The sequence below is a fragment of the Engystomops pustulosus genome, chromosome 11 (assembly GCF_040894005.1).
Source record: "Engystomops pustulosus chromosome 11, aEngPut4.maternal, whole genome shotgun sequence".
NCBI lineage: Eukaryota > Metazoa > Chordata > Amphibia > Anura > Leptodactylidae > Engystomops > Engystomops pustulosus.
In genome coordinates, this window is record NC_092421.1 from 55,802,913 (window position 1) to 55,875,001 (window position 72,089).

Here is a 72,089-nt window from a genome sequence, read left to right on the forward strand (position 1 = left end):
AGAAGGAATCTATTTCAAGTAACACCATATCAGTCCCTGCATTGGAAGTTCTGCTGCCAACAGGTAACATGGCAGCTATACAGAAACTTTACAAGGGTAAATATATGGGTGACCCTATTAAAGGACTTTACTTAACCAGGTAATGTTTTGTGATAGTGGCCAACCCCTTTAAACTATATGACCAAACTGCATGGCGAAGCATGGCATTGTGGTCAATCATATGACCACATAGTCCCCAGTGGTCTCAGTTCCCCAGTGCAATAATACATGACGTGTGCACCGGCAGCGCATGCTGCAGACCTAAGCACTGTTACATAACCACTACAGGAATCCGATGGTGAAGGGTCTGTGTTATTGTAGACTTTCTCCCATGTGTGAGGTACCCTTAAATTAGGAACAGATTGTCAAGTGTCACCACTGTGTACGCTCCTCTCACCAGAGGTAAAGCATTGCAGCAGTATTAGTCTACAACCCATAGGATGTGGAATAAGTCACAGCTAGAATTTATTATCCACAGTCCTAAGTCGTCATCAAGAGACCGCATTTTCCAGGATGATTCAGAGTTACAGATACCAAACACACATCACTACTCCATATTTCATGGGCTTAAAGGCATTATGAGGATCACAGCTATCAACTACTGTCACCCCTGCAGAGAATGGTCCTGTACAACATATTTATGGGTTGGGAAGCGGAGATAGGGATAAAGTTACACACATGGACCTAAGTGCTATATAAACTATCTGCACTGAACTACTGAGTGCATGGAATCTACATCTACTGTATATATAGATCTGGCACCAGAGTTACCCATAATGCAACCCATATAATTGCTTGGTGGTCCAGAGGGTCCACATGGTGATGGAATAAATAATAATACAGGCAGTCCCTGGGTTACATACAAGATAGGGTCCTGAGGTTTGTTCTTATGTTGAATTTGTATGTAAGTCAAAACTGTATATTTTATGATTGTAGATCCAGACAAAAAAAAATTTGGCCCCAGTGATAATTGGGGGTATAGTTAAGCATCCAGAGAGCTTCACCAGAGGTCACAGGGGGCAGAGAGGTCCATCTTTAACTAGGGGTTGTCTGTAAGTCTAGTGTCCTTAGGGGGACCGCCTGTAGTAATCTTTATTTATATAGCGCCATCATATTCCGTTGCGCTTTACAAATCATGGGGGACATATACAAATAAGACATTACAGAGTACAAACATAGTCATATACACCAATAGGAGTGAGGGCTCTGCTCACAAGAGCTTACAGTGTATATAGTGCCATCATACTCTATGAGGATGAGGGGGTGATACAAGAGCTTACAGTCTATGAGGATGAGGGGGTGACACAAGAGCTTACAGTCTATGAGGATGAGGGGGTGACACAAGAGCTTACAGTCTATGAGGATGAGGGGGTGATACAAGAGCTTACAGTCTATGAGGATGAGGGGGTGACACAAGAGCTTACAGTCTATGAGGATGAGGGGGTGACACAAGAGCTTACAGTCTATGAGGATGAGGGGGGTGACACAAGAGCTTACAGTCTATGAGGATGAGGAGGTGACACAAGAGCTTACCGTCTATGAGGATGAGGGGGTGACACAAGAGCTTACAGTCTATGAGGATGAGGGGGGGGGGACACAAGAGCTTACAGTCTATGAGGATGAGGGGGACACAAGAGCTTACAGTCTATAAGGATGAGGGGGGATACAAGAACTTACAGTCTATGAGGATGAGGGGTGACACAAGAGCTTACAGTCTATGAGGATGAGAAGGGACACAAGAGCTTACAGTCTATAAGGATGAGGGGGTGACACAAGAGCTTACAGTCTATGAGGATGAGGGGAACACAAGAGCTTACAGTCTATGAGGATGAGGGGGGACACAAGAGCTTACAGTCTATGAGGATGAGGGGAACACAAGAGCTTACAGTCTATGAGGATGAGGGGGGACACAAGAGCTTACAGTCTATGAGGATGAGGGGGGACACAAGAGCTTACAGTCTATGAGGATGAGGGGGGACACAAGAGCTTACAGTCTATGAGGATGAGGGGGGACACAAGAGCTTACAGTCTATAAGGATGAGCGGGGACACAAGAGCTTACAGTCTATGAGAATGAGAGGGGACACAAGAGCTTACAGTCTATAAGGATGAGGGGGGGACACAAGAGCTTACAGTCTATAAGGATGAGGGGGTGACACAAGAGCTTACAGTCTATGAGGATGGGGGGTTGACATAAGAGCTTACAGTCTATGAGGATGAGGGGGTGACACAAGAGCTTACAGTGTATGAGGATGAGGGGGTGACATAAGAGCTTAGAGTCCACGAGGATGAGGGGAACACAAGAGCTTACAGTCTATGAGGATGAGGGGGTGACACAAGAGCTTACAGTCTATTAGGATGAGGGGGGACACAAGAGCTTACAGTCTATGAGGATGAGGGGGTGACACAAGAGCTTACAGACTATGAGGATGAGGAGTGACACAAGAGCTTACAGTCTATGAGGATGAGGGAGGACACAAGAGCTTACAGTCTATAAGGATGAAGGGGTGACACAAGAGCTTACAGTCTATGAGGATGAGGGGGTGACATAAGAGCTTACAGTCTATGAGGATGAGGGGGTGACATAAGAACTTACAGTCTATGAGGATGAAGGGATCACACAAGATCTTACACTCTATGAGGATGAGGGGTGACACAAGAGCTTACCGTCTCTGAGGATGAGGGGGTGACACAAGAGTTTACAGTCTCTGAGGATGAAAGGGGTTACACAAGAGCTTACAGTCTATGAGGATGAGAGGATGACACAAGAGCTTACAGTCTATGAGGATGAGGGGGTGACACAAAAGCTTACAGTCTATGAGGATGAGGGGGTGACACAAGAGCTTACAGTCTATGAAGATGGTTTAAGATCATGTTTGAAGCATTGGGGATTGGGGATTAGTCTAATAGTCCGGGAAGGGTCATTACAGAGAATTAGTGCAGCTCAGGAGAAGTCCTGGAGACGTGAGTAAGATGCTTGTATTAAAGTAGAGATTAATATAAGATCACTGGCAGATCGAAAAGCACGAGTTGGGTGATAGACTGAGATGCGAGAGATAGAGAGGTGCAGCATTATGCAGAGCTTTGTGGATGAGGGTTATTATTTTAAACTGTATTCGGAAGGAGATGGGCAACCAGTGCAGTGATTGGCACACACTGAAGGAATCCATGTATCGATTGGTCTCAAAGACAAGCCAGGCTGCTGCATTAAGAATAGATTTTGAGGAAAGAGTGGAAGACCGGTTAGTAGGAAGTTATAAGATAAGATAATCCTTTATTAGTCCCACAGTGGGGAAATTCACAGCGTTACAGCAGCAGAGAGGGTACAGAGAGTACCCTATAGTACAGTAGTAGAGAATGAATCAGTTCGTGTTTTAGAGGTTTCAGTTGGTCTGATTCTAGATCTGTTTTTGAGATGCGTCAAGAATGAGCAAGAGATTGAATATATACGGTGCAAAGAAGAGGTCAGAGTCCAGTCCCTTACCTTAACCGTAAGAAAAGAGTCATAGGTTGTATCCTCTCTAGGCATTCACAGGATAGACTCCAGGCTACAGTACTGGTGCTTTAGGATATTAATTAGATAGTAAATTGCCTGGGACCCCAGAAATGCTTAATAGGCCCTTGTCTGCCACAACCTAATTTAATGTGAAAATGTGAATTCAGTTTTAGAAAAGACTAAACTCAAATAAAAAAAAAAATGTGACTAAATAATATAATACATTCTACTTGTCCCATAAACACTGCACCAAATGCTCATAGAGCTTACATGGAAATGGGCCTGAATATAACCCATCATTAGGTATGGTGCTGTTACTGGGAGAAAGTAGATATATTGTGGTAAAAGCACTTACAGGGGTTGTCAAATGAAGACGAACATAGACATCATAGTGATGGGAATTCCTTTTCAAATTCCCAGTAGGATCTACTGTATAGTAGAGCCACTTACACTGCTCACAAAAAGTTAGGGATATTTGGTTTATGAGTGAAATTTCAGGATTTACCTAACATAACCTTTACAAGGGAATATGACGTAGTGTGACGTTCTCTAAACTTTGAACACACAAACATGTTCAGTGTTTCATTACCTTTGCACAACTTGCTCTTCTCCAACCCGGAACTTAACAGCAAAATTCACAACAGGCGAATCCCCCTATATAATTCCTGGTTCAATTGGAATTTGTCTTTGAACAGTCCCTCTTATCATGCTCTTTACATTTTGGCATCATGAGACCATGGCGACACCTAACAATTGATTAATGGTACTTTGCCATTAAGCGGCTTTAGGCGGGATATTCTCAAACGGAAGTGGCCACTGAGCTTAGAGTGTCATCAGATGGTTACAGTGAGACTGGAAGAGTCACAGAATATCGCCACAGGTATCACCAAGTCCCGAATTGTCTGACCTATTAAAATATAGATCAGACATGGGGTTAAGGAAAGTGAGAGACCCCAAGTTTCATGTTAGACTATTATATTAAAGTGGTCTGTGTGCTAGACGACCAGCAAGGTACCTGACCACACAACCAGGCAGAGGGGCCATGTCTAACGTGGGCCATGGAGATATACACTGGACGAGGGACCAGTGGGTCTCTGTGCTGGTAACATAAAAGTCTATTCACACTTAGCAGAAATGATGGCCCCCCCAATGATATTGAGACATCAAGGAGAACAATATATATCAGCCATGAGACAAGCCTATACATTCATGATATAATATCACTGTAGCATCAATATTTTAGATTTTCCAGAAATTTCACCCAATATCCATAACTTTTTTTTTGAATAGTATAGCTTGGTGGACCAAGGCTAATAGAGCTACTATAATTGGTTTGGATTCCAATTTACAAGGTTAATAGATAACAGGTCATAGCCAGGTAAAAACATTGTTTGAAAAGTCTCATGCCTTATGAGTTTGGAGTACTGGAGCTATGCAATAGCCAAGCTTTTGACACATAATTTTTGAGGAAAGTAGGGACAATCTACTCATAAGCATTTTGGCATTTCTAAAAATAAACAATAAAACACAAATGACCGTTTACATTGAATTGAAGAAAAAAGTGTATTTTGGTGCCGGCTGCCATCTACTGTCTCCTCTGGTGATCTTACAATAACAGACAACGAAACTTGGACTCCCCATATAAGATCACATTACATGTTCTTTTTCAGATTCTAACTTTTTATATACACAGAGGAAGAGGATGATTTATTTATGAAATGCTTGGTTTATTTCTTCTGTTTTTCTAGCAGCCCCCCTTGTGTTCCTGAATGTTTACCTAATAAATGACATCATAAATACCTCCCAGAGCAGAGCCAAGGGGTGTGTGGTCACCCGCCTCAATAGTCTCCATGAATACATATAGCATTTAATGTATTTAATTTAGAACTTTGGAAAGAATAATGAATGGAGCTGTGTTCACCCACAGTAGATGTAGGATCTATATGTATATATTTAGGAACCCCTGTTGACTATACCTCCTGCACTTAATGGTGGAGACCAGGGGCATAAGTAGGAGAGACAGAGCCCCCCTACCCGCTCTTAAAATATATATATTTGTATACAATTATACACTCTTACACACATTTATACACTTATGCACACATGCTTATGCACGGATACATACATTTATACACTGCACTGCTATATACATATTATGCTGCACAATGTGCACATCCTCCATTCTCAGATGCTGGGGCCCCATGATACTGTTGGCCACATAGCAGTTGCTAAGGCTCCCGTAGGGTGCCGTGCACCCATTTCAGTCTATGGGGGCCGTATATATGTCGGCCGTATATACGTCCCCCATACGGCCGTCTGAATATAGCCTAAGACTAGATTAGCTTAGTCATCAATATCATGGCCGTAAACCAAAGCCAAAACCAAAGAAACCTGTCACAATAAAATAGCCATAAATTATATCCGCTGGGACATGTCCCAAGTACACACATATCTCCATTTCTAATTATAAGAGACGAGTAGGGGTCAATAAGTGGCAAAGGGCAAAGTTTAGATTTTCATTAAGATTTTACAATGGGGACTTAAGATAACTTTAAAGGGTTTGTCCAAGATCACAAAAGTTATGGCCAGCAGCAGGGGAGGATATAAAACTTTCTTCTCCTTCCCATTGCTTGTCCGTCCCATCACTGCTAATCTTTGTATACAGACCGCCACAGATGCTATGTTCATTTCTTATTTTACAACCTCCCCTGCTGACATTACTTTTTTTGATCTCAGGAGAAACCCCTTAATGCAGGATTGGTATCAGAGACAAGAGAAAAAACATCCATAAGTCCCAGAATCCACATAACAGAGAGTCAATATCAAGTTGGGGCTCTTTCTCTCAGTATGTAAACTTAGGGCTGGGGTTTGGGGTCTGTTTGGATTAAAATGCTAGACCTGGCAACTCTGGTTCTGACTAGTGATTACAGATGAGCAAATCATTCAGAATTCAAGCTTTGTAGAATTTTTCAAAAGATTCGGTCCTGTCCAAATAGAATTGGTCCGAATGGTTGATGCTCCAATTGTTCTGGAAATTGGAATATAACCCCCTCTGTCTGACCATTTTTATACAATCTTTTGCATTAGGGTTATCTTAAGGTTAGTGCTAGAATTAGTGTTGAGTGTAAAACCAAACGCTAACCCTAATGCTAAACCTAATCCCTACGCTAACCCTAACCTTACAAAGAAAATGAGCAACATAAAGAAATATATGCAGCTTGATAGACACTGGTTCTTACCACAAGAGGCAGTAAAATTGATTCCTCAACTGCCTTATTAGAGGTCCTTTTGGGCGGTGTCCCTCTTGGGGAAAGATTTTTGACACCTTGAAATGCCTCTATTATTATTATTATTCGTTTATAGACTCATTAATTCCATGAATTCCAATTAATAAGGTTTTACACCACATTAAGACAAGAATAAATGCAAGTACAAATACAAAATGTACAGTGATTAGGAGAGAAGTGGAAGGAGGACCCTACCCATGAGGACTCACAATCTGCGTGGAAGGATAGATGGGGACACAAGGAGAGGGAACAGAGCAGAGCAGTTATTGTATGTTGCATCTAATCCAAAACAGACAAGTTTTCAGGTGATGTTTAAAGGTTTGGAAAGTTGGGGACAGTCCTACACATTTTGGTAGAGAGTTCCAGATTGTGGGGGATGCACAGGAGAAGTTCTCGAGATGGTTGTGAGAAGGGCACATGGTAATAGAGTAAAACAGGTCCTGTGAGGAACAGATATTACAAGTGGTGCCACTATGATGCACTTAAAAAATTTGGCCCAGTTGACAGACTTTAGGAGGGGGCATGATTGGGCATGAGAAGCAGGATAGTCCTCTCAATGACTTAGCGACCATTATGGCTGTTGTTACCCCGCTGCTAGGAGGTGTTGGGGGCAGTGGTTACGTGAAAGCACACATACACCAAACTGGCTTCAGATAAGCCGGATGCTGAATGTTGCAAGCAGAAAGTTTGATATGATTCCAACTTCAAACTTTTTCAATGCTGAGTGTACACTTTCAAGTTGACCCTTGTAAGATGTGCGCACATGCCATGGTGTATACTATTTTTGTTAATGTAATACACTCATTATTCACTCAAATACTGACGGCTGTCAGTACAATCTCTGCTCAAGGTTAAGTTGTGAGACATATATGAAATGCCATGCCACCTGTAAAAAAAATTCTTTTGCAGATGCTTCCATTTTTGAAGTACAATAAATACAAGGAAGTCTGAAGCACTGCTGAAGATCAGAAGATATCTACAAAGACTGATGGGGCATGTGCCCTGGGTGTTATGTACTATGAAAGGAGTCAGCACAACTCTACTCTCACCAGAGTGTTTCAATGCAGGGCTGGGGCGTCTAAATACATACCTGATGTCACTGTCCAGTATGGGTGGCACCTGGCTGGTATCTCTTATTGTAAGGCCAGTATATTTTACCAGTCCTATAGGCAGGTGGGATAGTAGGGGTAAAAAAAAACAGGTTGTGTTAGGAGTGTTAGATGAATTAGTGTAAATCAAGTGTAAACCAAGTGTAAATTTAAGTGTCCTTTAGAATATTTACGGCAGTGCATTACAACCCTGGAATAGCATCTCATTAAGCTTTATGAATACATGAACCACAAAAGTGAGTGACATTACAGTGTCTTCTGCAATGCGCACATTCGGGTAACTTTTTTGACCTGATGAAGATGCTATACCAGCAATGAAATGCGTTGTCCTAAATAATCTAAAAAAATCACTGCTCTAAAAGGACATCTTGTGCATGCGCGGTGGCTCTACACCTCGAGCAGCCGGCCAGACTCCGTGAGATTTGCAGACAGCCAAGTGTCGTAGCCGGCTGTCTGCATCATGCGGGAGGTTCAAAGCATGGATCTTTATGAAGGGACGTGCATAATTTATTAAAGGATGGAGCCATGGTGCTCGGCTGACCTAGGCCTGAGCCACTCGGGCTCACTAGGATATTTTTATAAAGTTATTTTTGTGGCAAAATGGACCTACAAGAAGATAAGAAAAATGTTTCCAATTAACTCCTAAGATAACGAGCATTACTCGTTACTAGAGATGAGCGAGCACTAAAATGCTCGGGTACTCGTTATTCGAGACAAACTTTTCCCGATGCTCGAGTGCTCGTCTCGAATAACGAGCCCCATTGAAGTCAATGGGAGACTCGAGCATTTTTCAAGGGGACCAAGGATCTGCACAGGGAAGCTTGGCCAAGCACCTGGGAACCTCAGAAAAGGATGGAAACACCACGGAAATGGACAGGAAACAGCAGGGGCAGCATGCATGGATGCCTCTGAGGCTGCTTAATCGCACCATTATGCCAAAACTATGGGCAACAGCATGGCAATGACAGAGTGACCGAATGAGGCTAGATAGCATCTAAAACATCCAATAATTGACCCTGACACTATAGGGGACTATGCAGAGGCAGCGGCAGCAGCGGCAGGCTAGAGAGTATCTTGGCAACATACCCCAAATGGACTCAGGCTTAAAACCAATGGGTGGCAGAGAGGAACCAAAGGAGGTGAGCAAGAAGCGCTCAAATAATATCGGTAAATGATAAAAGTTTGCCAGTATATTTTGTGGATTACACAGCAGGGTGGCGACAAAGTTAACAAGTTTGATGAGGAAGCCATGAAAACAACCCAAAATTCTGCCTGATACAGCTCGTTTGATAAGGGGACCATGTATGGAGGCAGTGAACTAGTAGTAGATTAAAGGTGCTGCAGTTAAAACTATGTTAGTTGGATCTTGGGATGGAGCTGGCGCTCCGCTGCCAGGCGAGCTTTCGCCAATCCAAGCCCCTGTCTCTAGGCTACTCCCCAAACAGCACTTCTAAGAACCTTTTGTATAAGATCAAGTGTAGTAGCGTTCTTATAAGTTTGGGTTCTGGCGGGTGAGGGAAATGTAAACAGATGCGCAAGAAGCGCTGAAATAATATTGGTAAATGATAAAAGTTTGCCAGTATATTTTGTGGATTACACAGCAGGGTGGCGACAAAGTTAGCATGGAAGCCATGAAAACAATCCAAAATTCTGCCTGACACAGCTCGTTTGATAAGGGGACCATGTATGGAGGCAGCTATATGGACTACTTTTGGAGGCAGCTATGGCGATGACGTGTGGAGGTAGCAATGGAGACAACGTGTGAAGGCAGCTAAAAAGACGACGTGTGGAGGCTGCTATGGAGACAATTTAATTTGGATAGTGCCTGTATGTGGCAGTCCAAAAAAGTTTTCAAACCAGAGGAGCAGGTAGCTGGTCCTCCAGAAAAATTACATAGATTGAGTGCCTGTATGTGGCAGTCCAAAAAAGTTTTCAAACCAGAGGAGCAGGTAGCTGGTCCTCCAGAAAAATTACATAGATTGAGTGCCTGTATGTGGCAGTCCAAAAAAGTTTTCAAACCAGAGGAGCAGGTAGCTGGTCCTCCAGAAAAATTACATAGATTGAGTGCCTGTATGTGGCAGTCCAAAAAAGTTTTCAAACCAGAGGAGCAGGTAGCTGGTCCTCCAAAAAGATTAAATAAATTGAGTGCCTGTATGTGGCAGTCCAAAAAAGTTTTCAAACCAGAGGAGCAGGTAGCTGGTCCTCCAGAAAAATTACATAGATTGAGTGCCTGTATGTGGCACTCCCAAAAATTGTTTAAAACAGAGGACAGGGTAGTTGGCCCTCCAGAAAAATTAAATACATAGAGTAATATAGCCAGAGCCAGTTGGCCCTGGCAAAAAAAATAGCCAGTTTCCTCTGCTTTAGTGTACAAAGAGGAGGAGAAGGAGGACAATGAGGAGGAGGAGTGCATACATTATTCAGGTTCAGCTTCTTTCACCTGGTGGAGAATGGAAATGCGGAGAAATCCAGGCTTTATTCATCTTGATAAGCGTCAGCCTGTCAGCGCTGTCAGTCGACAGGCGTGTACGCTTATCGGTGATGATGCCACCAGCTGCACTGAAAACCCGCTCGGACAACACGCTAGCGGCAGGGCAGGCAAGAACCTCCAAGGCGTACAGCGCCAGTTCGTGCCACATGTCCAGCTTTGAAACCCAGTAGTTGTAGGGAGCTGTGTGATCATTTAGGACGATGGTATGGTCAGCTACGTACTCCCTCACCATCTTTCTGTAAAGATCAGCCCTACTCTGCCGAGACTGGGGACAGGTGACAGTGTCTTGCTGGGGTGACATAAAACTGGCAAAGGCCTTGTAAAGCGTACAACTGCCAGTGCTGGACAAGCTGCCTGGTCGCCTACTCTCCCTCGCTACTTGTCCCGCAGAAGTACGCCCTCTGCCGCTAGCGCTGTCAGAAGGGAAATACTGTTTCAGCTTGTGCAGCAGGACCTGCTGGTATTCATGCATTCTCACACTCCTTTCCTCTCCAGGGATGAGAGTGGAAAGATTTTGCTTGTACCGTGGGTCCAGGAGAGTGAATACCCAGTAATCGGTGCTGGAATAAATTCTTTGAACGCGAGGGTCACGGGATAGGCAGCTTAGCATGAAATCTGCCATATGCGCCAGAGTCCCAACGCGCAAGAATTCACTCCCCTCACTGGCCTGACTGTCCATTTCCTCCTCCTCCAACTCCTCCAACTCCTCTTCTTCTGCCCATACACGCTGAACAGTGAAGGACTGAACAATGGTCCCCTCTTCTGTCTCGCCAACATTCTCCTCCTCTTCTTCCTCATCCTCCTCCACCTCCTCTGATATGCGCTGAGAAACAGACCTAAGGGTGCTTTGGCTATCAACAAGGAAATCTTCTTCCCCCGTCTCTTGTGACGAGCGCAAAGCTTCCGACTTCATGCTGACCAGAGAGTTTTTCAACAGGCCAAGCAGCGGGATGGTGAGGCTGATGATGGCGGCATCACCACTGACCATCTGTGTTGACTCCTCAAAGTTACTCAGCACCTGACAGATATCAAACATCCACGTCCACTCCTCATTGTAGACTTGAGGAAGCTAACTGACCTGACTACCAGTTCTGGTGGAAGTTGACATCTGGCAGTCTACAATCGCTCTGCGCTGCTGGTAAACTCTGGATAACATGGTTAGTGTTGAATTCCACCTCGTGGGCACGTCGCACAACAGTCGGTGAGCGGGCAGTTGGAGGTGGCGCTGCGCTGCCCTGAGAGTGTCTGTGCTGGACTTCCTGAAATGCGCACAGATGCGGCACACCTTTCGTGAGCAAATCAGACAGATTGGGGTATGTCTTGAGGAAACGCTGAACTATGAGATTTAACACATGGGCCAGGCATGGCACATGTGTCAGTCTGCCGAGTTGCAGAGCTGCCACCAGGTTACGGCCGTTGTCACACACAACCATGCCTGGCTTCAGGTACAGCGGTGCCAGCCACAGATCAGTCTGCGCCGTGATGCCCTGTAATAACTCTTGGGCGGTGTGCCTTTTATCGCCTAGGCTCAGCAGTTTGAGCACCGCCTGCTGTCGCTTAGCGATGGCACTGCTGCTGTGCCTAGAGCTACCGACTGATGGCGCCATGCCCACGGATGGTAATTCAGAGGAGGAGGTGGAGGAGAGGTGGGAGGAGGAGGAGGCATAGTAGGCCTTTGAGACCTGGACCGAGGTAGGCCCCGCAATCCTCGGCGTCGGCAGGATATGACCAGCCCCAGGGTCAGACTCGGTCCCAGCCTCCACCAAGTTAACCCAATGTGCCGTCAGCGATATATAGTGGCCCTGCCCGGCAGCACTCGTCCACGTGTCCGTGGTCAGGTGGACCTTGTCAGAAACGGCGTTGGTCAGGGCACGGAGGATGTTCTCTGACACGTGCTTGTGCAGGGCTGGGACGGCACATCGGGAAAAGTAGTGGCAGCTGGGGACCGAATACCGAGGGGCGGCCGCCGCCATGAGGTTTCGAAAGGCCTCGGTCTCTACCAGCCTATAGGGCAGCATCTCCAGGCTAAGCAACTTGGAGATGTGGACGTTGAGGGCTTGGGCGTGTGGGTGGGTTGCGCTATACCTCCTTTTGCGCTCCAGCGTCTGGGGTATGGAGAGCTGAACGCTTGTGGATGCTGTGGAGGATCGTGGAGGCGAAGATGGGGTTTTCGCATGGGAGGTGTTTGGGCCGGGGTCCTGGGCAGGGGGCTGACTAGCAGATGACACAGGGGAAGGAGCAGTGGTGTGCCCGGCCGGAGGTGAATGGGCTTGGTGCCATTGAGTGGGGTGTTTAGCATTCAGATGCCTGCGCATACTGGTGGTAGTAGTGGTGGAACCCCTGCTGATCCTGGTTTGGCAAAGGTTGCACACCACAGTCCGTCGGTCATCTGGTGTTTCTTTAAAGAACCTCCAGACTTCTGAAAATCTAGCCCTCGCCACGGGAGCTTGACTACGGGCAACATTTGGCGCTGATGCACCAGCTCTGACCCTGCCTCTCCGTCTGGCCCGACCACTGCTTCTTCCAACCTGTTCTGCTATAGGACTCACCTCCGTCTCAGAAGCACTGTGTTCACCCGGCCTATCAACCCAGCTTGGGTCTGTCACCTCATCATCCTCCGATCCCTCAGTCTGCTCCCCCCTCTGACTTCCTGCCCTGACAACAACTTCACCACTGTCTGACAACTGTGTCTCCTCATCGTCCGACACCTCTTTACACACTTCTTCCACTACGTGAATAATGTCATCATCACCCACAGACTGCGACTGGTGGAAAACCTGGGCATCGGAAAATGGCTCAGCAGCAGCAGGACAAGTGGTTTGTGACTGTGGGAAGGGTCCAGAAAACAGTTCCTCAGAGTATGCCGGTTCAAATGCCAAATTTTGGTGGGAGGGGGCAGACTGGGGGGAAGTAGGCTGAGGTGGAGGAGCTGGAGGAGTGCCGATTTCGGTGACATGGGTGGACTGCGTGGAAGACTGACTGGTGGACAAATGGCTAGAAGCATTGTCCGCAATCCACGACATCACCTCTTCGCACTGTTCTGGCCTCAACAGTGCTCTACCACGAGTCCCAGTAACTTCAGACATGATGAACCTAGGGAGTGTACCTCTGCGGCGTTCCCCTGCTCTCCCATCAGCAGGTGGTGTCTCACCCCGGCCAGGACCACGGCCTCTGACCCCTGCAGTAGTTGGACGCCCACGTCCACGCCCTCGTCCTCTACCCCTAGCCCTCGGGTTAAACATTTTCCAAATTAAAGTGTAAACTTGAAAAAAAAAAAATTTTGTGTTTATTTTTTTTTAGTTTTTTATTTTTTTTAACAAAACGATGCTATCCTATTGCTATGTCTAGTTTCTAACCTACACTGACAGCACACAACTGGATTTTGTGCTTTGCAAGATGAGTTTGAGCTATAAAATGAAATAAAGGTAAAAAAAAAAAATAAATCAGCAGACTCTGCCTAATTCTACTCAAACCCCTAATAAATTGTCCCACTTCGGTGTTTGAGGTGGATATGTGTGTCACTAAGAGCTAAACACAACGGTCGCAGGTCTCCCAGCAAATTCCTCACAGTATGGTACTAGCTGCATTACTAGTGCCAGCAAGCCCAGCCACAAGCAAACCAAAAAAAGGAAAATATAACGCTATTGTAGGCCTAAGTAAGCCGTTGGGGTTCTCCTATGGCTATTTTGTAGCCTACAATGAGAGCACACTGCTTTGCAAGATGAGTTTGAGCTATAAGATGAAATACAGCTAAAAAAAAAATAAATCAGCAGACTCTGCCTAATTCTACTCAAACCCCTAATAAATTGTCCCACTTCAGTGTTTGAGGTGGATATGTGTGTCACTAAGAGCTAAACACAACGGTAGCAAGTCCCCCTGCAAATTCCTCACAATATGGTACTAGCTGCACTACTAGTGCCAGCAAGCCCAGCCACAAGCAAATAAAAAAAAAAAAAGTATAACATTATTGTAGCCCTAAGAAGGGCTGTTGGGTTCTTGTAGAATCACTCCTGCCTAACACTATTCTAATAGAACACCCTAACGCTATCCCTGCAGCAGCAGCAGCTCTCTCCCTAGCGGCATCCAGACACAGAATGATCCGAGCAGCGCGGGCAGGGGCTAGTCTATTCCAGGGTCACCTGATCTGGCCAGCCAACCACTGCTATCGACGTGTAAGGGTACCACGTCATGCTGGGTGGAGTGCAGAGTCTCTTGGCTTGTGATTGGCTCTGTTTCTGGCCGCCAAAAAGCAAAACGGCGGGAGATGCCATTTTCTCGAGCGGGCGAAGTATTCATCCGAGCAACGAGCAGTCTGACTGGCTGACTGTATTTGATCATGCAGGTCTTCTAGATTGTAAATTCTTGGATGCAGGCCCCTCAGTCCTATTGTTTCATCTGGCCGTCTTGTTGCTCTCCAATGTCTTATTTTGTTTGCACATTTCCCCCATGATCTGTAAAGTATATGCGATATATAATGGTGCTATATTGGTCCTAATTAACCCATAACAGATATATTTTGGGGAAGGGGGGTAAGGTATGATTCCGCAGGTAATAATCCCATGGCACTGGCATACCCTTCACTCTCCAATAAAAACACACGCACACCTGACAATCAGAGTGTGCATATCAATGAAGTTGTAGGGAGAAATAGCTTCCAACAAAGGATATTTTTGACCAAAGCCACTAAAGGTGTAGGGGCAATGCACAGTTTGTCAGTAGTTAGTAGCATTCACATTTACAGTATTCCTTTGTACAAAAAGCAGCGGAGAGAAACCCCAGCACTGAGAGATCTGAACAGTGGTCTGTGGATAGGGGGATGGGTCTAGGAGGAATCACATTTCAGTTTGACATCACTACTTCTCATTCAAACAGGAGACAGTATAAAGAGTATTGGAAAAGCAGTCGCACACTGCAGAGGTTGTAACCCTTTAACACATCAGTGGTAAAACAAACTACTAGTGACTGATTCCCAGCACCTCCTAACACACAGTGCACTGAGCTGCCAGGCGGGCGCCCACATCCAGCTGCCAGCTGTGCCTTCCTGGAGAGGCTGGGCACCAGGTAAGGGCATCTCTTACTCCCTCTATTACTCAGCTGCTGATTTTGTGTGCTTTTATATAAAAATTGCAAATTGGTGCTTTCTTTGTCTACTGTTGAATTTAATGGATTGATAAATTAATTATTTAATCCTTATTTGCTCATATAAAGTAATAATTTCTGTGGGATTAATAGTATTTTATAGCTATTACTGTGTTTAGCAGTATTTATTTATTACATTTTTGTTAACATGTTTATTTACAAATAACATACTATGTATAATTTATAGTTATAGCTAAGTTCACAGGCAGGGTTCATACAAATAAGTAGTGAAAAACACCATAAATGATATAAAATTGCATCATGAAATGACTTAATCAACTCTGCAACATCTTACTGTATCTATCTATGCTCTAAATTAGTAATATAACATAATATAGATATTTAGGCAAAGCTACTTTCCACCTATACCCCCTATACCATATCATCTTCCATTTTTTAGTCTTTTTTAACCTTCTGGACCCATTTTTGGTTTTGAATTTCTAAAAAAAACAATTTTTCTATAGTGGCTTATACTATCAACCACCCCTTATTTTGTCAAGTATTGCACCAAAGACAAAATGTTTCTTTAGTTCTCAAGATGAAAGTTATTGATGCTCTTGGGTTTTTGGTGAATTGATTAACCCTTTGTTTTCTTTTGGCTGGCAAATGGTAAAACTGAGAAGTGTTTTCTTCACTATAGGACGACAACAAATGGTCTCTGTGTTTTCTCCTGGTTCTATAGTTAAAATTGTCTCTATTGACATTACTTTCTTCATCTGAGATTGAGGCTTCAGTAGGAGCAATGCATAGTCCATGTCTGTAATGTTACTGGTGTCCTGGAGCAATGTCTAAGGTCTAATTATAAATGTATGTCAGTAACTGGTGAACATATGAACCTGGACTTCATTGTAGTTTATTAGGAAAAGGTTTATTTTTGTAAAAGAATGAAGACTGCACCACTGAAGTTGTAAAGTACTCCCTACGCTGTGATCTTGATGTAATCCAGAAGAATGTAAAAGTTGACTTGACTTGAAACCAGCTCTTAAACCTGACCAAATAAAATCCTGCTGTGGAGAAGAAGGTGTCTTATTGAGAACTTGTATAGGATTAAAGTGGAGCTCCAGCTTGGAGTTATTTTAAGGGGTAGTGCCGACTGAGGTATTTCTGGTGCAAGTGTTATCTTATGTGTGACTGGTGTGCTCTAACCATCTGTAATCCTCCGTCTATTCTCAAGAACTAGTTGGTTACTCTATAGTATGATCTTCTATAGTTTTGGAAAACTTCTTCTACAGTTGACTTGGAACCAGCTCTTAGACCTGACCAAATAACATCCTGCTGTGGAGAAGAATGTGTCTTATTGGAAACTTGTATAGGATCAAAGTGGAGCTCCTGCTTGAAGGCATTTTAAGGGATTGTCCCAACTGAAATGGCTCCAACCATTTGTAGTCCTACTACTATACCGAAGAACTGGTTGGTCTCTTTCAATACAATCTCCTTTAGTTTTGGAAAAATTCTTCTATAGTTTCCATATATTTATTATTCTGGTATCCTGTGGATATGCTATACATGTCTGAGAAAGGATTGCCTGTGCATTTGCATCAGACTCTACGATTTTTGGAAGGAAGTTTTTGTAATAATACAATATTAGATAATTGTCTATTGTATAATTCTATTTAAAGAAACTGCAAAATTGAGCATCACCTGGAGAATTCCCTTTTAAAGTCCTGTTTGTAGGACTTTACTATCACTATCATATGTGCACAGAAAATCTGTGGCCATTCTTGGACCCCAGTGGAAAATATGTGACAGCTACGTTTTTTTATATGTTTATATTTATTTGGTAAAGAGAAAGCATTTGGGCATCCTGTCCAGATCTTGGAAAAAACAGGAAGAGAAGGAAGGTTTAAAAAGAACTAAATATTCAAAAGAAAAAAAATCATCCTTAGAGGTATGTGTTTGCGCGGCTTTCCTCCGTGTCCTCCGGTTTCCTCCCACACTCAAAAACATACTGGTAGCTTAATTACATTGTGAGCCTCATTGGGGACAGGGACTGATTTGGCAAGCTCTATATAACACTGCGGAATCTGTGTGCGCTATATAAATAAAGGAATTATTATTATTAATATACTTACCTCTCATGTCCTTCAGGGTTACATAGTTGCCTCTTGATCCTTTTTGCTTCTCGTTGGATGAGAAGTTCATCACATTTGTTTTGCACATGACCACTGAGCCAGGTTGTTTTGTTCAGTGTTACACGCAGAATAAATGGGATGTCAGTAATTCCAAACCAAAGGAATTGGAAACATTGGGTATTGCAAGCTGTTGCCGTGCTGCAGAGGTCTATAGGGAGACTAGTATGTCCTCAGGGGTATTTCTGACCCGTAACTTTAAGGCTTAGGAAGCCACAAACATATTTCATGCCAGACAATATTATGTCAAGAAGTCCTAAGCAACAAGCTATCTGGATGAGTTTTCCATGTAACTCTTTTAGCTTCTTTTCATGGTGTATTAGATAAGAGGATGGAAACACGAGTGCAGTTCTCTTTCCAAGCCTTAGACACGTTCCTCTGTATTGATATAATATGTTCAATTAAAACCAGACACAGAGTTTCCTGACTCCGCTGCCAGTCATGTCACTTTTTGGATGTTTATAATATGGATGGATCATAGTCATTTTTAATATTTTAGTCTCGGAAAAATAGTTTTCCAGCTCGAAGGCAAAGAAAATGTTGTTCTGTATTAATCAATTAAAATCAGTAAGTGTCGCACTTTCCATCAATGAACCTTTCCGGGGTTTATTTAATATTGTACTCAATGAAAGACATGTTATTCCCAGGATTTCCTGGTTCCAGGTTGTAGGGGCAGACGGACATGAGAGGCCACCTTGAATAATCCTGTCCGCTGGTTCCGCTGAGACTAAAGCCAAGTTCAGCACATTTTAGTCTAAATCAACTGGAAATTCTACCTGGAGGATGCCCAAGAGGCAGAAGGCGGCCAGACCATGTTCATTCTCTAATTTGTGGACGTTGCTTTGGTTTGCTCTGGACACTGCAGTCAAATATAAAAATAGGGTTCCTGTTTTTGAGATGTCTCGCAGTCAAGCAAAGTAAACACACAGAAGAGGAGAAGGATAGTAATAGGGAGCAACATGTCATTCATCCTAGATCATGAAGCCATACTGACACGACAGAGATATATAACGCTCTGGTCTACCAGTTTGAGCAATTTTGCACATTTGGGTTAGTTAGTTAGTTAAAACCTCACTTTTCCTAGGGCCCCAAAATGCCAAATCTTCCTACAACTGGGGAGGGGGGGGGGGGGTAATTGGCAATTCAGGTAGCAATAAGCACAGTTCAGTGTTGAGCCTCAAGTGTACAAAATTGCTCAGACCATGGAGCTTATTACTCCCTTATCTGCCATAGCTTACACTGTATCAGCAACCTGAGGAAGATGATAACATTTAAAGGGACTCTGTCACCAGTTTTTACTCCACAAATCTACTAGCTGCCTCGGGTAGGGTATGAAATGCCCTTTCTAAATGACCCTCTTTTATCCAAAGTCATATGTAATTGAGCAGAGAAGAGTCATAATGGCCAGAGAGGAATCAAGTTTAGAGACTGCAGGTGGAATTCAGAGCCTATGATTTGATACTATACGACCTAGATACATGCTCTTGGCGTCATCTGAGTTAAGATGTGATTCTTATCTTTAATATGACATTAAAAACCCATGAGGGAACCAGAAGTGTCTGAGGCAAGACTGTACTAGTTACCGATGGAAACCAATTAGACCTAAGCTTTAATTTAATGAACAGCTGTGGGAAAGTAAAAGCTGAGCTCTGATTGGTTGCAATGGGCTACTATCACAATTCGGCTCTGGACCCTTTTGATAAATCTGCCCCAGTGTTTCTATCTGAAGTCACAGCTTTGACACTTTGAAGGAGATTACATTACTGCTTGGGGACCTCCTGATCTCTGGGACCATAACATTTCTGCATATGAGCATAAACAGTTCTAAAATCAAAATTACTGCTACCTATTAAATACCCTCTTGTCTAGTAGCTCTTATGCAATGGTCCATGCTGCTCCTACATTGATAAAGTCATTTACATTGCCACTTGCTGGCCTCAGTGGTCACATGCCACAGATTGGGTATGGTGGTCACATAGAGGACGCACATGCTGTGTTATCACTGATGGAGCAGAAGGGACCACCAGAGCAGGAAGAATGGTTGATTATATTCGTTATATTCATTCAGACCATTCTCTGCCCATGCGCAAATCTGTCATTGAAGGAAAATCTGGTGGATCCCATAAATATTGTTTATGAACCTGGCAAGATCAGCAGATGTACATTGCATCTCATACATAGATATGACCAACATAAACTGTGGAGTTTATTGGATTCCATGCTCCTGGTACGTTGTTTTGGTCTGATCTATGCTTTAGATTTCCACCCGCTTCAGATATCTGCTGAATAGAAATCTAGCCTCTTTAGCTTTACAGTTTACAAATGGATGATAAAACAGTCTCCTAACAAGTTTTTTATAGAGGCCATTATTGATGCTGATGACCTCAGGATAGGTCACCGATATCAGATTGGTGAGGGTCACAAACCGGGAGCAAGCAGAATACAGAATACAGAGTCCTAGACTCTAGACTCCAAGGGATGGAGCCAGAAGCACAAGTCTCCGTCTACTGTATAGTAGCAACTAAACAAAAATGAGTTGAATGGTTAAAGGGTTGTATAAACCCTAATTCCCACTATTAAGGATAGAGGCGCTGGATCTTGATGAAAGTCACTAAGGGCATAACCTTGGTTAACTTTTATTGAAGGAGGTTATACAAGGGCTTTTGTCCTTCTTTCTTTTGGTGTCCACATTGTTCTTTCCAGGATATACTCTCTCACAGCAACCACACATTCCTTTTTTTTTTTAATTTTCCTCTCACATTTTTGGCAGCATCATGGGCTTACTGGACAGTTTTAAGAAGTTACAATTTAATTGTGGTTTTTGAGCAAACCAAGAACTTGTACTGTTGCGTCATCCATCGACTGACTAACCAACGCTCATGATGATTCAATATTTTTTCAACATACTCTACCATTGTGCTTTGTAGCCTGATTGTTTTATAACTGTCTTTTTGTTGTTGGTGTTTCTTCATTACCTGTTGGTGTTTTTAGTTCTCAGCTGTGTTAAATTGTAGGGGACAGGAGTGGTCTCAATCCACCCCTGCATATACTGTATGGAAGCAAAAATGCCACAGTGAATTTTTTTTATCACTGTATTTTTATTATTTTACTTTATCTTCCCTTATCCCCTTCACCTAGTATGGGATTAAAAAAGTGCATACGAAAACGTGAACATTTAAAGAATTCCTTAGACTATGGTCATGAAGGAGGCCCATAGTTCTTATAGATACAATATACATATGTACCAGATTTTCTAATTGTGAAACCCATTTATGACATAAAAGACCTCCTGGACCATCAAAGGCTTTAGGAAAGGCTCCTATGATATCATAGAACATGATCAACATATACAACTTCATAGAGCCAGCAACTTTGCATGGAGTTGTTTTGCTGTGTCTATGCCCCATACTAAATGTTTTGGTCAAAACGTTATTTTTTAAAATATTTTTAGGATCTTATTAACCCACATATGATATACTGTAGGGTGTAATTCTGGCCCATTGTTTATTTTCCTACATAGAGTACATTTTCCTAGACTTTTCTCCGTTAATTATTATTGGCTCCAGGGATCATCAGGGAGATCCAATAAAGTCCTTAGCTGGAGAAATCACGTTCAACTCTAACCTAAATGTTTATCCAACCAATACCTCACGATGATGGGCCATTGAGCTATTTTCAAAAAAAACTTGAAGGTGAAAACCTGGGATATGTGATATCTAGGTCTACATGATTTAAAGAAGAAAAGTAAATCTTGATAGAACTCTTAGAAGAGACAGTGAGAGCCCTGAATACCCTGCTTACACAAAGTAATTGACAGCCTTCAGTGTACAAACACTAATACAGGGTAAACTGCCAATCATCATATGACCTGTGCACAGATGTGAAACTGTTTTTGAGTGCTACCATGTTTATCTAAAATCATGCAAGAGAGTATTATACAGTAGACCAATAGTACTCAAAATAGTTAATAAATATTATACCGTAAAGCACAATAAGTAAAGTACTTAGGCCTAATGCACATGAAAGTATCCTCGGGTGCAGGAGGGATGAGTGCTCCTCACCCTTCCCTTCTCCATTGAAAATCAAGCGGTTGAAAAAATATGTCAAGCTTCTAAATTATGCACGGGGGCCGCCCAGCTTAGTCACTATGCGGTGAGACCCCGCTGTGACTGGGTGCCATAGACCTCTTTGGGGCCTTATCCATTCTTGTGCATGATGCCTTAAACAGGATTATTATTATACAATAAAGTATACCAATATTATTCAATACTTCAATGCATAGTAATACAGTACACAAATATTTAAGATTAGAGATCTTATTCATCCTTACACATCTTGGTGTGATTTATGCACCGGCTATGTACCACAGTTCAAAAATGCAGAAACCCAAATCTCAATACTAGTTTTTACTATGGGTTTGTAGGTAAAACATATTGGGACTCATTTACTTACCTGTTCCTTGGAGTTCACAGAAAGTGTATTGTCTGACTAGAATACACTTAGCCACGATTCACTAAGATCGTGCACTAAGATCCTGCATGTGTCGCTTCCCTGCTCAGGTCCAACAGAGTTCACCATCTTCTTCCCGGTGCATGTAAGTGCATTGTCTTGCGACACAATTTGAAAGTCAAATCCTGCGCGTAGTCCGAATCAGTCGTATTGCCCAATGCCCCTCCCTCTGATTTCTGTCACATGAAAGCCAGTGCAGTTGCGCCACAATTCGGTCGCGTGCAACACAATCCAAGCACAAACCCCTGTTACATACCTGTCAAAGATGCGCAAATCCCAAAAACGGCGAACAGACTGACCAAAGTGCAATCCGTGACCCTTAGTAAATAAGCCCCAATATTCTGATTCATGCTGTTTTGTGAAAACCCTTAGTTAATTTTATTGGGGGCAAGTTCCAACAGCTTACTAAAATAATTCTAAGGCCATCCTCTACACATCAGATCCAAAAACCAATGTGTGTGAAAGCAATTGTAAATAAGGTAAAGTGTAAGTGTAAGGTAAATCTGACTTGTATTAGTCACATTTCAATAGCTAATGATAAGTGTATTAAAAGGATATTCCCAACGCAAGAACTGGATTCACTAGAACATCCAAAACATCTGTAGCTAGGCAGATGTTCTATAGGGTTGAGGGGAACTTTTTCCCAATATATCTAGATGGAAATACTCTTTTATTATGATTGGGAATATAAAATATACTAAAACCTTTTCTGTCCTGTAGAGGGTTAAACATGTAATCTGTGGTGGTGATGTGCTTTTCCTCTGTAGATCCTCCGCTGGCTGCTGTTTGGCCAAATCTATTTCCTAGACAACAGTTCTGTGGCTGTTATTTTTCAGTTGATAGACCATCTGCGTAGCTGAATTTAGATGAAATGCTACATAAAGACCTCTCTTGTAACAGGAAATCAAAAAAACATTTCTCTTCTTTGCAGATCATCTCAGACAGAAGTTGGAATTACAGATAGAAGAAATGCAGAACTTAAAGTTATGAAGGAGAAAGTGATGGACATTAGCTGTGCCGTCCAGGACAAGTCATGAAGATGTATAAATGTGTCACTTGGACCTGTCCTGAACTCTTCCTCTTGTTGTTATACCTCAGTTGTCTCCAATTTTTTCCTGGTTTAGCACTACCCAGCGCCCCTGACTATATACAACGTGGCTGGCAGAGGTTACTAGAGGAAGGAGAGAGCTGTGGTGACTGTACACCTGAAGAATGTCCTACTCCGAGAGGATGTCTTGCTGGAGTTGTACGGGACACTTGTGATTGTTGCTTGGAGTGCGCCAACTTGGAAGGTCAAATATGTGACCTGGACAACACTAACCACTTCTATGGAAAATGTGGAGATAACCTGGAATGCCAGTTGGATATGGGGGACCTAAGGCACGGAGAGGTGCCAGAACCTCAGTGTGTCTGCTTATCTAACACAGCTGTGTGTGGATCTGATGGCAAGACATATCCCCAGCTGTGCAAATTTAAAGAGATGGCCAATGCGCAGCCAGGACGAAATCTTACAATTGTCCATGAGGGGCCGTGTGAATCAGGTACAGTAAACTTTGTCATGACAACAACACTTTGTATCAATTAGTGTTCCACTTAGCAAAGGGAAGTTCAATCGCTTCTCAGTTACAGATATCATGTTCTCAGTTTGTTCAGAAATACTGAGCCTGGTGATTACTAGACTGTAAGGACTATTAGCAAAAAAGTAACCATCGAATTCTTGTAAATAATGCACGTAAAAAAAATTAGACAGACCACTAAGGTCACTAGTGTTATCATATACCTAGTGCATAATATACTTTGTCTTCTGCAGTCATGTAAATTTTAAAAACTACAATTTTTTGAACGTCCCATTTTATGAACCCCTCAAATTAACGTTTGACTGAAGACCTACTAAAAAATAATACAACTCAATCAAGGCTAGGAAATACCAACACTAGGAGAAAAGATTTGGAATTCCTCACGGACACCAGATAAAATTATTCCTTGCACCTACACTTCATCAATTCCTTGGAAATTCCCAAACCTTCATTGTATCCAAAGGTTTTGTCTTACTTTAAAACTCTGTGACCCATTACTGTGTTAGAACCTGAGCCCATCAGAGGATTCTGTGTTGCTTTGGTGGTCCAGTCCTACCCTGCTTGCTGTCTCTCTTCATCTCACCACACATGGACCTCTACTCATGTAGGGAACGATTGCCTTTAGCTGCCACCTACATCGGGACTACTATGAGTTATAGCTACTCTGGTGACCTCATTAGAAGATCAGATCCCTGTATAAGGGTTAAAAGGGTAAAAACCAAAGGGGTCATTTGAAGAACACCCCTGGGAATATCACATTGGCTTATCATCCACAGCTGACTTGTTACAAATGTTCTCACAGATTAAGACTCTATGCTTCAGGTCAATACTTTTTATGTGCACCAATAAATTGTAGAAGAACAAGGTGGTGGTATTTGTGAAAAGGATGCCTGTTGTTCACTGATAATTTAAGGTTTTTAGTTTCAGTCTTTAGACATTTGCTCCAGTAGTAGATAAAATATCTTCATTATGTATATCAAGAAGAAGGCGTCTTAGCTCCTAGACATCTGTTACTTTAAGGAGGTAGGAAATCAGCCATGATTTATTCATAGAATGGGCAGTGGACATCAAGTTGTCTAAGGTTAAACTGATGGGACACCCTCTGAACGCTACAATAAGGAAATTTTCATGGGACTTTTAACTCCACCTCATAGAGTTATAAACTCCAATTCTATGGGATTAAGATGTACAGCATCTGGTTAATTGATGCATTTCCATTGTCTGATAACTCATCGTAAAAGACTGGGCATCCGGCAACATACCAAAGAGATGGACCTAACAAAGTTCTCTGATGTGATGAGTAACCTACTCCTAATAGTTTTCTAGCATGTACCCCAGTTACGTCTCTTACCAAACAAGCAGCGGCCTTTGGTTGCCTTATGAAGCCGGCTTGCTGAGTTTTGGTACCATGCTCTATGGGACTTCTGACGTGGCTCACACAACTAGCTCATACTGCACAAAGTGGTTGATTAATAGACAACTTTTTATTTTTCTATCCAAGCAAAACCGGGGGGTAGTTGCGAGCTGTTTAATGGTATTTGAATATTTAGTTGGTAGCTCCATGACTGTGGAAAATGGATTTATATTCTAGGATTGTTGCTTTTTCAAGTGAACTGGAGAACAGGAAACGTCCTCACTCTGCTGTGCTCTTAGCTCTCTGCATTGAACTGCTCCACACCCATATTTGAGTAAAATCTGTAACATCCTGTAATTTGTAAAAATACTACAGCAATCGCATAAAACAGAGAAGGGGTAGCAGTTCAATGCAGGGAGCTAAGAGCACAGCAGTGTGAGGACACACTTTAGCAAGTTTTCAATTGTATCAATTTTGAAAAAAAATAATAAATGCCAAGATATAGTTGTGTCATGTGTGCATTATATTCTCCAGTGTGAAATACTTTTCTTCTTGTATTTCACTACAAGGGACATAACTACAATAGTAACAACCATGGCAACTGCTATGGGGCCCCCAGTGTCAGGGGCCCTGGCATCTGACCTGACACACTAAAGAATGAAGGAAGTATACCATTATATATAAAACATTTATATATATAAAACAATGCACATCTTCAATAGTACACAGCATGAATAGGCAGAAAAGATAAGAAATGTCAGGGGAGATGGAGGGGACAGCAGCACAACAGAACTAGGGATCTCTCATCTCTAATTCCTGCCCTCTATGTTCCTTATGTGGTCTATAGCTACTTGGACATGTCTGTGTAAGTGTATAAATGTATTTATCAGTGTGTAAATGTGTGTGCATAAGTATGTAAATATAAATACAAATATATATATATTTTCTGAGGGGGTACCCCATTCAGAAGTTTGCTATGGGGCCCTGTCTCTCCTAGTTACTCCCCTGTTCACTACTATTGCAAAGGTGACAAAAACGCTGGTTAAGATTCGTCTCACGGGTCAACCAGTTCACAAGCCATTATATTTACTATTAGGTATTATATCTACTATTTTGGATGTGTAGAAATCTCTAGTACATCGGGGGGGAATCCAGCAGAGCACCACGAGGTGGGTGTCCCCGGTGCCAGTGGTGCAGCTGAAAATACATTACTCCTAGTGGTTTGCAAGTACCATAGTTAATAGGAAGCCAAATACTAAGTGTAAATTTGTCTAATGACTCACCCATTTTCATGAACCATTTGATTCACTATTAGCTTGGAGAAATAATCTCTATTAATCTATTGCGGGGCATTTCTCACTATCATTCATCATGCTAGCACATGAATCGTCGCAGATCAGGCTGACAAAACAACACTTTGTTCATTCCCCCCTTTGCCCGACTATAGAAATAACCTCAACGTGGAATTAGAGGAGCAGTAGCCAAGGAGTGTCAATCAACCCCCCGAAACACTTCATACTTCTAAGTAAGTGTAAAAGATACACAAACCATCGGGCACATATTTCATTTAATAGGGGAAATGGAATTATTTGCTTTAATCATTGAATGCCTGGTGTCTGCAAAGCATAAAAGAGTCAAAAACCGGTTGTAATCACTTACAGATGTAGAATTCCATATCCTCGCCACTTCTTCGAAGTGAACTTCTCGCTTTCACTAAAGGCAGCTGAAGGAGAATTTGGCTGGTGTCAGGAGTCTGACCTGTGGTTCCCAGTACATAAATCACAGAGGTGTAAAGGTACAGTACAAATAATTCACATTGCAGCCTGGTAGACCTTTTTTTTTTGTCGATCTATCTGATTGTGATTTAAAGGGGAATTTGTTTTGGGCCACTTGAGACAAGATATGGACATGTTAGGAAATTTTATCCACACATGTCTGGAAAAATGTCACGGTTCTCTTAATCAGTATTGGGATCTGTGTTAAGGCTTCACATCTGTGTTGGAGGTTCCATTAGCAGAACTTTCTTGTACAACTCCTCCTACTTCTATGTGTCATCATCATCACTCCCAGCTTAATCCGATACATGCGTGTTGCCGACTGGCAGGATCACAGACTTATGTTCAGGAAGGGATCTTGCCAGGTCACACTGGACTATCCTCTGACAGCTCTCTAACAGGGCGGATTAAGACTGCCATAGGTCCTGGACTGTCTGGAATCACTTCCTACATATGGTACTAGAATCAGGTTCTTGTAGAATGGAGGATACTTCCCTTCTGTTTGTTTTCAATCTGTGGTTTCAGGAGGTCCTGAAGTGGCTCTTGTGTTCATGTGTATAGGGAGCAGGAATAGATGTACAATGATTTCACGGGTGAAGGCATCAGTTTAAAATTTTGAAAGTGTCTTGGCTCCAGGCTACCAAAACGCCTATTTTATAATCTGCTACTGCTCTCCACACTCCAGAACCTGAGTAATTTTTTTAATGGCCACCACTCAACATCAGACTGGTGAGACAGCAAGCATAGATTATGCCCAAATACAATATTACACTTCCTAATTAAGCAATCAGTTTAGGTAACACCTCTTCTGAGTTTATTGAATCACTAGAAGGCTCTTGTTAAAGGACATCTACCACCAGGATGAAGGATAGTAAACCAAGCCAACTGACATACTGGTGTGTGTGTGTGTCCTCTGGCAGGATCCAGACTTCTTTTATCTTCTTATTCCCTGGATTTTAGGGAAAAAAGGCTTTCAAAATTATGCAAATGAGCTTTAGTGGCTCCAGGCTCCATTAACACCTTTTGAGCCTGGAGCTCCTCAGGCTCGTTTGCATAATTTTAAAAGTTTTTTGTAAAAACCCATCATAACTTACTTACCTGTCCACATCGTGATCGCCGATCCGGAATGTCCAATGAACATAGATTGTGCCGCGATTCACTGTGAGCGTGCGCCCGATATCCTGCACGTGTTGCTCCTCGCTCAGGTCCGCTGGAGTTCACCTTCTTCTTCATGGTGCAAGTAAGCGTATTGGTTGCGACTCAATTTGAATTTCTGTTGCATGAAAGCCGGCACGATTGCGCCAAAATCTGATCACGTGACACACAATCCCCTTCTAAATACCTGTCACAGCCGTGCGAAATTTCTAAAATCCGAAAGTGCGTTCCTTAGTAAATAAGCCCCATTATTGTTATTGTTGTGTAGCGGTGAAGTGTTAATGTGTGGCTTGTATGAAAACCATGCCAAAAATAAAATATAGCTATCAATGGAAACTAATCAGCTCAGAAAATCAAATTGTTTGCTTGGTGGTGCTATGGTGTTTTCTATGAATGATTCTTGCCCACACTGAAATTCAAAATGGCTTCCAAGCAATATAATTCACTTTTTTTTTTAAGAATTCTGTATAAAGCCTAAAGCAACAATTTTGGGATTAAGATAAGGTCAGAACGTAATCCAAAAGCTCTTTCACCAAAATGCTCCTAGATTCTAGAGGGGCCTTGTACCAAATGGGTGTAAAGTGAGAGGGTGTGGAGTGTTATGGTCTCATCCAGATCCAGAAGGGTCTCTCCCACACATGACAAGACTAATCCTATAAATGATACATTAAAGCTATTGGGCTTTATGATGGAGACATCAGCTTTTAGTTAAAAATTGCCCCTTACATGAGATTTCTGAAAATAAAGAAAGTGAAAATTCAATGTTTTTGTAACTCTACTGAAAAACATATCCTCTGTGACTTTCCTACAGCTCCTCAGATCCTCACACCACCCTACGACATCTGGAATATTACAGGGAAGGATGCAATATTTGGCTGTGAAGTCTTCGCCTACCCTATGGCATCTATAGAATGGAGGAAGGAAGGATCAGAGATGCTGCTCCCAGGAGATGATCCACATATCTCTGTACAGGTAATTACTTATATCATTGCTCCAACAGCCTGAGCAATTGGATAAACCATATAGTTCCCCGCTACTGTAGTAGTGCTCCTGCTCCTTCATGTACTGTAGTAGTGCCTCACGCTCCTTCATGTGCTGTAGTAGTTCCTCACACTTCTTCATGTACTGTAGTAGTTCCTCACACTTCTTCATGTACTGTAGCAGTGCTCCTTCATGTACTGTACTAGTGCCTCACACTTCTCCATGAACTGTAGTAGTGCTGTAGTAGTGCTCCTGCTCCTTCATGTACTGTAGTAGTGCCTCACGCTTCTCCATGTACTGTAGTAGGGCTCCTGTTCCTTCATGTGCTGTAGTAGTGCCTCACACTTCTCCATGTACCCTGCCCCCACAGCTTTGTCCGTGGCTTGTAGAATATAACTCCCGTAATGTTGTTGCCGGTGGGGCTGATCCAAACCCAGACTTCTGACTGAAGTCCAGGTCAGTGTTGTGAAGACCCCAATGTTTGGTACAAACCTGAACATTGTACTTCGGGTCCCCTCATCACTATTCAGCACTGATTGAAGAATCTATTCAGGGACACAATCTGAACTCCTCAAACTCCCAGGGTACCCAGGGTTTTGCCCTTGCAGCCAGAGGCCTATCTATGGTCTCTTGGATGCCATGTACTTATGTCTTTTGGGCGCATTCACTATGCTGATTCACAATAGGCTAATATAAATAGTAATATTCCCTTTTAATCAATTTATTTATTACCTTATCTATGTCCAAACTGCTTAAAGGGGTTGTCTACTTTCAGCAAATATTTGATATTGTTTATGTATGGAAAACTTTCTGTATCAATTCCTAATGGTTTTCTAGATCGCTGCTTGCTGCCCTGCTATAGAAGACTTCTTGTTTGCTTCCAGGGGATAGAAATCTGTCCATGTGATGTGATGGACATTCAGGTGCACAAGCTGTTAGTATCACTGAGAGTAGTAGGAGCTGTGTGATAACGCTCATGCACCTGCATGTCCACCACATCTTTTCCTAACATAAACAATATCAAATATTTGCTGAAAGTGGACAACCCCTTTAAATAGGATTCTATTAAACCATAAAAAAGCATTTAAAGGAAACCTACCACTTGAAGTGGCAGGTTTTCGATGGCAATACCGAGCACCAGCTCAGGGTGAGCTGGTGCCGGAGCTTATTTTAGTTAGTGTTTTAAACCGCGGTATCGCGGTTTAAAACACTTTTTAAACTTTATAGCCGGCGCATGGAGGTACGCGCTCGGCGCTTACCATGCGCGCGGCTCTCCTTCACTTCTCATTCACGGCGCGTACCTGCCTGCGCCGGCTATAAAGTCTAAAAAGTGTTTTAAACCGCGATACCGCGGTTTAAAACACTAACTAAAATAAGCTCCGGCACCAGCTCACCCTGAGCTGGTGCTCGGTATTGCCATCGGAAACCTGCCACTACAAGTGGTAGGTTTCCTTTAAAGAATCTGAATTGCTGTTTCTCTGTCACCTCTCCTTCCAAAAAAAAAACTTACAAAATGGCCAAAAGTTGTAAACCACAATGGCACAAAAAACTACAGTTTAACCCACGTTAAAAAAAAATTACGTGTAGACAAAAATGGCGACATTACAAATAATTTAGCAGAAAACAAGCCTTCGTGTTGCTCTGTTAACTGAGAAATAAAGATATTAGAACACTGAAGGGTTTTTCCACTTTCAGTAAATAATTTGTGTAATAAAAAGGTATCCAAGTTTTTTGTATCACTTCCTCACTGTTTCCTAGATCGCTGCTTGCTGTAATTTAACAGGAAGCTTCGTTGTTTACTTCCTGTAGATAAAAACTGGTCCATGGTCATGTGATGTCACACAGGTGCACAGCTCGTTGTAAACCTGTTCATGTGTTGTCACACAGGTGCACGGCTCGTTGTAACCCTGGTCATGTGTTGTCACACAGGTGCATGGCTCGTTATATCCCGGTCATGTGATGTCACACAAGTGCACAACTCGTTATATCCCGAGTCATGTGATGTCACACAGGTATCATAGTATCATAGTATATAAGGCTGGAAGGAGACGCAAGTCCATCAAGTCCAACCTTCAAGAATTAAATAAATGTTTTATCCCAATAACCCGTGATATTTTTTCTCTCCAGAAAGTCATCCAGGCCTCTCTTGAACATGTACATAGAGTCCGCCATAACAACCTCCTGCGGCAGAGAGTTCCATAGTCTCACTGCTCTTACAGTAAAGAACCTTTGTCTATGTTGATGGTAAAATCGCCTCTCCTCTAGGTGTAGAGGATGCCCCCTTGTCCTGGTCACAGGCCGAGGTATAAAAAGATCTTTGGAGAGATCCTTGTACTGTCCGTTCAGGTATTTGTACATTGTAATGAGGTCTCCCCTCAGTCGTCTTTTTTCTAAACTGAATAATCCCAAATTTTGTAATCTGTCATTGTATTCTAGTCCTCCCATTCCCCTAATAATCCTGGTTGCTCTCCTCTGCACCCGTTCCAGCTCTACTATATCCTTTTTATACACTGGTGCCCAAAACTGTATACAATATTCCATGTGTGGTCTGACCAGGGATTTGTATAAGGGCAGAACTATGTCTTTATCATGAGAATCTATTCCTCTCTTGATACATCCCATTATTTTATTTGCTTTAGCAGCAGCCGCCTGGCTCTGGTCACTAAAATTAAGTTTACCATCCACCAATACGCCCAAGTCCTTTTCAGCTTCAGTTTTACTAAGTAATTGACCGTTTAGAACATAATTATACTTTTTGTTTCCATGGCCCAAGTGCATAACTTTACATTTATCTACATTAAACCTCATCAACCATTTCTCTGCCCATCCCTCAAGCTTCCACAAATCCCTCTGTAATGCTAAACTATCGACCTCAGTATTTATTACTTTACACAGCTTAGTATCATCTGCAAATATTGAAACTTGACTGTGTAAACCCACTACAAGGTCATTAATAAAAATATTAAAAAGAAGTGGCCCCAATACTAACCCCTGTGACACTCCACTGGTAACATCAACCCAATCTGAGAATGTGCCATTAATGACCACCCTCTGTTTTCTATCACTAAGCCAATTACTTACCCAGATACACAGATTTTCTCCTATTCCCAGCAGTCTCATTTTATATACCAACCTTTTATGTGGCACCGTGTCAAATGCCTTTGAAAAGTCCAGATATACAACATCCACGGCTGCACGGGTGCACGGCTCGTTGTAACCCTGGTCATGTGATGTCTCACATGTGCACAGCTCATTATAAACACTCATCTCTTATTATTCTCTGTGATACTAACAAACTGGGTGACACATGATTGTGGACAGTTTTTTTCTCCATGGGAAATGAAAGCAAGCAGAGATCTAGAAAAGGAGGAATTAATACAAAAAGTATATTGGAATATTATAGAATTTTTCATTACACAAACAATATCAATTACTTGTTAAAAAACAACCCCTGTAATATAGTTATGAGAATGGTGAGATTTTTATGCCTGGAACCCCCCAGCTGCTGGGGTTCTGGTGTTCCAGATATTGCTATTAGATTGGCCCCACCAATCTAATAATAATTATGTATCCTAAGGATAGGGGATCAATACAAATAATCATTGAGCAGCCCTTTTATGGATAAGCTCTTCTTAGTTTTAGAAGTTCTACCACCCCCCTCTTTTAGTCAGTACTTGGTAACATGCCCCATCAGCCCCTCTAGGCCCCCTTGATCTGAGCTCCAGCTTTCTTTTCGGAGTAAGACCACTACGGCTGATTGTTTGCCTTTGTTGACGTTGACATTGAGTAATACCGACGCATCAGGCTGGGAATTCCTGCAAATTAGAGCAAATTTTTGTAAACTGAAATAATAAGCAATTGGGAGTAAAGCTAATTATTCCGGTTTTCATGTGACGCTTGTCTCAGGAGACTTAATTCATGTTGACAAGCCCAAATTAGAAACATTTACATTTGGCTAAATTTTGTCACTGATTAAAGGGATTGTAATGGCGACTTTTTGTGGGTAAAGTGGTTTAGTTTTCATTTGTCATGGTCTTTACCATCTGATGAGGAGTCAGCTAGAAACTTGGAGACCTAAAGCGTTTTTTTGATCCCTCTGTACAGAAAAGCCTGGCAGCGGCTTTTACTCTTCTTGTAGATACAAGTTTTCCAGGGTTCTACAAATGCATAAGTACATGTTCACATTCAGTTTTTGCCCTCCATTGTAAAGATTTGTTGGGAGGATTTCCAACGTATGCTTCCCTTGGAGGACCAGGATGTATATATCACTGTAAGTACATACAGTGGGACACTTCATCCTGTTCCACCCCTCCCCTATGAAAGTAGAAGGAGGAGTGAACATCAGCAAAAGCCAGTGATTGGCTGCTGCTGATGTTCAGGATGTTTTCTTGTCCTTTTATGGGAGTTACGTCATTAAGGGCCTTCTAGAGTGTACACTCAGGAGAGACTGGGGGTGGATGCAATATAGTTGCATCCGTCCCCCATAGTCTATGGCCTCTGCTAAACAAATGCATCACTCTGCAGGAGGAAGCAGGATGGAAGGCTCAGCTTGCTACATCTTTCCATCCTGCGATTCCTACACTCCTCTGTTTTCTATTCTTATCCTGTATATATAAATACAGAAAATTACAACAACTCTTCTGTACTACTATCCTACACAAAACTTCTACTACTGTAAATTTCCTTATGTGACAAAACACAGCTTGGTTCTGGTACTAACCTCACCAATCACCTTGTCTTCTACTGTAGGCTGCAAAGGTTTTCTTTCCTAAATGGATCAGAATTTAAAGGGAACCTACCACCGCGATTCTACCTATAAAGGTAGAACGGGTGGTAGGTGGATGTATGGGACATGAGGATAGCCCTTTTTAGAGCTAATCCTCACGTCCCCGCCATCTTTTTAAGACTTTAATACTCTAATATGTAAATTTTCTTAAGCGGCTACTTGGGCGTGGAGTAGCCGTACATGAGGCTACACGTCGCGACTACTCCACGCTCCTAGTAGCCTCTTTTCGCCTCCAACCCTGACATCTTTGGCACGCAGCTCCTTGTAGCTGCGCACCCTCGTCCGGGAAGCTCCTTGAAGCTGCGCAGAACGGCCTGCCCGCGGCTCCAAAGCCAGAGCTACTCCACATACGCAGAACTCCAGCTTCTCGGATGAGGGTGCCCAGCTATGAGGAGTTACACGCCGAAGATGTCAGGGCAGGAGGAGAGAAGAGGCTACTGGGGCGTGGAGTAGCCGCGACGTGTAGCCTCATGTGTAGCTACTCCACGCTCCAGTAAGCCCCAGTAAGAAAATTTGCATATTAGGGTATTTAAGTTTAAAAAGATGGCGGGGACGTGAGGATTAGCTCTAAGAGCTATCCTCACGTCCCATACATCCACCTACCACCCGTTCTACCTTAATAGGTAGAATCATGGTGGTAGGTTCCCTTTAAGACATATGTGTGTGTATATGGTCAACTATGAGGTCAAACATGTTGAGCAGACTTTTTTAGAAGTTTGGATCCGGGTTCTACTAAACCAACCCTGCCCCCTCACCCTTTCCCGACATTAACGCCAGCAATTGTTTCTGGCAAAGTAGTCAGCATCATTCAAATTGCTGCATTCTTACACAACAGCACTGGATGGGCACTGTCATTTTGGGGAGAGTCCTTGCCCCTGATGAATTTTTAATGCGTCCATTCATCACCAGTCAAAAGCAAAATTCACAAGCTTAAAGGGGTAGTCCTGAGGTGGAAAATCATGCCTTCTTTATTCCAAAAAACAGCTCCATTTCTGACCAAATGTGGTATTACAGTAAGGCTGGATTCACGAGAACATGTGTCCGCCGGGCCATAGCCGGACGGGTATACGTCCGGCGCCATGGAGAGTGGTGTGGAGTGGTGATCCCTCCCCTCTTTATAGCAATGCACGGTGCCATAACACGGGGAAAAATAGGACCTGTCCTATCTTTTCCCCGTGTATGGAGCGGTATGGTGCCGCATATGTGCTATACCTTATCGCTCCGTGCGCCAATTGCTGGCCTATGGGGGACCTTTGTACGGCCACAAGCTTGCAGCCGCACAAACTATACCCTATGGTCGTGTGAATGTAACCTTAAAGGGGTTATCCACTTTTAGCAAATAATTGATAAGGTTTGTGTAAGGAAAAGTTATACAATTTTCCAACATACTTTCTGTATCAATTCCTCACAGTTTTCTAGATCTCTGCTTGCTGTCCTGCTATTAAAAGCTATGTTTACTTCAGCTGACAGAAATCTGCCCCATGGCTCTGATTACTCTCTGTCATAATGACACGGCTCGTGCACCTACGTGACCATCACATGACCAGATTTCTATCCAGATCCCTATAGCAGGACAGCAAGCAGAGATCTAGGAAATTGTGAGGAATTAATACAAAAAGTATACTGGAAAACTGTAGAAGTTTTCATTACACTAATAATATCAATTATTTGCTGAAAGTGGAGTAGCCCTTTAAGCTTTGTTCATCTCTTTACAACTGAGCTGCAATACCATCACAAACCATGATTAGAGACAGTTTTTGGAAGAAAGCTGCGTTTTTTTTTTTCATCCTCCGGACAACCCCTTTAATGAAAGCATGATTGAAGATAATTCTTCATTTTCTTGAGCCCCTAGTTAAAATTCTCCTAGAAAGTCCAGGGCTTGCAAATCCCATAAGTAAAAACAGCATTGTAAAGGGCACTTATATATTCCCCAGGCACAATTTTACCGCTTTTCATAAAATTGTCATTCTCTCTGCTTGCTTGTAGCTGCTACTCCTCTGGAAAGTGATCCTATATCATTTTCTGGTAGAATGAGGACTTTATGTAAGGGGCTGCATGGCTTCTACTTAGGGATTTCCTGTCTGTCTAGAAATAGACTTATACATTGCAGAATATCAGAATTGATGAGTCTTGTGTTCTGTGCAGCATCAATGATGATTGTTTGACCGGGATCTGACTGTGATGTAAGGTCCCAATGGGAAGTCTACTGTTGTAATAGCATCCAACTGTTACGTCTAGGTCAGGGTAATGTGCATGGTATAACCTTCTGACTGCTGCTTATGTAATGTTTGCATATGACGTACCATATCCTAATAATGGCTTTCACAAATCATCTTGCATCAGATTTGAAAGTTTTACTTTTTTCGATTGGCCTTAAAATCAAGATTATGGTAGATATCAGAATTAAACTATAATTATTTCCCCCCTCAGGCATGGCAGCCAGTGTCCATGCTCTGCTACTCTGCTTCCACAACTCAACTCCTGCAGCAAAGAAAGAGGGACAAACAGGGGCGTAACTACAAGGGTTAACAGCCATAGCAGCTGCTATGGGGCCCAAAGGGGCAAGGGGCCTCGACATCTGACCTAGGACTCTAAAGAATCGAGGATGTGCACCATTATGTACATATTGTACAGCATAATATGTAAATGGAAGTGCACATCTTCCACAGTATACAGATACTGGGACAGATCTGTGTAAGTGCATACATGCATATATCAGTGCATAAATGTGTGGGGGGACCCCATTCAGAAGTCTGCTATGTGGCCCTATCTCTCCTTGATGCAAAGGATGTGGTTTTTGCATTGCCCCTTACTTCACCCCCACACAGTATAAGTCCCCCCTTCGTGCCCCCCATCTTCCCCTCCCCCCTTATATTGTTTTCACTCAGCTCTCCCTTTGATATTGTGTTAATCCAAACAAAAAATTCAAGAGTTGGTAATCTTTCAGGTTTTTTTTCATCAGAAATCCAAAGCACAAAAAATCCAAATGATGAAAGTATTAAAACTTAACTTTTACTGTAATTCAATTTAAAAAGAATTTTATTAATGTAACCAAACTCCAAACACTTAATCCTAAAAGGATCCCAGGCCAGTCCAAAAACGGAGAATTGCCAGAAAACCAATAAAATGTCTAAATTAGTACAAGAGAAATCTATATTGCTTATGTGGCTATATAACAACTGCAAAGAATACATAACCAGGTCCCATGTGGCATCTTTCCACTCAGATGGGTGTATGTTTTTCATGATCTGGTGGTCCTGCATTGTTATTTTAATATATTTTTTTTTTTTTTAATTTTTTAAGTATAACGTTTTGCTTGCACAATGTATTACTGTGTGTCTCCATGGGTACAGACTACAAACTCGGCTCTTATGCAGCAGATTGTTTGGTTGTATGGAGAATCTTAGATAATGTAATATGAAGCCATTGTGCTTCAAGTATGATGGCCGTATAATAATGGAGATTTTCCACAATGAGCACCATCCAACGCCAACCTTTAAAAGACATCTACCATCAGATTACCTGATGGCAGATTCTTACAACTTTTAGAACAACAGCATATTGTAGAAATAAAGTTTTTTAAAATATGCATGTATAAGCCGAGTTTTGATAAAAAACAAACTTACATACTCAACTTTTTACGCTCCCCGATGCTCTACGTGGCTTCCTTCTTCTCTTCCCTCGTAGCAGAGACGCACAATATGACATCAACAGCAGCAACATCACCACAGCATGGACGCCTCTCTGCCCGCTCTGCTACGAGGGAAGAGAAGAAGTAAGAGAAGCCGTGGGATGCCTCAGGGCATTTCATTATTTAGGGGGCTGCTGTAGGGCATTTCATTACTGGGGGAGCCTGTGATCAATGCATTTCCCACCATTGACTTGTACTCAAGTCAATAAGTTTTCCCACTTATTTGTGGTAAAATTAGGGGCCCCGGCTTATACTCGAGTATATACAGAAAGCCTGAGGCCTCATGGTTCTGCCAATAACTCATTTTTTTATTCATGCCCCTTGACCCACTGACATCACTGGCTCTCCCACTGCACTTCTCTGCAATGTATAGAGGGAATGCTATGATCGAACATAGTGCAAGAATTGTAGAGGGAGAGCTGGTAACGTCACCGGCTCTCTTAACACAGTGTAGGCGGAGACAGTCCGCCAAGGGGCATGAATAAATTACTGATTAGCCAAACTGCACTCAGGCTCATTTGCATATTTTACAAAGCTTTTGCAGTTCTAAAAGATACAAAAATAAGTTTTCTGGTGATGAGGACAGGATGGGGAGGTGAGTTGTAAGATGGTAGATGTCGTTCAGTTCCTTAACAAATCAGATGCATCACCTGCAATTGAAACTGACATGGATTTTGAGTTGTGACTATTAAAGCACATTGTGCTATAAATTACAATAAATTTGTAGGGGAGCAGGAGGCCACGTCACTCACAATAAGCCCTGCCCCAGACTTGTCAAATTTTAAAAAAAGTGGTATGAGGAGCACTAATACACCAGCACTTGCAAACATTTTCCCAAAACTTGTAACTTCTATCATACATTTTATGGCAAGAATTTGCATAACATGTATGATTAACCCCATTGTTGTATTTTACAGGCATTTTCCTAAAAAAAAAAGGCCCAGATGTATCTGTTTTTCGGCATACAAGGCATGAAAAAGTTACAATTCCTGACTCATGTTAGGAACAAGATGGGCCAGGGTGGAGTTGCCCTACAATGCCAAATTTACTATAACATACGCCAAAAACTGGAACAGGTTATAGTTGAAATCAATGACGGACCTGACACAGATTTCAATTCATTTCAGTAACTCTAGCAAGTCGCGTGTTGGGTAACACCAGTACACAAAATATGGATCCTAATTTAGCAGTCCTGTCTATCGGTTACGGTCAAATCTATTGCACATTTGGAAAACCAGAGTTGTAAGTGCTGAGAGAATCAGTCTGTATATAGACATTTTAAAGTTTTGTAATAAGGAACTACTTTCCCTTCCAGTCCAATCCAAGTCCATGCTTATTATATAATAAAAATGTTTTTTGGAATAAAAGAAGCAAAGGATGTATTTCTTATATTTTTAATAGAAAAAGTAGATTTTTAAAAATCTGCTTATATTCTAGTCAAACTATATTATGGAGGTGTTACCAAGATCGATAATCCATTACTTCCATCATAGTATCATAGTATCATAGTATATAAGGCTGGAAGGAGACGCAAGTCCATCAAGTCCAACCTTCAAGAATTAAATAAATGTTTTATCCCCATAACCCGTGATATTTTTTCTCTCCAGAAAGTCATCCAGGCCTCTCTTGAACATGTACATAGAGTCCGCCATAACAACCTCCTGCGGCAGAGAGTTCCATAGTCTCACTGCTCTTACAGTAAAGAACCTTTGTCTATGGTGATGGTAGAACCTCCTCTCCTCTAGGCGTAGAGGATGTCCCCTTGTCCTGGTCACAGGCCTAGGTATAAAAAGATCTTTGGAGAGATCCTTGTACTGTCCGTTCAGGTATTTGTACATTGTAATGAGGTCTCCCCTCAGTCGTCTTTTTTCTAAACTGAATAATCCCAAATTTTGTAATCTGTCAGTGTATTCTAATGCCCCCATTCCCCTAATAATCCTGGTTGCTCTCCTCTGCACCCGTTCCAGCTCTATTATATCCTTTTTATACACTGGTGCCCAAAACTGTACACAATATTCCATGTGTGGTCTGACCAGGGATTTGTATAAGGGCAAAACTATGTCTTTATCATGAGAATCTATTCCTCTCTTGATACATCCCATTATTTTATTTGCTTTAGCAGCAGCCGCCTGGCTCTGGTCACTAAAATTAAGTTTACCATCCACCAATACCCCCAAGTCCTTTTCAGCTTCAGTTTTACTAAGTAATTGACCGTTTAGAACATAATTATACTTTTTGTTTCCATGGCCCAAGTGCATAACTTTACATTTATCTACATTAAACCTCATCAACCATTTCTCTGCCCATCCCTCAAGCTTCCACAAATCCCTCTGTAATGCTAAACTATCGACCTCAGTATTTATTACTTTACACATGGGACATGCTGATAAATCTGAGAGTATTCCTAATTTCCCGGCTCTGCTTTTGATGACATTTTCCCTTATTACTGATGTGAAAGGACCTTGGCTGTGCTGTAATAGTCCCCACATCTGTTCTCATTCTGTATATTTCATTGTCAAGAAGTTAATCATCACGACTTTCATGTTGAATTGAGCATTACTAAGAGGACTTGTCACTACGCCAAACGTAGTGGAAAGAGCACTGCAAATGTTCATGAATCCTAATTAACTTTTTAATGAAAACTTATTTGTAAGTTAAAATTGCAAACTTTAATTCATTCACCTAAACCAGATGCCAAGTGAGAAACTAACAAAGTGGGAAAGATTGCCAATCTTTCATTTTAGAAGAAACACTCTTGTTATTCTACTTTTTAAATTCAGAATTCTTACATTTTTGATTATTTATTCGTAAATATTTAATTTTTTTAACTTGAGGACTTCAACTTAAGGACTTGAAACTACATTACACTATAAGTTCGCAGCTACCCATCAAACTCCATTAGTTATATTGCATTGAGGGGGAAAGGGATCATAGCTGTCAAACTTTAAACCCTCTTGATGCGTAAATCAATAATGACCGCAGCATCTAAGGGGTTAGCTCTCATCCCACTTATTCTCCATATCTGCATATGGCATCCTTGTCTTTGGAATATATAATACATTAGAGATTTTTGCTTTGAATAACAGTTTTATCATTCCTTTGTTTTTGAGTAATTCTATTTTAACTACATTTATAGTTTCGAGGAGGCCCTCAGAAGTTTGAAGTGACTGGATGGCTTCAAATCCAATCGGTCCGTGTGACAGATGAGGGTATTTACCGTTGCTTTGCCAAGAACAAGATTGGAGAAGTTGTGGCAGGAGCCACCTTAACCGTGCTTACGCCAGGTACATGCCTGGAGAAATGATAGGCACTCCTGAAATTTGGAGTATAAATATGTGTATTGCAATATTTTGGGCACATTTGTGGAAAATAGATCTCTTATTTTATATTTTACATTTTTTTATCACTCAGACACACAATGGTTAAAAAGTGAAAGTGGGTCGTAAATTGCATTTGGTTAGGCTGCCAAGTCAACGTACAATTGATTCATCAGATAAGATGTCTTGGCATTTGTTAGAGACACATGTGGATAATTACCCTCTCCACCGATTAGAATAGCATTAACCACCACTGATGGCGATTGGCTGATATTTTATCTTGTTGAATCTTATCAAATATCCTTTCCAGTTGTATACCAGGCTGTGTGTGAGAGTTGGAAAGTTGGAAGACCTTAGTATTGATATTTTTTTAAAGGGAATCCATCACCCCGAATTACCTACCCCAACTAAATGCTAAGGTTTGCAGGGCTTTGCCTACACATGCCACCAATGCCTTAGTTTTATTTTCAAGCTGCTCCTTCTGTGCCAAAACTTTCCTCTAGAAATATGCAAATTAGGCTGAAGTACTATGGAGGGCATTAGTATACTTAGTACAGGGCTCCTGCTCCACAGATATAACAATGCCCTCAGCTACACCTCCACCTCCGAGCTCCTACCTTCTCTCATCCTTCTCTCTTTAGCTGTATCACTCTTGGGTCCAGCCAGATGTGGAGCCGGAGCCCCGAGGTGCTCTGCTAAACCCCTGGAGGCCTCATTTGCATATTTCTAAAATAAAGTTTTGGCATGGAAGGAGCAACTGGACAATAAAAAGAAAGGCGTGGGAGTCATGTTTGGGCATATCTCTACACAACATAGCAGTTACATTGGGTAGGTAAATTGTGATCACAGAATCCCTTTAAACCTTTACTGCTAGGAGGCTTATAGTATACCCATTGCGGTGCTGTGAATTTTCCATGACAATAAGGTGGATTTTAATGATCGGATGGAGATACAATTTCTATTATTTGAAGCTTACTTTTCTTTAAAACTAATAAGCAGCACATTCAAAGGCTGACAAAAATGAAAGCATTTCCATTCCATGTATTTTATGTGACTTTTTATATATTCTCTTCAAACTGTGTACATTTTACTGTTAGGAACAAAAAATACTTCACACTTATTAAAGTGCAGCGTCTGCTCTTTCAATTCTTCAGATCAACTGAACATGACTGGACTGACTCTGCCAAAACTCCAAAACCAATTACAAGAAGACGACGCCGACAGCGAGGATTCCGATTATTACTAAATTCCATCGCAACGTGGACACAAGAATTTGATATGCATAAAAAAAAATCAGTCTTTACAAGGGAAGGAATACACAAAGAAAGATTATGACAAGGGACAAATTGAAAGCACTTTATATTTCTCGACCCGCCTCTGAAAGCTTTTGTAAAATTTGCCTTTTCTAGATTTTTTGAACAAATATTTTTTTTCAATTAATATGATTTTTTTTCTATTATTTTGGGACTGAAATGGACACATTTATGTGCTATTTGTACATAAAGAGTATTTCAATTTTTTTATTGTCTATGTCTATGTATTGTATGTAAAGACCATTACACATTATCTACAATCGTTCATACAAAAGTGTTTGTATAAGTGTTTTCAGTCTAATCTGATATTTATAGTGAATAAGCAATTATTTTTCTGAAACTTCCTTTATTTTTAACAGGTACCGGTAATATTTATTGTGGTTTTATTTTACTTAGGACATGTATGACAACCAGCACCCCCAAGGATTGGCCGTTTGCCTCTTTAAGATGTCTTCTTTATCCGTTGCATGGCATTAGTCCTAGCAACTCATTATGTATACCTAACACATCCATTGTACAATGTATGGTGCTGCACTTGGTAAAGTCTAAAGAGTAGGGATTAGTGGACTTGAAATGTAATGGGTTTGGCGTTCGGGCTTTCCTCTGACAGGAGAGCACTTGGAGGCAATACTACATAACATTTATATGCCAGTGACAGGTTTGTTGGCGGTATTTAAAGGGTTAACACAACAATCGGTGTGCCAGCAGTTGTTAGTAGTTGGTTTAGGTTCGGGTCCCTTTTTTCTAGGTTTCATAGTTACATAGTTTCATAGTTTATACGGTTGAAAAAAGACACATGTCCATCAAGTTCAACCAAGATGAACCCCCCGAACCTGAACCCATTGGGTTTGTTCATCCCAAGTGAAAGAGGCCATGGCACGTGGCTGTACACTGATCTCTTCAAACACATTAGTATTTGGACCTGCCAATATTGCTGACCTATACCAAAGTTAGGTCATTGATATTTATTTCCCTGAAAATCCCTATTACTTCAAATTGCAACAAAATCAGGAGCCAGAGACAGAATGAGACATTCTTACCTCATTATTAGGAAACTTTTAAATAGAATTGTTCTTTCAGGACCTTTGGTGTCTTTGTTGTGTTACAGTAGATCAAATATTTTGATACTTTAGTGGTTCATCCATGAACATGTCCAACCATGAACGTGAAAGCAGTTTTAAGTAGTATTTAAACTCATCACCACTTTACATTGTGTTGGTGCTGGTAGGAGAGAAGGTGATCACCAGAGCCATAAACTTTAACATAAAAAACAGTGTTTTTCTTTTCTTCCTAATATAGTTGTCATAGAGTTGTTTCTATTGTATAGATTGAAGCCTTTCACACAGTACAAAAAGTTTCAACACTGGCACAGATAAAATTCAAAAAACAAAGAACCAATCAAAACTCTTAAACCATATGCTAGCTCGCTGAGGTGTAAGATTACATAGCAGCTCTATGGTGCAGAATGAACAAAGGCCAGAGTCACAACATCTAGGTCTACATAAGCCACAACATCCAGGTCTCCATCAGCCATGGCAGCTAGTTCTCAAAGCCACAATAGTTGCAAAATTACACCAAAATTGATGCAACTTGACTATGAAATGTAATATGAAATGCTTTGAACCCTAAAATATCTGGCAAAAGTTGATTAAAAGGGGATAGTGTAACAGCAAAATAAAGACGGGGAATGGCTCGAGTTTTCTAAATTTTTTGTAAGCATACTAAAATAAGAAATACCAAAGATGCACCATGCAGAGTCTCTTTGGTAAGCCTGGTGTATTTAAAAAGGGTTGGCCACATTTCCATAAATCTGCTCCATTAAACATGTCTCTGCATTTTTATGTACTTGTACTTTTGCCTCCTGTGACAGCTCCAACCCTCTGCATTTATAAGCAACTTCATGTTTCTCATTCATTCAGTCTGTCCTAATGGCATCACCCACTGTGTATTTTTTCTCAAGGTCTGTCTCATTGAGGAGGGGGGGAGGGAGCAGGATGATTCATAATCTCCTGCTGCAGTTCCCTCCTATTTATCAGTGCACAGAAATGTAAACAAAGATCCAGAGAGAGTTTACAGACTACACTAAAGGAAGCATCAAGGATGATGCATTAATTGTTGATCATTCAGGGATTATTATTAAGGCAGTAAAGACACATAGGCAATTTATGCAAAAAGAGTAGCCAACCCTACTCTATATTTGCTTTTGTCTAAATCTTTGAATTAGTTAATCTTACCCATTATTCCTTTTTATGCATTTTATGTGCACAGATTTATTATGCTCTTACAATTCAATGAAATATTCAGCTCAGACTTTGTTTTCCATTTCTGAACCACGTCTCGAAGATGTATGACTTTTTCCGAAAACAATGCCAGAGCCGCACGTCTCTTTGTTCTGGAATTACACAATATATCTCATATAAAACAAAACATCTCTGTGCTCATAGAGAAGCATCAACAAGAACCTCAACAGACAATTTAATTCCCTCCAGATTCCATCTATTTACTAAAATTAGTAAAATTCCTCTTGACAACCGTTTCCAGGAAAAAAAAATAAGTTTAACCAAAACCAGCCAAAAAGAAAAGATTTACTCGAGTTTTGGAACTGTAATAATCCAATAGTACAAATCTGCTCCATGTTCCCTCTGTTATCCCTATTCCATTACCTTTGGATGCTGCCAAAATAAAATGAGAACAGCCGTGTCCAGCAATTACGAAAACTTTATTTACTTCAGGAAGGATGGGCAAAGAACGCTGTGTGGTTTAAGTGGACAGATAAAGCTGGAAGTATATAATATACACAGAGCTAACATTAAAACAATAAAAAAGATTAAATTCAGATGTGTCATAAAATTCCAAAGATAAATGGTTAAGAAACGACTTAGAAAATTTGCTCTGATGTTTATACAAAATACACGTCATAGGGTATGTGTGGCTTTAACTATCCATAGAAATGAGCATGAATCGGAGACCATGGGAGTGCCTGTTGTTAACCTGGATGGCCACTACACTGCCATAAGAGCCGTCTACTTCCAACTCCGTCCTTAACAATAGGGTAGTCGGTCAGGGACCTGGCAGGTATCCAGTTATCTATCCTGTAGATTAATTATTAGTACAGGCAGTCCCCTACTTAAGAACACCCGACTTACAGACGACCCATAGTTACAAACGGATCTCTGGATGTGGGTAATTTACTGTACTTTAGAATAAACAATAGTTATCACAGGTGTCTGCAATTAAGATTTATTGTAAATCCTGGTTCTTTTGACAACCCAACATTTTTAAATCCAATTGTCACAGAAACCAAAAAAATTCTGGCTGGGGTTGCAATTATAAAATATACAGTTCTGACTTACATACAAATTCAACTCAAGAACAAACCTGAAGAACCTATCTTGTATGTAACCCGGGGACTGCCTGTAGTAGAAAAGCTCATACATTCAAAAGCTGATATTTATTGGACCTAGTTGTATTCCTCATCCCCCCTCCTCTTCCCCAAAACCAAAACTTAACTGATAAAAAATATCAACTCTAACAATACATATACACAATAATGGAAGCCAATTTCTATGCATACAAAGTTTTTTTTTAAAAAAATTAAAATGTTATATTCTGATAACAAATGCTTAAGATATAGACATAGATCATATTGTAAGTCTTTAAAGAGGTTGTACCAACTTTAACTGTTATTCCCTATTATGACAAGCTCTTCGGTGGGGGTCTGACCATTGGGACCCCCGATGATTGTGAGAAATGGGCCATCTCGCTAATTGATGGAGCTACAGGTTGAGGTTGCCTCTTGTTTCTCTATTAATACTATGGGAGTGACAAAAACACAGTGGGTGGTGCTCATTTACTTCAGGAACATCAATAAACAGTCAATGGTGCGACAGGATGCCTGATTGACCCACTACTATGTCAATAAGTGAGAACAGGACCCATTTACGAGGTTCCTATCCTGTGTGTAGGAGATGAAAATCAGAGTTGGTACAACTCCTTTAACTGGCCAAATCTTGAGTAGAAATGTGTCTTATCTCCTAAGGTGTTATAGAGAAATCATGTAACATCTGTATAGTTGTCATCTATGACAAAGTGTTAATTGCCATCTAAAGAACTTACCTGAATTACTTACGTGTTTCGAACCCCCTGGGGTTTTGCACATCAGTTTGGGATACCTGTTTTTGGTTTTTTTTGCATTAATCCTTTATAATTATGTAACTATGGAATGAATCCGGAGCATTTTGAAACGTCTCTCTAAACATTCTAGACTAGACGTTCCAAGTATTCAGCAGATATGTCTTCAAACACTAAGGGGGTAATTTATCTGGTGTAGAAGCTCTGATATAATCGCAACTTCTTGCACACTGTTAGAAACTGTGATTATTTTTACGGCTACGCCACCACTACATCATGTGGGCGTGGAGGCGGACGGGCTCATGTGGAGAGGTCAGGCATGGGGAGTTCCCAACCCTTGCCAGCGTACTTTCTAAAAACCTGCGAACAATAATGCACAGGTCTTTACGCAAAACTACAACAGGGTGGTTCTTGTGTAGTTTTTCCCACTGGCGCGACCAGGGAGGGGGGGGGCTGGCCTTAATTATGCATTGGCACATGAGCGCCGGTGTATGATAAATTCTAGCTAAGTATTTATCACCTCTAAGCTGACTTTGTTTGTGCAATTCATTTTTGCCATAATTTCGACATAACTAGAGATGAGCGAACATACTCGTCCGAGCTTGATGCTCGTTCGAGCATTAGCGTACTCGAAACTGCTCGTTGCTCGGACGAATACTTCGCCCGCTCGAGAAAATGGCATCTCCCGCCGTTTTGCTTTTTGGCGGCCAGAAACAGAGCCAATCACAAGCCAGGAGACTCTGCACTCCACCCAGCATGACGTGGTACCCTTACACGTCGATAGTAGTGGTTGGCTGGCCAGATCAGGTGACCCTGGAATAGACTAGCCCCTGCCCGCGCTGCTCGGATCATTCTCTGTCTGGATGCCGCTAGGGAGAGAGCTGCTGCTGGTCAGGGAAAGCGTTAGGCTGTTCTATTAGAATAGTGTTAGGCAGGAGTGATTCTACAAGAACCCAACAGCCCTTCTTAGGGCTACAATAACGTTATACATTTTTTTTTTTTATTTGCTTGTGGCTGGGCTTGCTGGCACTAGTAGTGCAGCTAGTACCATATTGTGAGGAATTTGCAGGGGGACTTGCTACCGTTGTGTTTAGCTCTTAGTGACACGCATATCCACCTCAAACACCAAAGTGGGACAATTTATTAGGGGTTTGATTAGAATTAGGCAGAGTCTGCTGATTTATTTATTTTTTTTACCTTTATTTCATTTTATAGCTCAAACTCATCTTGCAAAGCAGTGTGCTTTCAGTGTCGGCTACAAAATAGCCATAGGAGAACCCCAACGGCTTACTTAGGCCTACAATAGCGTTATATTTTCCTTTTTTTTGTTTGCTTGTGGCTGGGCTTGCTGGCATTAGTAGTGCAGCTAGTACCATATTGTGAGGAATTTGCTGGGAGACCTGCAACCATTGTGTTTAGCTCTTAGTGACACGCATATCCACCTCAAACACCGAAGTGGGACAATTTATTAGGGGTTTGATTAGAATTAGGCAGAGTCTGCTGATTTATTTATTTTTTTTACCTTTATTTCATTTTATAGCTCAAACTCATCAGGCACAGCACAAAATCCAGTTGTGTGCTGTCAGTGTAGGTTAGAAACTAGCCATAGCAATAGGAAAGCATCGTTTTGTTAAAAAAAAAAAAATAAATAAAAAAAAATAAACACAAAAAAAAAAAAAAATTAAAAGTTTACACTTTAATTTGGAAAATGTTTAACCCGAGGGCTAGGGGTAGAGGATGAGGGCGTGGACGTGGGCGTCCAACTACTGCAGGGGTCAGAGGCCGTGGTCCTGGGCGGGGTGAGACACCACTTGCTGATGAGGGAGCAGGGGAACGCCGCAGAGCTACACTCCCTAGGTTCATCATGTCTCAAGTTACTGGGACTCGTGGTAGAGCACTGTTGAGGCCAGAACAGTGCGAAGAGGTGATGTCGTGGATTGCGGACAATGCTTCTAGCCAGTTGTCCACCAGTCAGTCTTCCACGCAGTCCACCCATGTCACCGAAATCAGCACTCCTTCGGCTCCTCCACCTCAGCCTCCTTCCCCCCAGTCTGCCCCCTCCCAGGAAAATTTGGCATTTGAAGCGGCATACTCTGAGGAACTGTTTTCTGGACCCTTCCCACAGTCACAAACCACTTGTCCGGTTGCTGCTGAGCAATTTTCCGATGCCCAGGTTTTCCACCAGTCGCAGTCTGTGGGTGATGATGACATTATTCACGTAGTGGAAGAAGTGTGTAAAGAGGTGTCGGACGATGAGGAGACACGGTTGTCAGACAGTGGTGAAGTTGTTGTCAGGGCAGGAAGTCCGAGGGGGGAGCAGACTGAGGGATCGGAGGATGATGAGGTGACAGACCCAAGCTGGGTTGATAGGCCGGGTGAACACAGTGCTTCTGAGACGGAGGCGAGTCCTATAGCAGAACATGTTGGAAGAGGCAGTGGTGGGGCCAGACGGAGAGGCAGGGCCTGAGCTGGTGCATCAGCGCCAAATGTTGCCCGTAGTCAAGCTCCCGTGGCGAGGGCTAGATTTTCAGAAGTCTGGAGGTTCTTTAAAGAAACACTGGATGACCGACGGACTGTGGTGTGCAACCTTTGCCAAACCTGGATCAGCAGGGGTTCCACCACTACTAGCTTAACTACCACCAGTATGCGCAGGCATATGAATGCTAAACACCCCACTCAATGGCACCAAGCCCGTTCACCTCCGGCCGGCTGCTCCTTCCCCTGTGTCATCTGCTAGTCAGCCCCCTGCCCAGGACCACGACCCAAACACCTCCCGTGCGAAAACCCGTTCAGCTCTCCATACCCCAGACGCTGGAGCGCAAAAGGAAGTATAGCGCAACCCACCCACACGCCCAAGCCCTCAACGTCCACATCTCCAAGTTGCTTAGCCTGGAGATGCTGCCCTTTAGGCTGGTAGAGACCGAGGCCTTTCGAAACCTCATGGCGGCGCCCGCCCCTCGGTATTCAGTCCCCAGCCGCCACTACTTTTCCCGATGTGCCGTCCCAGCCGTGCACAAGCACGTGTCAGGGAACATCATCCGTGCCCTGACCAACGCCGTTTCTGACAAGGTCCACCTGACCACGGACACGTGGACAAGTGCTGCCGGGCAGGGCCACTATATATCGCTGGCGGTACATTGGGTTAACTTGGTGGAGGCTCGGACCGAGTCTGACCCTGGGGCTGCTCATATACTGCCGACGCCGAGGATTGCGGGGCCTACCTCGGTCCAGGTCTCAAAGGCCTACTATGCCTCCTCCTCCTCCCACCCCTCCTCCACCTCCTCCTACTCCGAATTACCATCCGTGGGCATGGCGCCATCAGTCGGTAGCTCTAGGCACAGCAGCAGTGCCATTGCTAAGCGACAGACTGATCTGTGGCTGGCACCGCTGAACCTGAAGCCAGGCATGGTTGTGTGTGACAACGGCAGTAACCTGGTGGCGGCTCTGCAACTCGGTAGACTGACACTTGTGCCATGCCTGGCCCATGTGTTAAATCTCATAGTTCAGCGTTTCCTCAAGACATACCCCAATCTGTCTGATTTGCTCACAAAGGTGCGCTGCATCTGTGCGCATTTCAGGAAGTCCAGCACAGATGCTGCCACTCTCAGGGCAGCGCAGCGCCGCCTCCAACTGCCCGCTCACCGACTGTTGTGCGACGTGCCCACGAGGTGGAATTCAACATTAACCATGTTATCCAGAGTTTACCAGCAGCGCAGAGCGATTGTAGACTGCCAGATGTCAACTTCCACCAGAACTGGTAGTCAGGTCAGTCAGCTTCCTCAAGTCTACAATGAGGAGTGGACGTGGATGTCTGATATCTGTCAGGTGCTGATTAACTTTGAGGAGTCAACACAGATGGTCAGTGGCGATGCCGCCATCATCAGCCTCACCATCCCGCTGCTTGGCCTGTTGAAAAACTCTCTGGTCAGCATGAAGTCGGAAGCTTTGCGCTCGTCACAAGAGACGGGGGAAGAAGATTCCCTTGTTGATAGCCAAAGCACCCTTAGGTCTGTTTCTCAGCGCATATCGGAGGAGGTGGAGGAGTATGAGGAGGAAGAGGAGGAGAATGTTGGCGAGACAGAAGAGGGGACCATTGTTCAGTCCTTCACTGTTCAGCGTGTATGGGCGTTGGAGGAGTTGGAGGAGGAGTAAATGGGCAGTCAGGCCAGTGAGGGGAGTGAATTTTTGCGCGTTGGGACTCTGGCGCATATGGCAGATTTCATGCTAGGCTGCCTATCCCGTGACCCTCGCGTTCAAAGAATTTATTCCAGCACCGATTACTGGGTATTCACTCTCCTGGACCCACGGTACAAGCAAAGTCTTTCCACTCTCATCCCTGGAGAGGAAAGGAGTGTGAGAATGCATGAATACCAGCAGGCCCTGGTGCACAAGCTGAAACAGTATTTCCCTTCTGACAGCGCTAGCGGAGGTTCTTGCCTGCCCTGCCGCTAGCGTGTTGTCCGAGCGGGTTTTCAGTGCAGCTGGTGGCATCATCACCGATAAGCGTACACGCCTGTCGACTGACAGCGCTGACAGGCTGACGCTTATCAAGATGAATAAAGCCTGGATTTCTCCGGTTTTTCATTCTCCAACAGGTGAAAGAAGCTCAACCTGAATAATGTATGCACTCCTCCTCCTCATTGTCCTCCTTCTCCTCCTCTTTGTACACTAAAGCATAGGAAACTGGCTATTTTTTGCCAGGGCCAACTGGCTCTAGCTATAGTACTCTATGTATTTAATTTTTCTGGAGGGCCACTTACCCGGTCCTCTGTTTTAAGCAATTTTTGGGAGTGCCACATACAGGCACTAAATCTATTTAATTTTTCTGGAGGACCACCTACCTGCTCCTCTGGTTTGAAAACTTTTTTGGACTGCCACATACAGGCACTCAATTTATTTAATTTTTCTGGAGGACCTCCTACCTGCTCCTCTGGTTTGAAAACTTTTTTGGACTGCCACATACAGGCACTATCCAAATTAAATTGTCTCCATAGCAGCCTCCACATGTCGTCTTTTTAGCTGGCTCCACACGTTGTCTCCATTGCTACCTCCACACGTCATCGCCATAGCTGCCTCCAAAAGTCGTCCATATAGCTGCCTCCATACATGGTCTCCTTATCAAACGAACTGTGTCAGGCAGAATTTTGGATTGTTTTCATGGATTCCACATCAAACTTGTTAACTTTGTCGCCACCCTGCTGTGTAATCCACAAAATATACTGGCAAACTTTTATCATTTACCAATATTATTTCAGCGCTTCTTGCGCATCTGTTTACATTCCCCTCACCCGCCATATCCTAATCTTATAAGAACGCTACTACACTTGATCTTATACAAAAGGTTCTTAGAAGTGCTGTTTGGGGAGTAGCCTAGAGACAGGGGCTTGGATTGGCGAAAGCTCGCCTGGCTGCGGAGCGCCAGTTCCATCTCAAGATCCGACTAACATAGTTTTAACTGCAGCACCTTTAATCTACTACTAGTTCACTGCCTCCATACATCGTCCCCTTATCAAACGAGCTGTGTCAGGCAGAATTTTCAGGTGTTTCACCAGATACATAGTGGAACGCGGCCCATCTGTCGCCGCCATGCTGGAGACCTGAAGTTGCAATCATAGCAGCGCAATATGGATGCCCCATACTGTCGCTCTTAATCATGGAACCATTTCCGTAAAAACAATTAAAAATAGAACCATTATGCTATTCCATTATTCCTAGGTGAAATATTCAAACGACCCGGCCGGCTTTGAAAATTATAATTTTTTCAAAGTAAACGCTTCTGGCCCCCAGGCCCATTTTGGGTGGGGAGGAGCCGAGAGACAGGGGCTTGGACAGGTGAAATCTCGCCTGGCAGTGGACCGCCAGCTCCATCCCAAGATTAGGCAGCCTCAGAGGCATCCATGCATGCTGCCCCTGCTGTTTCCTGTCCATTTTGCCTCCACGATCCTCCACAGCGTCCACCAATGTCTCATTTCAACTCTCTATACCCCAGACGCTGGAGCACGAGAGGATATGCAGCACATCATCCCCTTATCAAACGAGCTGTGTCAGGCAGAATTTTCAGGTGTTTCACCAGATACATAGTGGAACTCGGCCCATCTGTCGCCGCCATGCTGGAGACCTGAAGTTGCAATCATAGCAGCGCAATATGAATGCCCCATACTGTCGCTTTTAATCATGGAAGTCGTCTCCATGACTGCCTCCACATGTTGTCCCCTTATCAAAAGAGCTGTGTCAGGCTCATTTTTAGGGTGTTTCACCAGATACGTTATGGAACTTGGTCACTATGTCGCCACCATGCTGTGTTATCGACTAAATATACCGTCAACCTTTTGTTCACATAGGAAATCATTTCACCTCCTTTGGTGAAACCTGAGTCCATTTAGGGTATGTCGCCATGAGACTCTCTAGCCTGCCACTGCTGCCGCTGCCTCTGCATGCCGTCCCCTATAGTGTCAGGGTCAATTATTGCATGTTTTAGATGCTATCTAGCCTCATTCGGTCACTCTGTCATGGCCATGCTGTTGCCCATAATTTTGGCATAATGGTGCGATTAAGCAGCCTCAGAGGCATCCATGCATGCTGCCCCTGCTGTTTCCTGTCCATTTCCGTGGTGTTTCCATCCTTTTCTGAGGTTCCCAGGTGTTTGGCCAAGCTTCCCTGTGCAGAGCCTTGGTCCCCTTGAAAAATGCTCGAGTCTCCCATTGACTTCAATGGGGCTCGTTATTCGAGACGAGCACTCGAGCATCGGGAAAAGTTTGTCTCGAATAACGAGTACCCGAGCATTTTAGTGCTCGCTCATCTCTAGACATAACCCATAGCCCTATCCAGTAAGCCATGCCACCTCTTTCACAGTATATAAGACATTACATTTTAGTTTATTTATACATATTCATGTTGAATTTTGAATATTCTGTTTCTTTACATATTTGTTTTATCTCTAAAGTGTTTTTTAAAGGTCACATGCACAAAAACCCAACCACATCCTTGGTCGTGGATCTTTATTTGGCATAAAATCGCCCTTTCCCCAGAATAAACAGTTCATGTATAATTAAGGCCTAAAACAGGTAGATGTAATGACGGCTTCTACCTCCTCATGGCCATGAAAAAAAAGATTCCTTTAAGTTTAAGTCTAGCGAGTGAACCACAAAACAAACCCTGTGCTTAGGCCAATGTCAGCACATAACTCCAAGCCAGTCTACCACAGCATTGCCCTCCTGCCAAGTCTTGAAGCTTTTCAGGTCTTCTTGGCACTTGTAAATCCACAGAGATTACAGAGAGCCAAAGTCTGAGCGAGATATTCCATCAATCCAAGTAACAGGAAAACAAAATGATTTTTTTTCATAATTAAAATCTTAACTTTAAACAAATAATTATCAGTATATTGGCAAAAATATTTAAATGATCACCATGGGTAAAATTTTAATATTTTACTTACTAAAGCTCATCAAGGACCAGGAAATCTACCACTAAAGTACAGTAAAATTAAGCTAAGCATACTCACCTGCCCTCCTCTTCATCTCGATCATCTCTAAGCTTGAGTCGCCGGGATCACCTGTAAAAAAAAGTTATAAAAGGCATCCGGGAGCATGGGGACATGATGTCCAGTGCTCAGGGCTGCTAATTATTACACGGCGCTCAGTGCCATCAGGATCAATTGTACCAGTGTCGCTTTAAGACACTGGTACTAGAGATAATCGATTCTAATGAAGTCGAATTGATTCGTCACAAAGCCAAAGTTTACGCTGATTCGTGGGAACAAAGTTTTTTTCAACCCCGATGACATCTGCAGACCTGTAAGCCAATCAGCGACCGGCAGGCTGATGTGATGTCCCACAGGCTCACAGCCCTATAAAACTGTCGGCCATTTGCAATCCCGGCATTTTACACTGCAGTGCTGTCTGTAGCGTCTAGCTGCTGCTACTGTACTGTGCAGTAGCGATTCCTGCTCCAATCCCTGGATGTTCTTTAAGGGGATCTGTATACCCCAAATAGCAGTTCTATTTAGTGACAAAATCGAATAGGAAGAAATCTGTTTCACATTCATGCATCTGCAGTAGCGATTTGTGGACCTTTCACTGGGTGTCAGCTGTGGGGTATCTGTATAACGCAAATTGCCATACCTTTTTGGGGCTATAGTTTACAGCCAGATTTACGTGTCAAATCCACATAGTTTATAAACCACTATGTCAGACAGAAAGGTGGCAGGTGGAGCAGGCAGAGGTGGCAGCACAGTAAGGGGACGTCGCAGCAGGGGTGACTGTGTGAGGCCAGAACTGCCATTGTCATCTAGCGGCAGTGTGTTGATCAACAATCCAAAGGTTGTTGAATGGTTGACTAGGTCATCCAATTCCTCAAATATAACATCTGACAAGAGTTTGGCTTAGATACAACAATTAGTTGGCATGGCCCAGAAGCAGGTCAGCGGCCCTCACCTGTCTTCAACCAGCCTCTGTCCTGTTCCTTTCCCGCAACCAGAGAGCTGCTAGGTGGTCAGGGCTCTGCGCCGCTATTCAGCAAGGACGAAGTGTTTGAGGACAGTCAGCAGCTGCTTGCCAGTGAAGAGGTGGGGCAGACTTCCGTTGCTTCCTGCAGTAGGCAGGCTGTGCATACTGACACCGGTGAGGAGAGAAGCACCTTCTTCCAAGGTGCACGGCAGCGCGGAAGTATGGAGCTGTAACTATGGTCAAGGCCAGTACATGTCCTTTACAGCCCACTGGGTGAATGTGTTCCCGCCCAGCCACACCAACAACTTCCACAAGAGACGGCGCTTTCTCCTCCATGTTGACAAACTGCTGCTCCTGCGCCAGTGTTCACCTCCTCCTCCTTCTCCACCACCACCTCAGCCTCCACAAGTGCTGCTCCATCATACCACATGTGCAGGGCACAGCGGTGTCAGGCAGTTCTACACCTGGTTTGCCTGGGCGGATAAAGTCACACAGGGGAGGACCTGCTCCGCGTCATGCAACAAAAAATCAATGTGTGGCTTTCTCCGCGACATCTAAAATTCGGAACCATGGTGACAGACAATGGGAGGAAAATGGTGTCCGCGCTGCATTCTAAAAATGGCCAGGACACTGTGCACGCACTTCAGCCATTCTTACAAAGCCAAGCACACCCTCTTCGAGTTGCAGCGCCAGAACGGCCTACCTCCACATACCTCTGATATGCAATGTTTCCACCCGTTGGAATTCCAGCCTCCATATGTTAGACCGCCTGTATGAACAGAGAAAAGCCATAAATGATTTTTTGATGATGCAAGCAGACCATAGTACTCCCCTGTGTAACTTTGATGTCAGCCACTGGCAGCTCATGCATGACACCTTCCGTTTGCTCAGGCGCTTTAAAGAGGCCATGTTATTTATCAGTCACCAGGACTGCAGGATGAATAACGTCATTCCTCTGCTTCATGTCCTGGATCTCATGCTGCAAAATCTGTCTGGTCAGGGCACTGGAGAAGTGGAGACTACATCTCATAGCCACATGAGTCCACTGGGGGCTGAACTGAAGGAGGAGGAGGAGGACATTGGAGCACAAGCCTGTCTGGTGCAATTTGTGGTTTTTCTACTCAGGTGACAGGAGAGGATGAGCAGGAGCATCCGGAGGAGGTAGAAGACGAGCCAGATGACCCAGAAGCACCGTGGCAGTATACAGTGGAGATGGAGACCAGGAGTCCCTCAGAGTCACTTACGCAGATGGCCCGCAGCATGCTGCTTTGCCTAACTAGTGACAGCCGAATAGTCAACATCCACCATAGGGATGACTTTTGGCTCTCCACCCTCTTGGACCCTCACTACCAGTCAAAAATGGGTGACTTTTTTCCTGCTGCTGAGAGGGAGGCACAACTGGCATACTATACAGAAATACTGAGCACACAGTTGGCCGCTGCCTATGTGTGCCATAGTCCATCCGCTGTCAGGTCTGGCTGGGGGATTCCTGGCAGTCATTGTTCACGTACTACTGCCACGGCTGCTGTGGGGAGCTGGGGGGTAGGAGCAGTAGCAGTTCCATCAGCAGCAGCGTAAGCCTGGATTCCTTATTGAGCAACTTCCTTCACCCGCCTAGTGAGGAGGGTAGCCACCACCAGCAGCAGCAGCAGGACATGGAGCAGATCCTGCACCAGCAGGTGGTGGCCTACTTGGACAGCACTTTACCACCTCAGGTAGAGGATCCCATGAACTATTGGGCAGCCAAACTTGATGCATGGTTGCAACTTGTGGAGTTTGTAGTAGAGAAGCTGTCCTGTCCGGCCTGTAGTGTGGCATCAGAGCGGGTGTTCAGTGCAACAGTGGCCATTGTTACCCCAAGGAGAACCTTGTGGAGAGACTGACCTTTGTCAAGATGAATCAGGCTTGGATCGGCCAGGATTTCAACTCACCAATGCCTAATGTATCAGATTAGATCAGCCATGACGCCTCCTCCAAACGTTGAGAAACTTGTCTGGGTTCAAACTACCTGCCTCAGCCACTATTCTGATGCTGCCACCCGCCTGATGCCACACATCTATTGCCCGTTGCTCCATCTGCCTCCTACCATCTTTACCAGGGACTGGAATTGTCCGCCACCTCCACACTATATCATTGTGCCACCCAGCAGGCTCCTGCTGCTGCTGATGCAACCTCCATACTATATCATTGTGCCACCCTGCGGGCTCCTACTGCTGCTGCTGATGCCACCTTCACACTATATCATTGTGCCACTCTGTGGGCTTCTGCTGCTGCTGCTACTGACACCACTTCCACACTATATCATTGTGACACTCTGTGGGCTCCTGCTGCTGCTGCTGCTGCTGACGCCACCTCCACACTATATCATTGTGCCACTCTGCAGGCTGCTGCTACTGATGCCACCTTCACACTATATCATTGTGCCACTCTACAGGCTCCTGCTGCTGCTGATGCCACCTTCACACTATATCATTGTGCCACTCTGCAGGCTCCTGCTGCTGCTGATGCCACCTCCACACTATATCATTGTGCCACTCTGCAGGCTGCTGCCACTGATGCCACCTCCACACTATATCATTGTGCCACTCTGCAGGCTCCTGCTGCTGCTGATGCCACCTTCACACTATATCATTGTGCCACTCTGTGGACTTCTGGTGCTGCTGCTGCTACTGACGCCACCTCCACACTATATCATTGTGCCACTCTGCAGGCTCCTGCTGCTGCTGATGCCACCTTCACACTATATCATTGTGCCACTATGTGGACTTCTGGTGCTGCTGCTGCTACTGATGCCACCTCCACACTATATCATTGTGCCACTCTGCGGGCTCCTGCAGCTGCTGCTGCTCCTACTGATGCCACCTCCACACTATATCATTGTCCCACTTTGCAGACTCCTGCTGCTGCTGCTGCTGCTGGTGCCACCTCCACACCATATCATTGTGCCAGTCTGCGGGCTCCTGCTGCTACTACTGACGCCACCTCCACACTATAATATGTGCCACCCTGCGGGCTCCTGCTGCTGCTGATGCCACCTTCACACTTTATCATTGTGCCACTCTGCGGGCTCCTGCTGCTGCTACTGTTACCACCTCCACACTATATAATTATGCTAACTTGTGGGCTCCTGCTGCTGCTGTTGCCACCTTCACACTTTATAATTGTGCCACTCTGCGGGCTCCTGCTGCTGCTGCTACTGATGCCACCTCCAAACTATATCATTGTGCCACCCTGCGGGCTCCTGCGGGCTCCTGCTGCTACTGATGCCACCTTCACACTATATCATTATTGCACTCTGCGGGCTCCTGCTGCTGCTACTGATGCCACCTCCACACTATATCATTGTGCCACTTTGTGGCCTCCTGTTGCTGCTGCTGATGCCACCTCCACACTATATCATTGTGCCACTCTGTGGCCTACCATGTTGCCGCCACCTCCACACCTTTGACCTCATGCTGCTGCTGCTGGTGCCACCTTTGCAGTTCTTTTTTGTCAAAGACTTGATATTTTCAGGAAAACTGTCATGTATTTTGCATGTGGCGTCTCGAATCTACAAATTAAAATTTACATTGAATATTTCGAATTCAAATGCATTTCAAGCTTCACCGTTGTGCCACAATGTGGCCTCCTCTGCTGTGGGTTTTGTGGGCTCCTGCTGCTGCTGATGCCACCTCCACACTATATCATTGTGCCACCCTGCGGGCTCCTGCTGTTACTGATGCCACACTATATCATTGTGCCACTCTGTGGCTTTCCCTGTTGCTGCCACCATGTTGCTGCCACCTGTGAGCTCCTTTGCCTGTTTCTGATGCCGCCACCTCCACACTCTTATCAATGTGCCACTTTGTGGCCTCCTGTTGCTGCTGCTACTTCTGCTGCCGCCACCTCCACACTCTTATCATTGCGCCACTTTGTGGCCTCCTATTGCTGCTGCTGATGCCACTTCCACACTATATCATTGTGCCACTATGTGGCTTTCCATGTTGCTGCCACCATGTTGCTGCCACCTGTGGGCTCCTGCTGCCGCTGCCACCTCCACACTCTTATCATTGTGCCACTTTGGGGCCTCCTGTTGCTGCTGCTGATGCCACCTCCACACTATATCATTGTGCCAATCTGTGGCTTTCCATGTTGCCGCCACCTGTGGGCTCCTGCTGCTGCAGCCACCTCCACACTCTTATCATTGTGCCACTTTGTGGCCTCTTGTTGCTGCTGCTGATGCCACCTTCACACTATATCATTGTGCCACTCTGTGGCCTACCATGTTGTCGCCACCTCCACACCTCTGACCTCATGCTGCTGCTGCTGCTGGTGCCACCTTTGCAGTTCTTTTTTGTCAAAGACCTGATATTTTCAGGAAAACTGTGATGTTTTCCTGAATGGAATCTACAAATCTAATCTACAAATTGAAATTTACACTGAATATTTCGAATTCAAGCTCATTTCAAACTTCATCATTGTGCCACAATGTGGCCTCCTCTGCTGTGGGTTTTGTGGGCTCCTGCTGCTGCTGACGCCACCTCCACACTATATCATTGGACCACTCTGTGGCTTTCCATGTTGCTGCCACCTGTGGGCTCCTGCTGATGCCATGTAGCTGCCACTTTGTTGCTGCCTCCATCACCTCCACACTCTTATGATTGTGCCACTTTGTGGCCTCCTGTTGCTGCTGCTGCTGATGCTGCTGCCACCACCTCCACACTCTTATCATTGTGCCACTTTGTGGCCTACCAAGTTTCCGCCACCCCCCTAATTTGTTATTGTGCCATTCTGCAGCCTACTCATGCTGCTGCCAACTGACCGCTGTCTCCCTGGAACACCCTGTGATTTCCATAATGCTGTTTTCACCCTCCATCACTCTATGACGTTGCCACTGTTTAGTTTTCCCCTTCATTTCATCTGTCAGAAGGATGAAAAGCTTCAGGATTGATAACCAAAAGCTGGAGTGGATACAGAACACACAGGACATGCAAGTATCCCATTTGCTGCTCATCTCTATTCTGGATCAACTCCTGTTTGTTTTTGGCTTTAGCAATACTGATGGATTATTGACCGATTGATATCAGATGATTCCATAGATTACGACAGAACCTATTCTGTTAAACGCGGATACATGTAGAAACCCCCCAAAAGAGTGCAGAGGGTGTTTTGCATTGACGTCACTGATCATTTTGCCCTTCTTTTCACCCGTCAGTGTCCTCTTTCAATCGGTCAATAATCCATCAGTGCAAAAAGAGTGCACTCTTTGATGTTATAGTGGGATCTTGGCCCTCAGCTCGGTCCTTTCGAGCTGGCACAGACGTTACCTTGTCAGGCTGCGTTCCCACTTCGCTTATTTGGTGAAGTTGGCCTATGTAAGTGCAAATGGAAGTGAAGAATGAAGCGATTCTAAGAGCGGCGGCTGTCATGTGCATGTCATACTAAAACACAGCATTGTTTGAAGACCAAACCATGCTCCCTATGCATATTTAAGCATGGCACAACGTTCTACAGGCTCTCTGCAGCCAGGAAATACCTGTTTTTTTTACATGATTTGTCATGATTCGATTCGGGTAGTATCAAATTTTTGCCGAAACGGGACGAAACTAATTTAACAAATTTGCCCATCTCTACCAGGTACAAATGATCACCTTCCAGCTTGTGTAGCTTGCAGCCTCTATGCTACGCTTGTTGGGAGAGCAGCAAAGAGGCAGAATCCAAAACTCACCTTTCCTCGTTCCTCCACAGTGGTGCTCCACAATGTACACGGTGGCTCTGAAGCCGGCACACATAATCATTTCATCAGATCATGTGTGCCGGCTTCAGAGCTGGTGTGTACAGCAGGCACATGAGAAGAAAGAAGACAGTTGCAGGCGCTGTTTCGGGGGGAAAAGAAAAGGTGAGGGGTTTTTTTTTTGTTTCCCAGAGTTGGGGGGACAGTGAGTAAATACTCAGCATTATAAGTGCAGATGGGAATGATAGCAGCCTCAACCTGCGAATTTTAAGGAATAAGGTGTGATAAATAATTGGTTTAAACATTTTACTAATTGAATAAAAGATATGTTTTACGCCACAGAGAGGGGCATGGGTGCGCCTACAACCAGGGACCTGGGTCGCAGGAGCACCCGTAACACTCCATCACCACTAATCTGGTGACAGATGTCCTTTAAGTTATCTTTTACATTGAAGTCAATGGGAACAGATAGTATGTGTCAGTTTTTACAGTTATTTTTAGATGACATCTATGAGGGATAGATAGATTTGAGGGGTGGATGGATAGATAGATAGATATATATATATATATATACAGATATAGAAGCTATAGGGCCAGATGTATTGCTTTTTCATCTGGTTTTGCGACTAAACACCAAACTAGCCGCACAGAAAAAATAACCTTCTATTCCTCATTTATCCTACCATTCATTGTAAGCAACTTGTTCATTTAGGTGCAATTTAGGTGCAAAAACACTCCAGCCTGTAGGTAGTATAAACTGAGAAGCAACACAGAACAGCTTATCCCCAGCAGCAGAGCTCAGCAGACACTACAGACACTACGTGCAGCCTCTGTTTACAGTTCATGAGCTTCTATTTGCAAACAATATGCAAAAGCAGCAGCACAGAGCAGGAGAGAAGAGAAGTGTGTGGGAGCTGAAGAGAGGACAGAGGAGTTTACCATGAAGAGAAGAGAAGTGTGTAGGATTTTGCAGACGGTACAAAGTCCCTGTGTAGCCTGATAGAAGAGAAGTGTGAGAGAGCTTCAGACAGGACAGAGAAGTGTAGCGTGTAGCAGGATAGAAGAGAAGTGTTTAGGGGACAGAGAAGTGTCCTGTGTAGGACGATGACCACACTAGTTTCTGAGGATGAATACAGTTCAGAATTACAGGGGGCAGCAGAAGATCAGCACTAGAGGATCTCCTGGAGGAGAAGCCACTGTTGAGGAAATCACTGGGTGCAGGGTGTCACACCTGGGCTCTGCTGTAACGGTCATTCTCATGCTGGGGTGCGGGAGAGAAGCAGAAAGGAGTTTGTAGCAGGATCACATGTAAGTGCCCGAATCTAACATTCTATATTGAGTAAAGTGATTAATAAGAGGCAGGATCTAAACTCATCACAGATAGTTGTAGCTTGTGATGATTTTGGAGCAACAATGCACCTCATTGAACCTACCACTGCTCGCATGATGAAATTGAATTAATGCTGATGCCGGCACATAGTTTAGTTAGGCTCGGTGAACTTTAGTTTAGCTTAGAAAAACATTTTCTTACATATGTACATGAGCCCTTCGGGCTGGTGATGGCTGGCGAGCCGTGACGTCACCAAGCTTTCGGCAACTATCGCCGTCTGGCTGTGCGAGACTTAGTGTTTGCGCATGCGTGATAAGTGCCGAGAGCTTGGTGACCTCACGGCTCTCGGCATCTGAAGGAGGACGGGTAATATGAAGGAGGCGGGAATAATTAAACATCGGAAGCCATCGCCAGCCCGAAGATGACATAGGGTAGCACCGGAGGGCTCATTTACATATGTAAGATAATAGTTTTTTTTAGCTAAACTAAAGTTTGCCGAGCCTACCTAAACTATGTGCCAGCATCAGCATTAAGTAGCCTGCAGGGCGGTCTCTTGCATGATTTCATCATGCCAGCAGTGGTAGATTTCCTTTAAGGCACAAAAACTACACTCAAGCGCAGAACAGTGATACATCTGGAAAATTTCAGAGAAGCACAACACATGCGTATTAGATATTTTGCGTTGTCAAACGCCATATTAGGGTAGGGCATATAGCCCCTAGATACAATACAGATTACCCCAATGGTCCGGTAATAATAGGGACTACTAGCCCTTTATACCTTATATACATGGTTATCCCGAATAGCCAAGGAGCACTAATTTGAGTACGGGGTCACACTCAGATGCACCTGACTTGCAGCAAATGGTTTTGTACCTTTGGTACTATAACGGCGCTAACAGGGGTTAATGTATAAATCTAAGGGCTATACGCCCTATTCCAATATGGCTTTTGATATCTAATACGCATGTGTAACATCCCCCACCGGGGCCTAGCCCTTGAGGTGAGGCCTAGAGACAGCCGGGACCCGCAGTACCTGAGTGGCTGGCGGTTGCGGCCTAAGCACGCTTGTGTCACGGTGCTTGGTACGGGGTAACCGGAGGGCTGTCCTACAGCCCGGCAGGTCTCCAGCAGGGTGGTGTTGGCAAGAAATGATGAGGGAGAGGCTGCTATAGCGGATCTCCCTGGGGCAACCCCTTAATGTCCCGAGTGTGAGTCTCTGGGTGATGGACAGGGTGCCGGTGATGAAGGCAGCCGTATTAGCAGGGACCAGACGGAGACAGAAGTTGAAGAAAACAACTTACAGTTCTTTATTTGAACCGCAGGAACTTCAGCAAACGTGCCTTTAACAGGTAGATGGAGTGCTGAGATGTGAGTTGGAGGGCGCCTCAGGAGATAGTTCACCAGCCTGGCTGTAGAGGGCAGGCTGGGAAGGCAGCTGTGTCCTGGTAGGAAGCTTCAGCTTGTCCTGTAGGGCTTCAGGTATCACCTTTAAAGGTAAGATGATACCCCTTTTCCTCACTACACTAACTCTAGTCTGATGCTCCACTCTTCAGAGGCAGGGGCTAGGCTCTTCCTGCTCTGGTATGGGCTAGACAGAGATTTCTCACTCACTCACTCACTAGGATTCTCCTACACCAGAATCTCTCAGAAGATCTGAGAGACTTCTCCCTAGAATGACATACTGGAATCCTCCAGAACAAGTCCTGGCCAGGGGGTTTTACTACCTCCCTTTGGTCAGGTGGTGGCTGCTCCTCCAATCACATCTCAGCTTACAGAGCACAGGATGTAACACATATCATTGGACAACAGCATCTTGCATCATACAAAATACTTAACCTCTGCCTTGCCAGGCAGGATTCACCACTGCAATACCCCTATGTCCTATCAGAACCATGTAGTGTGATGTGGGTATATGCAGGTGGGACGTATTCGCAAACACTACCTCGCCATTGCATCGGCGAGGGTGTTGCATACCCCGGGGGCAATTGAAAGAGCCGCCCTCGGCTCGACAACAGATGTTTTGGGGCACAGAGGGGGCTAAGGGCACTTCTGGGAAGTGCAGGCTATGTGAGGTGTAGGGACAAACCGCCCATGGTCCTGGAGACAGGCACCTGGGTTGGTGTCGGACTAAGACAAAACATGCAGCTGTATGACAGTTGGTCGCTGACGCCATTAAACCGAACTGTACAGTAGGAAAGGTGTGGTGTCATATCCTGTAATCCACTCCTTGCACCAAGGCCTGTATATTTGTTGTATCAACGCTTCTTCCCTGGCGGCAATTATATAGTGTGTATCTGCATTGCGTTAGCATATGCGACACGAGTACCTCCTGATTGGCATCCTTACCCATGTATGGGTGGCATCCAGGTGCTAACTCTGTAACACCCCCGGTCCCCGTAGGACCCGCAGTTTACGGACTACCCCCATGTGCAAACCTCAGTCTGAGGGATCAGGTAGCGGTCAGTGTTTTTTACACAAAAAGACGGTCCGACACAGCCACACTACAACCTGAAAAGCCTATGAAAGGGTTAATGCAGACTACTGGCATATATTCTGACAGTGTGCAAACAGGTTAAGATCACATTGGCTTAGGAGCCCAATGGGTACACATCTTGAACGTTACAAACGTTACAGAAGTAGATAGGCTACTCAGGGTAGCACGATAATAAATGTCTCTTTTCCTGCAAAGAAAAGGCATAAAAAGTGCAAACATAATGTCCGTACCTAAAAGGAAGGCATTAAGTGCAATATAGTAGTCAATAGCAATAGCAACTTTTCCCTGGAGTATCTGGCAAAAGTCTCTCAGAAGGTCTCTAGTGACAAAGTCCATCTTCTGGGTACAGCCCTTGATGTGGGGAAAAGTGCAATAAAGAAACAAAGGGTCTCCTCTTTGTGTAGAGGGACAGAGTCCTTTGAGGAAATCTCTGCTGTGGCAGAGGAAGGGGTGCTATCATAGCACAGGACAATAATCAGTTCAAGGAAAGTCTCTTGACTGAGATAAATAGGGATGAGAGTCTCAGGAAAGTCTCTGGCTCTTTAGGGAAAAATGGAGATAAATACACAATATGTACAGTACCTGAAATGGGCTACAGCCCTTCAGGGGTTACTCAGCATCTTCTTCGGTGGTAAGTACTTCGGTGTCAGAAAAACGTACCTGCTTCCTGCTTCTGCGTGTCACCAGCTGGTACTCCTGCAGGTACGCAGGAGCTTTACCTTTTGTCTCCCTTTGAGACCTTCGAAGTTCCGGCCTGGAGAAGATAACAATCTCCTCATCGTCGTCCTCTGATTCAGGCGCTGGAGTCGGAGTCTCAGCTGCCTCTGATGCTTCAGGGGTTGCAGACTCTGGAGCCGGATCATCCTCCACAGGCAGCAGTATTGGAGACTGCGGTGGGGATGATGGTCTCTCCGAGGTACCTCTTACTGGAGTGGAAACAAAACAGAATTGAGGCACAGTCACAAGTTCCAAGAAACTGGGGGTAGGCGAACACAAGGAGGTCTGTAAGTTGGGGGTCGAGATGAGAGGTGGGGACATAGGGGCAAAAGGACGAAGACATCTCTTCAGCCGGTTCCTATGTACCCGGAGTGGTGGACGGTCTCCTCTTGAAATCTCGTAGACTTCAGGGGAGAGACTGTCCCTAACTAGGTATGGCTCACGCTCCCAACGCCCATCTAGCTTACTGGTAGGATGGTTGTTACGCAGCCACACTCGATCTCCTGGGGCAAAAGGCTCAGCACGGGCATTACGATCGAAGTCCCTTTTTTGTTTCTCCCGGGCCTCTTCCAACCGCAGATCCACAACTTCTCTGGCATCCGCCAGGCGCCTCTGGTGTTCGTGAACCCAGTCAGTCTGGGGGAGTAAAGACTGGGAATCAGGGGACTCCATGTCCCAGGTCATATCAGCAGGGAGATGGCCATGTCTCCCGAACATCAGATAATACGGGGTGTACCCTGTGGAGCAATGAGTGGTATTGTTGTACAGGTACACTAATTCGGGCAACAGTTTTGGCCAGTCAGCCCTTTTTGCAGGGGTCAGAGTCCTCAGCATATTGATTAGAGTCTGGTTCATCTTTTCACAAAGCCCGTTGCCTTGGGGATGATAGGCTGTGGTCCTCAGCTTCTTGCAGCCATATAGAGTGCACAGCTCCTGGAAGACTTGGGACTCAAATGCTGTTCCTTGGTCTGTAAGGATCTGGTCCGGACACCCATAGGGGAGGATGAAGCTCTTCCACAGGGCCGCTGCGGTGGTCCTTGCAGACAGATCTCTGACAGGTACTGCAACCACAAATTTGGTATAGTGGTCGATGATCGTAAGAGCATAACTGTGACCGGATCTGCTGGGCTCCAACTTCACGTGGTCCAATGCCAGGATCTCCAAGGGCCGTTGGCTCACAATGGGACGTAGAGGGGCCCTTTGATTGTGTCGCTCTCCTCGAGCGATGGCGCAGGCTGGGCATTCTCGACACCAGGCTTCAATGTCGGACTTCATGTTGACCCAGTAGAATCGCCTTCGGAGGGTGGCTTCAGTCTTCTGAGCGCCAAAGTGTCCGGACTGGTCATGGTACATTTCCAGTACTATCTTGGCGTCCCTCCTGGGAATCAGGATCTGGTATATCCGATCATAAGTGATAGGGTCCAGAGTTCTTCTCTTTAGCAGACCCTGGTGCATGCTCAGAGTCTTTCTCTGGCGCCACAATTGAGACAGTTCTCCATCAGCTCTTCTGCGCCGGATTCTTTCAGGCACTCGCCCACTAGAGAGATAGTCCATTACTTCTCCTATGGCACGGCTATCAGCCTGAAGACTCATCCAGAGGTCCTTTTCCGCAGGGGGCTCTGACTCTTCTTGAGGAGTAGCTGGCGCTGCCTCTGTCGGTAGGGAGTAAACTCTCTGGGCATCTTGACGCACAAACCGGGCATAGAATGCTGGCATCTCGACATCTTCCCACTGAGCATCCGTGGAGGGTCCCTCCCACTGGTCAGGGAGACGGGACAGAGCGTCGGCGTTGTCATTGGTCTTACCAGCCCGGTACTTGATGGTAAAGCTGAAATTGGCAAGTCTGGAGGCCCACCGCTGTTCCAGTGCTCCAAGACGTGCGGTGTTCAGATGCGCCAAAGGATTATTGTCTGTGAAGACAGTGAAAGATGATGCAGCTAGATAGTCCTTGAACTTTTCGGTCACAGCCCAGACTAACGCCAGAAACTCCAACTTGAAGGAACTATAGTTCTGGTCGTTTTGCTCCGGTTCTCGGAGGGAACGGCTGGCGTAGGCTATGACCCTTTCAGTTCCGTTTTGGAGCTGGGATAATACCGCCCCTAGACCTTGCTTGCTGGCATCAGTGTATAGGGTGAAAGGCAGACTATAGTCTGGATATCCCAACACAGGGGGCTCAGTCAACCGTTGCTTGAGCATCTGGAAGGCAGCTTCTCGTTCGGCCGTCCACTCAATGGCTACTCGGGAACGTTGGCTCTCTTTTGGCAGGCCCCTTAGAAGCTCTTGCAGGGGAGCCGCCAGCTGAGCAAACTTCGGGATGAAACGCCTGTAATAACTGGCAAATCCCAGGAAGCTTTTGATGTCCCGTACGGTGGATGGGGTAGGCCAGTCGTAGACAGCTGCAATCTTCTCTGGATCTGGCTCAATTCCATGAGCGCTCACCACATGTCCCAGGTACTTGACGCTAGGTTGTAGCAGGTGGCACTTGGATGGCTTGACCTTCAACCCATGTTGGGTCAGGATTTGGAAGACTTCAGCCAGATGGTGGAGGTGGTCTTCATAAGTCTTGGAGTAGATGATAATGTCGTCCAAATATAGCAGGACGGTCTCGAAGTTGCGATGACCCAAACATCTCTCCATCAGCCGTTGAAATGTGCCCGGGGCGTTGCATAACCCAAACGGCATGTTGTTGAACTCGAACAAGCCCATTGGGGTGGTGAAAGCCGTCTTCTCTCTGTCTTCTGGTGCCATGGCCACTTGCCAGTAGCCACTGGTCAGGTCCAGGGTAGAGAAGTAGGCAGCTGACCCTAGGGCTGCGAGGGATTCCTCGATTCGAGGCAGAGGATAGGCGTCCTTGTGGGTGATATTGTTGATCTTCCTATAGTCAACACAGAATCGAAGGGTTCCATCCTTCTTCTTCACAAGGACCAGCGGGGCAGCCCATGGGCTGTGACTCTCCCGGATAACGTTGGCTGTCTTCATCTCTTGTACCAGCTTCTTCACCTCTTGGTAGCGGGCTGGAGGTATGGGCCGGTATCGTTCCTTGATAGGAGGATGAGAGCCAGTAGGGATGGTGTGTTGGATCAGAGTAGTCTGCCCAAAATCCAGTGGGTGTTTGCTGAAGGCCCGGTGGTGCTTCATGACGACATCCAGGACACCTTGTACTTGGTCTGCAGGAGTAAAATCGTCGTCTCCAATATTGAGCTCAAGCCACCAGGATTGCTCGGCAGGCTCATCTTCAGCACCTTGCTTCACTTCCAACTGTTGGGAGGCAGACAGAGAGGTTTCCACCAAGTCTTCAGGATGGACACTGAAGAGAGTGGCTACGGCTTGATACTTTCTCAGGTCCACTGGGGAGTCTCCCACATTTAGTAGTCGAATGGGTACTTGTCCTCGGGATACCGTGACTAGGCTCCTGGCGGCTAGAATGGGCAGGTCTTCATCAGCTGGTAGAGGTTCTACTATCGCCTGGTAGTCTTGACCTTGAACGCCCATGCAGGCTCGACACCATACTAACGTCTCAGTCCCAGGTTGAAGGCGGACAGGTTGGGGATCCTTGATCCGGGCTCTGCAGATTTCTCCATTAGGGCCAGCAAACTTCTGTTGCGCCGCAAGAACCTGCATAGTCTCCTGAATTACCTTCCGGGAACCGTTGGGCACTGTTGGCAGGGAGTCGTGGAGAGCCTTCAGCACTTCAGGGTAGCAGTTGCGGAGGACATTGGTACCCAATACCAGGGAGAAGTTACCATTTTCGGGGACTCGTGTCACCACTACGCCCTGTCTGGTTAACTCAGTGTCTCCAATGGTTAGTGTGGGCTCCCAGTAGCCGCGGATGGGAACGGGTTTTCCGTTCGTAGCAATAATGTTCAAGTAAGCCTTGGGAGGCTGGACTAAGGATGCTCCTCCTCGGCATTTCTCGAAGGCAGCACTCCGGAGGGTGGTCACTTGAGAGCCGGTATCAATTAAGGCCGGTAGGGTAACTCCATTGATGGTTACATGAACCATGGGGCGAGTCCCCACGAACCTGGGCATCCAGTTAGCATCTCGGGGACTTACAAGTTCTTCCCTTGGAGGTCGTCCCTTAGCTCCAAGGGTTTGTCGTTTAACTGACGACAATCATTCTCTTCATGCCCATATTTATGGCAGTAGCTGCACCGCTGGCGGGGTTTCTTCTGACTCCAGGTGCTTAACGACTTCGCTTCTTTTGGGCGCTGTTTAGTCGGAGATTCACGAGGAGTAGCTGACCGTACGGGGTTCTCTGGAGGTTTCCTCCTCATAGCAGAGACAGTTACTTCCAACTGGGTCAACCGATCAAGGATTTGATGCAGGGTGTCCGCCAGATTAGGGACCGGTCCTGTTATGCCAGTAACTTCCATAGTCGCAGGAGTAGGTGATGCTGACTGCGTGGGATGGCAAGCGAGAGCAGATTCTTCCATTTCTACGGATTCAGGCTCTTTCTGCGGTCCAGTAGGTGATCGGTCTCCTAATATGTCAATGGCAATTTCCTTAAACTCAAGGAAAGAGGCCTGGGCATGTTGAGAAGAGATGATCTTTAGTTGACACCTTTGATTTCTATCAACAAGTCCATTAATAAATTGTTCCCTTAAGGTTTGATCAGAGGTTTCAGCGTCTTTGGGCTCAAGGCAGGTGATGGCCTTCCATGTCTCCTGTAGGGAGAGGGCAAAGTCTCGGAGGGACTCTTGGGGCTTCTGTCTTTTCCCGAAGAATTTCTGCTTCAACTCGGAGACAGTACACTTATCAAAGGTGTTGCGTAGCCTATCAAGAATCTGGACCACATTCTGACACTGTTCTCGGGGCCAAGACTTGACTTCCCGGAGAGCGGGTCCTTTCAACTGCCCGATGAGGATGCCCACTTTCTGTTCCTCTGTGAATGGGAGCAAGGCGAAGGTGGCTAACAACTTGTCCCTGAATTCAGGGAGAGTATGTGCTTCTCCCTCGTAGTAGGGTAACCAGGGGGCCCCCAGATAGTAGGGCATAGTCAGAGGCATCATGGTGGGAGTCCCAGGGACACTAGCTGTAGCAGGGCTGAAGGGACTCTCTGGAGGACTTAACATGCTCCGGTACCCTGAGGAGGGACCAGGGGACGGGACTTGCGCCAGTCCCGTATCTTCGTCCTGGGCGGACATGACTGGCCTAGCTGAGGGAAGCCTGTAGGGTTATACAATGTCCGTTGCTAGGGGCGATGGCTAGAATGGGACGTGGGCACTTTAAGACACAGTCACTATTCCCTGGGAGGTGAGCCAATAACCTAGCATCGGAAACAATCTCTACCCCCCTTTAACTTCCCCAGCGGTACTCACTCAGGATCAGCCGCGGTGACAGGACAGCTCCGGTGCATGAAGGACTCCGTTCCCAATGTCCGGCAGGCAGCAGGGGCTCGGTGATGCTCAGCGGTGTTCTCCTCCAGTCGCAGGACACGTGCGCCGGAACTCCGGATGAGGCGCACACTGCTGGCAGGCTTCAGGCGCGGCCTGCGCCGAAATCCAAGATGGCCGATTAACCCTCTTCGTTGCCGGCCGCACTCGCTCCAGCTCCTCCTCCACGGTAGTTCGCGCCACTCGCGCAGGGGGCGGAGCCTAGTGACGCCTCTGGAGTTCCCGCCAGTGAGGATTTGGCGGGCTGGAAATACTTGCTGCGCCACACGCCTCTGAGGTAGCAGAGCTGACACAGTCCTTGCAGGAATTAACCTCTTGAGTGCTGGAGCGGCGCTCGACAGCACGTGGCAGCAGTATAAAGTTCAATGTAGAAACACACAAATACTTGGGCCTAAACCCGGATGGCAGCAGGGTTAGGCAGCACAGTCTTTTTCTTAATAAAGTACCGTCTTTAGTGCCAGGATAAGGCACAGAAGTATATATCCTGTGATTCGTGACGCCACTTGCAACATCCCCCACCGGGGCCTAGCCCTTGAGGTGAGGCCTAGAGACAGCCGGGACCCGCAGTACCTGAGTGGCTGGCGGTTGCGGCCTAAGCACGCTTGTGTCACGGTGCTTGGTACGGGGTAACCGGAGGGCTGTCCTACAGCCTGGCAGGTCTCCAGCAGGGTGGTGTTGGCAAGAAATGATGAGGGAGAGGCTGCTATAGCGGATCTCCCTGGGGCAACCCCTTAATGTCCCGAGTGTGAGTCTCTGGGTGATGGACAGGGTGCCGGTGATGAAGGCAGCCGTATTAGCAGGGACCAGACGGAGACAGAAGTTGAAGAAAACAACTTACAGTTCTTTATTTGAACCGCAGGAACTTCAGCAAACGTGCCTTTAACAGGTAGATGGAGTGCTGAGATGTGAGTTGGAGGGCGCCTCAGGAGATAGTTCACCAGCCTGGCTGTAGAGGGCAGGCTGGGAAGGCAGCTGTGTCCTGGTAGGAAGCTTCAGCTTGTCCTGTAGGGCTTCAGGTATCACCTTTAAAGGTAAGATGATACCCCTTTTCCTCACTACACTAACTCTAGTCTGATGCTCCACTCTTCAGAGGCAGGGGCTAGGCTCTTCCTGCTCTGGTATGGGCTAGACAGAGATTTCTCACTCACTCACTCACTAGGATTCTCCTACACCAGAATCTCTCAGAAGATCTGAGAGACTTCTCCCTAGAATGACATACTGGAATCCTCCAGAACAAGTCCTGGCCAGGGGGTTTTACTACCTCCCTTTGGTCAGGTGGTGGCTGCTCCTCCAATCACATCTCAGCTTACAGAGCACAGGATGTAACACATATCATTGGACAACAGCATCTTGCATCATACAAAATACTTAACCTCTGCCTTGCCAGGCAGGATTCACCACTGCAATACCCCTATGTCCTATCAGAACCATGTAGTGTGATGTGGGTATATGCAGGTGGGACGTATTCGCAAACACTACCTCGCCATTGCATCGGCGAGGGTGTTGCACATGCGCCCAGCAAGTATGCAAACTTATGGGCTATATGCCCTTTTCCAAGATGGCGCCTGATAATGCAATAGATCTAGTCTCCTAGTCAGCTGATCAGAGACACAGTCAGCTGATTGGAGCCACTACAGGAAGTTGTACTCCAACCCCGGAAGCAAAATATGTCAGCGAGCGGCAACACATGTGACTTTCGTATACATGCACTAGTAGGT

The 72,089-nt window shown here is 44.6% G+C and overlaps 1 protein-coding gene across 2 annotated transcripts; it reads left to right on the forward strand.

The window, feature by feature from the left end:
* Nucleotides 1-15,300: 15,300 nt before the first annotated feature.
* Nucleotides 15,301-44,909, forward strand: KAZALD1 (Kazal type serine peptidase inhibitor domain 1). 2 transcript variants are annotated; one of them, XM_072130093.1, is made up of 5 exons: nucleotides 15,301-15,482; nucleotides 23,130-23,739; nucleotides 28,871-29,031; nucleotides 40,654-40,801; nucleotides 41,989-44,909. In XM_072130093.1, the coding sequence occupies exons 2-5, from the start codon at nucleotides 23,232-23,234 to the stop codon at nucleotides 42,078-42,080; spliced, it is 909 nt and encodes a 302-aa protein (XP_071986194.1). In that variant the 5' UTR covers nucleotides 15,301-15,482; nucleotides 23,130-23,231; the 3' UTR covers nucleotides 42,081-44,909. The 2 variants fall into 2 exon arrangements, with proteins under 2 accessions (XP_071986194.1, XP_071986195.1); XM_072130094.1 differs by lacking the exons at nucleotides 40,654-40,801; nucleotides 41,989-44,909 and adding an exon at nucleotides 31,168-31,257.
* The last annotated feature ends 27,180 nt before the right edge of the window (nucleotides 44,910-72,089 follow it).

Excerpts from the sequence above, each read along its gene's own strand:
- KAZALD1 (XM_072130093.1), top strand. The coding sequence starts at position 23,232 with ATGAAGATGTATAAATGTGTCACTTGGACCTGTCCTGAACTCTTCCTC. Across the intron at positions 29,032-40,653 it reads ATCCACATATCTCTGTACAG|TTTCGAGGAGGCCCTCAGAA; the intron begins GTAATTACTTAT and ends CTACATTTATAG. Across the intron at positions 40,802-41,988 it reads CTTAACCGTGCTTACGCCAG|ATCAACTGAACATGACTGGA; the intron begins GTACATGCCTGG and ends TCAATTCTTCAG.